This window comes from Protopterus annectens, chromosome 3.part1, assembly GCF_019279795.1.
Source record: "Protopterus annectens isolate FY-2018-M chromosome 3.part1, PAN1.0, whole genome shotgun sequence".
Taxonomy (NCBI): domain Eukaryota; kingdom Metazoa; phylum Chordata; order Ceratodontiformes; family Protopteridae; genus Protopterus; species Protopterus annectens.
The window spans coordinates 1,121,543,109-1,121,615,197 of NC_056732.1; positions in this window are offsets into that span (position 1 = coordinate 1,121,543,109).

A 72,089-nucleotide genomic window follows, 5' to 3' on the forward strand; every position below is an offset into this window, starting at 1 on the left:
GGCAGGTGACAAAATCACCACCTCCAATAATACTACTCCTGGAGGGTACCTGTGTACCAGCTGCCAGGGCAGAGCTACCTGATGTAGATGAGGCAGGTAGGGCTAGGGCAGGGTTGTGGAGGCAGCACTGACAGCATGGGAACCTGAAGTGCTAGGTACCAGTGCTGCAACATGTGGAGGAATGGTGGGCTGATCATCAGTGGTTGGTCTACATCTCTGTGCTGCATGACAGGTTTTGTAAGCAGAAATGTGGAACATTTTTTAGACATATAGAATATTACCCCACCACAAAAAAAAAAAAGAGAGAGAGAGAAGGGGTGGGGGTGATACAATAAAGAGAGAGAATTAGATTCATGGTATGTTACATGACTATATAATTTCAGACAATGAACATTTATTATTGCCCAGTCTATACACCTTTACCACATTCAGGTATGATAGGAAAGTTTTTCTCTGTTGCACCATTAATCAACTGCAATGGTCTGATATCATGAATACCATTATTTATTACAGTATTGCTATATTGCATACAATTACAATAGTTATTAAGATTACATTAAGACCGGATGCATACATACCCTGTGCCTCTCTGAAGTGAATTAACCTCTCTTGGTGCACCACAAGGTTTGCTGCAGTATCTTCAGAACAAAACAAGAACAGACATGAAAGCATGTAAATTAAGTCTTGCTTGGGTACTGTATTGTATATCATTTATTATAGATAGGTCAGTATATTTACACAGCAGTGGGATGCCAGCAGTCTTAAACTCCCCCATCTATCAGCTAAGGAGCGCCTTCTTGCACCATTTCAGGTCACTGTAATGGGGATGGCAATTCTTTCCAGTGTGGGGGATGCCAGTTGCACTGGAGAAAGCCTTAACTACCCTGCTCCAAAATACAGAGTTATACTAAGACCAAGTGTATTCCCCCTGCAGTAGCCTATGGATGTGGCTCTTCACGAGGAGTGCCACAAAAATCCTGGAGTCCACAACATCCCATCTCTGTGATCTAAAGTTATATACATCATCTCTTGCACCAACCATGCCTGCAGAAGTCAAGCAGCAACTCTTAGGATGAATTAGTGCCAAATTCCAATCTCACGTTTAACTGCTAGTGTGCAAACATACACGACCATGCCATGCCAGATGGTTAAATAGGATGACTTGGCATACAACCTTCTAGAATTATACACTATAAAAGGTTGGTTGACCAATGTGGGAATCAAACTTAAGAAATAAGTAATGCATCAATTTAAAGCAGGGTGATTATTTGTCATTGCTACAGGGGAACTTGTTTTCAACCATGTTAATTACAGACACACGACATTCAGTTTAGCTGGGGGTATACTTCAGACAGACCTGTATTTCTGTGACTTTAAGAAGTCGTGTTGAATGCATTCCCATGAAACAGCTGTTATTACTATTTGTAAATGTATGTCAGATTGATAGACTTTCATGAGCTGACTAAGAGAGGCTAGGGTATGATACATACTTAACTACCCATACTCTCCTAAACACAGAGTTGGGCTATATAGACTGTGATGATTTTAACTTTATTCTGCCCATCATCGGTATGGAAGTGCATTTTTAATTCATTATCCTAATTATACTGCTTATTCAATTACACACAAATTCAACTGTGTTTCATAAGTAAACCATTTATGAGCTATGCTAATTAGAAAACTTTAGCTATCAAAGCATTAATGTGGCATTTCTTGCAATAAATGTAATTATGATAGTCATTTGTATGTAGTGTTACTTTCCTAATCTGAAACATTATTAAAACAAGTATTATCTGGATTTAAACCATGGATCACGAGTGATATTTGTAAAGTCAGTGTGTTACAGCTTGTGCTAGAGAGAAAGTAGGTCAAGAGATGGGTTTTCTCCAATAAGTACTGTTCTGAGTACTGACAGCCACCTGCCTCCACAGTAGACAATTGTCAGTAGTAACAGATATAGGGTGATACCTAAGAAAAGGCAGGATTGCAAGGTTTCCTAGCTCTGTGTGTGGTACAACCTGATCATATTCTCAAACAATATGCATTAACTCTGTCAGACACCACACTATCAGCAAATGAACCCTCAAGTCAGTGCAATAACAATGCACACTCATTTGGGGTTCTGATCCCTCTTCGTCACCAAAACAGGACTAGAAAATGTTACCTCTTCATTTGTATAAACATGCCTACAGCAATGTCATACTGGAAAATACTTTACAGTAATAACGGTCCACACCATTATAATGTCAAGTTGACAACACTGCCAGCTATGCCTTCTTTTTCTTTTCTGAACATCTTCCCCCTCCTATCAACTTAACTACAGAAATGCAGTGTCATGGCCCTATATTTGCATCTTTGGCTCAATGTGTAATATAGCTGATCAGCATTTCAGACAGATTTTAAGCAGAGGATGGACAGTGTGCTTTTACTACAAGGATGTCGATGTTGTTAAGATTGTTCTCATAACTCTCAAGGTGTTTACACATTTTTATTATAAGTCTACTCTACATTATATAAACTTCAAAGATAACAGTCACTTCAGTATTGCTTGTTGTAGTAGTCAGAGTAATCAGAAACAGTCACAAGCCATTAGCAGCTAACAATTTCTATTGCTCCTCAATGCAGTGCTAGGGTATGTGCAAGGAATCATGTAGCTACCCACACCATTTTACATGCTTAACACAAAGTGATTCTTTTGTTATTCAGGAATACTAATGATTTCACACCTCATCTGCATCTTCACAGTGCTCAGAGGACTGAATATACACAATAGAAAGGTAACCATGTAGCTATGGAAATCGAAATAGGGGATTATGACTAGTTACAGACAGAGCATCATTACTAGTTACTTGGAGAAGATTCTTGTACAGATCACTGCACTATTTCATAACTTATGTTAGTTCTCTACACACATACTGCTTACATATTCATATCTGGAATATATTTCAATATGCAATAGAAAAAGATTTGGTACTGTATTCAATTTTGAAATTTCACTGCTGATGTACTGCACATATGGCAGTTCTTACTGCACCCCCTCACCCTGGGAGAATGATGATGACTGAGCCATGGCCTTGTCCATTTCTGTCGTAGGGTGGCATATATGTCTGATGCACAGAGTGGATAGGTATGAGACAGAGTAAGCAGATACTTTATCTTTTTACACATTTGTTCCACACTTACCTTGACATTACTGTAGTTAGAAATAATCTGCTTTGGGCTGTCTCTGTCTGATGATATCCATGCACAGACAGTACATGGGTGAGTAATGTCTGTGAACTTTGGATGGCATCACTTTTAATATTTGTATATGCTTAGGTTGTTATGTGTATTCCTTTGCTGATGAGTGTGTGTGCTATCATTTGCATCTTAGTTGCTGGGTGTGTGCACTGACCTTTGAGTCTTAGGTGGTGAGTGTGTGTGCTATTCTTTGTCTCTTATATAGAGCAAAAGCATATTGTGCACACCTATGTCTGCCAGCTACCTTTGCAGCTGGAAGTTCCCCTCAGATTCCTCATCTATATGTGTGGGAGGTGCTGGCCCTGCCTGGGTACCCGATATGTGTGGTCTTGACCCTTTCTGTCCCTTTCGCAGCTGTTTCCTCAATATGATATAACATAGCACAGACTGTGAGAATTTCACACAGATGCCTGGGTCATAGAGCAGGGCACCCCGAGATGTGTCTAAACAGTGAAAACATGACTTCAGCATGCCAAACACACACACTATGATGTTTCCAGTTTGACAGTTGGGATTGTTGTATCCTTCTTCTGATGGGTGTTCCAGTGCATAACCTGCATCACCCAGTAGATGGCCTTGTTGAACATCACCCCTAGCAAACCTTGTGTAAAGCTGTAAGGTGTGCTATATGTGTGAATCGCGATAGCTGCCTGGGTTGCGTGCACAGACATTGAGGATGATCCCTCAGGCATTACAGACAAATTGGCAGCTGACTGAGTGGAAACCCTTATTGTTGAAGTATGTCCTTCCCGTTTGCTAGGTGGGGGTTTTATTTTTGTGTGAGTGCAGTCTGTGGCCCTCTAAGACTTCAGGGAAGTGTGCTACAGCATAGAATTCCTGCATTGTTCTTGCTCTCTCCTCTGCTGTGTGTGGAAAATAGCTGCACTTCGCTTGCATGTTGTAGTACAGCATTTAGATACTGATGAAATATTTTGGAAGTTGCGGCCTGTGACTTCCCTGGTATATCCCCTGGGGTCTCTGGAATGTACCGTCTACTAATATCCTTAATTTTACATGTACCTTAGTTTTGACTGATGTAGGTTCACCTCAATTTCCCCTGTGTTTGAGGTGGGGTTGGCAGAGGTTGCAGATTTCCTGTAGTTTTTCCCTATCAAGCTTGTCTTAATCTACTATTTCAGTAGAATGCAGCCCATGCTACGTTAAAAAGGGTCTGAACACCTTTCTTCCCCTTGGATAAGGTCTGTCTGCAGCGTAAGCAGTATAGATTTGGGCCTTTTGGACATACACATGGAAGAGAGCAGCAGCAGCAGCCCTTAACATTGCCTTTGTTGTAAGTGTGATGGTGGCTGTATTCCTCTAGGTTTTAGTGTTCGTGGTCAAGGGTTACACCATCTCTACCCAGTTACTTTATAGCTTCTAGAATGGCTCGCCATATTGGATTGGTTAATTAGCATGTAATTCAGCTGCTTATGTTTTCATTAATATAGTGTGCTGTTTAATGTTGTTGGGTGGCTCTACATGACATGTAAAGCTGTTTAATAAATAAAAAAACAGCTTGGCTCACACACGATAGCAGTGTGGAAATACTTTTTCATTATTCCAGTCCAAGATTTATAAATATTTTTTCTAATTATTATTACTTTTATAGCTATGAGGTGGCTGAGTAAGAACATTCAATTTGGAGAAATTATGCTTATGGTCTCCATGTGAGAAATTAAGCCATAACTCCCAGCACAGCAAAACACTAATTTATAATAATGCAAAAAGTGGAGAGTCTGAAACTGACAGCAAAACAATGAATTTTTTTTCAGGGATTTCCTTATGCTTCCCCAATGTAGCCCTCCCATACCTTTGCTAACTACATATGGAAAGGATCATCATGGACCTTATAAATAAAGATATTGGGGACCTACAGACACTGGATCCTACCCAGTCCGGCTTTGTTAAGGGCAAATCCTGCCTCAAACCTGGTCAATTTCTTTGAAACAGTCACCAAGGCTATTGACAAGGGGAAGGTGGTCCACACAGCCTTCCTGGACCTCGCAAAAGCCTTTGATACAATACCCCACTCGGGCATTATAGATAAGCTCACCAGCTTAAAAATAAACCCCTATGTCACTAGATGGGATGCAAACTGGCTCAAGGACAGAACCCACATGGTTAGAATAGCTGGAGCCATGTCAGACTCCAAACCAGTTACAAGTGGCATCCCACAAGGCTCAGTCCTGGGACCTCTCTTGTTCGGTATATATTTCTCGGAGGTACAGGTCAACATGGAAGGACTGTGGCTGACCAAGTTCACAGATGACTGCAAACTGGGCACCATAATAGACTCTCCAGCCAACACAAGCATCCTCCAAAAGGGCCTCATAGAAACAGACAACTGGTGCCAGAGCCATGGCCTCAAGCTAAATGCCAAAAAATGTATAGTCATCCCCTTTGGCAAAAACAAAGTGCCCACAAATTACCACATAGGTGGTAATCCATTAAGTACAGAAGAAGTAATTAGGGACCTGGGGACCCAAGTTGATAGCAATCTCTCATTTGACAACCACGTGGCCAAAGTGGTTAGAAAAACATTTTATATAGCCCACCTAATCATGAAGGGATTCACATCTAGATCAGGGGAGGTCATCGTGCCTCTTTACTCATCCCTCATCAGGCCCATAATTGAGTACAATGCCCTTTTTGGGATGTACCTTACCAGACACCTGCAGCAACTGGAAAGACCCCAAAAGTACCTCACCAAGAGGATCAAGGGGCTCAAACAGATGCCGTATGCTGCCCGGTTAAAGAAACTCCAGCTCTACTCAGTGGCATACCGCCTGCTCAGAGGCGATCTGTGCCTGACGTATAAAGCCATGTCCAACCCGGAATTAATGGACATGCTGTACCTCAGAAAATCCAAATCCCATCGAGCTACGCACTCGAGGGACTTGAACCTCAGCACTGAAATAAATAGGACAAGCTGGAGGGACAGATTCATAACCCAGAGGCTCCCTTCACTCTGGAATAAAATACCAGTCCAGGTTAGGCAGAGTCCCTTATTGACTCTCTTCAAGAGGAATCTTGATGAGTGGATGGGAGATCGTAGGTTTACCCCGGGTATCACTTCTGTGTCACTGTTAGAGGCACAGTATACTAACCTCGAAAAAGGGCATAGCAAAATTAATTTAAAATGGGTGGCGAAAGCCATACACACTCTGGGTAGGCTTATAAATGCCCTAGGGCAGATAGCCTAGTATGAACCTATGAACCTATATACTGTAAGTCAGTTAAACCTTAGAATAAGGGGAATACTAGAGAACGTTGTAACCTCAGATTTAGTTGGCCTTCAATCAAATTTAGTAACGCAATGCCATCAATTCAAGCATCACAATGAAGTTCATTATACTTGCCATACAATTCTTGATCTGCCTTTAGAAATTAAAACATGCTATAACTTTAAATTCACCTGAATGCTTCCCTAAAAGTTTAATTCTGACAGATCTCACTATGCTGCTGATACTGAACTAGGAATCTGAATACAACTGATGCTAGATAAATTGCCTCACTATCACTAATATCCCCATGAGATGGTACCTAACACTTAAAATACTGTTTTGAGGGTGTTGGAAAGCAAGTTAGAGAATATGAGTTGTGCCATATTTATTACTTGCAAGGATATCCAATGGTCAGCAATTATTTTGCCCCACAGATTCATAAGCTTATTAGCAATACATCTCTATCAACTAATGCAGGAATTACTCTATTTAATTTTTTACTTCTACCCAAGTATTTTTTATGGACGGAAAGCCACTGGTAGCATAAATAAACTAATCCAGTGCAAATTTTAATCATCTTATTATAAGATATCTAAATCTGCAGTTCAGACTAATATACACAGCCTTACAGACTACATCTTAAATAAAGTTCACTAGATGGGTCAGAAGATTAAATTCAAACTGGAGCACTACATGTTACCTTACAACTCACTACATAAAAAAGCAATCCATTTCTTACCATGCCAACACTCTAGGAAAGAACAGCAAGAAATCTCAGATCCACCAACAAAAACTTCTTGCAATTCCAGAATACTATTACAAAATGGGGGACAAAGATCCAAGTTCACATAGCAAGCCAGTGAATGGCTTTACTCTTGGAGATACAATTACTCAAAAAAAAAAAAAAAAAATCAGAAAACATGTGTAATTTGCCTTAATAAAAGTAGCATGTGTCCTAAATGTGGCATTATCTAATTTCCATAGATTTTTAAACAGTTTTTCATTCACATTGGTTTAATCACATTTTCCTTTAAACTTAATCAGAACTTTCTATTTACTTTCCATCCACTATTTACTTTCCATCCACTATTGCAGTTCCATTCTTTCCAATAATTCAACAACTGCTACATGGCTCTATCTCCTTTTCTCCATACATTCTTACAATTTCCACTCTTTCCAATTATTTAACTACTACCACCCTACTAACCTGTCACCCTGTCCTACTTTCTGACATATCACCTCTTCATCTCCTTTCTATATATCTTCCTAATCACATCTTATATTTCTAAACTCACCATTACTACTATGCTTTTATCCTGTCCCTTAACTACTTACTTTGACCATTCCTACCTAGCAAAAACATGTTTTTCTTGTTCATTTTTCTCATATGCACTTTTGCATTGCCTTAGAAAACAGACTTTCCTCTGTAGGATATATACTGCTGCATTCTGTTTATGCTACATTATTTTCCATGCCAACAGATGTAACACTGAATTGTGCTTACATATTTATTTGACTGTGGTAAAATTATAGTCTTTGTTATTTACTTTAAGTTGCATTTCAGTTCTCTGCTGAAAAAAGCCTTTGCCAAGCAAGGCTAACCAGGTCAGAAAAATGTAAATAAATGTCATTTGTATGGCAGACACAATAAACAAAAAAAAAACGGAAGAAAAAATTCAGAAGCAGCAGGCTGTCTGTCCCAAAGATCTGAAAAGTATTTTGCACCGTTCGTTGTGTACTCTTATTAAAAAATGAGTTGCCAAAATGCATTTTTAATTTGTACTGCAATCAGTATAGATTTAAAACTTGCAAACTAATTCAAGCATACAGATGATTATAAAATCATTACTATGTAAAATAATCAGCTGGTTACAAAGTTTTAAAAAGGCATGATGGAACAGGGGCAGTATACAGCAGTTTGAAAATTAGCACTGGACCACATATCTTTAGAGTACTTATAATCTAGTGGGGCCATAATCATAGGCCTAAAAAACACTTCAGTAGTCTCCAAGGCCAAATTATAGCTGCTACAGTATGCTTCTTTAATTAGTGGAAGGGGATAGTTAAACTATTGTTTAACCATGAGAAGGGATGGTTTGAGGGAATACCAAGAAGCTTTTCATCACAGACATGGCAGTAAATATAAGGAACTGTTTTCCTTATGAGGCTGCGAGTTGAAAAGCAACAAGGTTATTGAAATTTGCAGTTTAATTTTGCACTCTACTAACGTGAAGGCTGTAAATGGCTGCCTTGAAAATCACCCAACTGCAAGAAATTGTTCTCGTTTTGGCTATCCACTCCAGTGCTGCCAAATGTATGTTCTCCTCCAAATGCAACACATTTTTTTTTCTTGCAATAAACTTAACTTTGTAAAATAAAGTGTTAAGATAGTGATGTGCACAAGAACCAGGATGCAATAAAGCTAGGTTCCACTTCCCTCCTCCTTCTAGTGTGTGTGTAACCAAAAATTCTACTTTAGTACAAGTCTATGATACTAAATATACCTTGATCAGTCATGTCTAAGCATTGACTGACAATCTTGATTTTTTTACTTACTTTTTTCTCCATCTTGTTCAGTCCCTTGTAGTGCTACTCGCTTTGCTTGCCATTGCTTTGCTCGGTCTTCATTCTACTCCTCTACCTTACCCCCAATTACCACCCACCCTCACATACTCTAATTTATACTCTAACTAGAGCAATCCCCCTCCACACGTGCACACCTTTTCTAAACCACAAATCATCCATCACCTCCCACTCACTAACCCCTCCTCGTATTGTTCTGAACTATCAATCCAATCTCTACTTTCACTCCATAACACCTCCCTTCTCTTAAATCTACACCACCCCACCTGTTACCACCAGCATCTCTCCAACACCCACTACCTAACCTCTCCTCTTTATGTTCAAAATCTTCTATCTAATCCCACCTTTCACTACCTAGCACCTCCCCTCTCCAAATATAACCTCCTACCTTTGACATTCACTCCACCACCAGCTACCTACCTACATACACTACTCACCCTACTACCTAGCATAAATGAACTCTACATCTCCTTACATCACAGCACCTCAGCTTCCTACTATAACTTGCCTGTTATATTCCATCACTACTTCCCCTACCACCTCTCAACAGCTTACCTATTCTTCGTCCCCTATCTCTCTTCTCTTACCCCCTCCTAACAAACTTGCTCTCTTCTCACAAAATGCTACTCATCTACACCTCCACTGCTCTACTTCTTATACTCTCACACTTGACCTGTTTGCACACAACACTCTCCCAGGAACATCACACCTACCTTAACTGAACCACTATCCAACTCACAAACTCCACACTCCATTGAAATGAACCCCTCTCTATTCATGTACACTAACCATCTCATTGTCAAAGTCAAGCTAGTTCTTCACCCATCTCATCCCCTAAAAAAAAAAAAAAAAAAAAAAAAAGATCCAAATTCCTAATCTCATGCAGTAGTATTCCTGCTCTAACACAAATCTACAAAAGGTTATTTCTATCAGGAGACCTCCACCCAAACCCAAGCCCCCTGTGTGTATTCTCTCGTCACTATCCCTCCATCCCTCAACCCTCCCCAAACTCTTAACAATATTGTCCCTGAACATACGCAGCATCCTCAACAAAGTTATAGAATTCCACTCATGGATTGCCCAACACTCCCCTGACATAGTAACCCTAACCAAAACATGGCTTGAACCCCACATCTCTGACAATGAAGTCATTACCCCCAGATACAACTTCCTCCGCCTCGACAGGAACCACAAAAAAGGTGGTGGAGTAGCTATACTCTATACCAACCAGCTTAACTTTCCCCTGTCAACTTCTCCCTTCTCAACTTTCATATAGCTGATCTCTTAATAACCAACTGCAAAATAAACAGTCATAAAACAGTCACAGTTGCTGTAATCTATATTCCCCCAGGAAATAATATCCCCTTACTAGAACAAATACTTTCCTGGCTAACTCACACCATACCTAAAGAAACTATAATCCTAGGTGATGTCAACATTGACTGGCAAACCCTCAATCCTGACTCACCAAACTCAACCATAAATCTCCATGGCTTCACCTAATGTATTACAACCCCAACCCATGAAAGTAAGTCCATCAACTCTGGCACTATATTAGACTGAATCCTTGTGTCCAATCTTAATCTTTATCATAATCCCAAAACACTAACTGACTCCCTAAGTGACCAGTCTCCCATCTGCATCCAAAGAAACATGCTACCACGTGTAAAACTCACAAATACAAAGACCATAACACTCTAACTTCAACCCAGATATATTCAATAATATTGTCTCACCCTTAAACTGATCTTTCCTGCCCCACCTACCCCTTGATGATGCAGTGCAGAAATTCAACACCATATTCCTTGAAACTCTTAACTCATTAGCTCCCCCTAGAAAAGGTAGAATAAAATCCCATGCTGCACCATGACTAACAAAGTCCACTCACTCTTTCATGCCAGAAAGAGACAGGGCTTGGAAAAAACTGACTAAAATTCAAAACCCAGACTAACCTCCAAAACTAAAAACATCTTCGTAACCTCACTAAAAAGGAGGTAAACACTGACAAGAAAAATGTCTATCAAAAACCGCTGTCTAGCCACTACAAAAATCTCAAAACTATTTTGGAATAGTATGAATAGAATTATACACCCTAGAAGCTCAAATTCCCCTAATCCCTGGCCACACAACTATTCTCTGGAAACCAGGCCCATTCTTAACTCTTAATTCATTGACTCCAACACTAAATTAACTCACAACAGCTACACCACTGACCTCTCCTATCCTCCCCTTCCATCTACTCAAACATCTACCTTCTCACCCAAATCCATCCCAACTTCCTACATAAAATCTCTTCTCAGCAAACTTAAGCCATGCTCTCCCTCAGCAGACAACCTACCTCCCTCACTTCTTAACACTTGCTGCTAACTCATTAGCCTATCCTGTCTCCATCCTAATCAATCAATCTATTCAATAATCTACTGTCCCCTCAATCTGGAAACAATTTTATACTATTCCCATCCACAAGGTAGGGCACTCCACTGACCTCTCAAACTTCCTCGCAATAGCTATTCCATTCCCTTTCTCTAGGTTACTAGAAAAATGTATTCATAAGCAACTAGTGGACTACCTCTGCCCTAACCACAGTACTACCACTGCTCTAACTTCCTTTACCCAAAGTATCACACAATCCCGTAACAAGAGACTCATCTTCTGTCTATTCCTAGACCTCTCCAAAGGCTTTGACACCGTCTCCCACCCTATGCTCCTTACCAGACTGGCATACCTTAATGTCTCTAACTCTACCCTGAAATGATTCGCTAGCTACTTTTCCAGTTCTCTTCCTTCTCCTCCTTTCTCCCTGTCAACACCAGTGGACCACAAGGATCCATCCTTGTACCACTACTATTAAACATTTTCACAAACTGTCTTCATACCTCCTACCCTCACTCTACTCTCATAAATATGCAGATGACTCGGCTATCATCTTTTCCTCTGACAACCTCTTGGACCTCCACTCACTTACCCAAAACTCCTTTCACTCTGTTGAGAATTAGCTAACAGACAATCAATTAATGCTCAACCCTAAAAAAACAAATTTCTCCTATTTCTGCCCAAGTCCCAGTCTCATCACAAAACATCATTTACCATCATTTCACTGAACAACACTGTCATAAATGTCAAAACACACACACAATTTCTAGGCCCAGTCATAGACAACCAACTTAAATTTGATCTGCATGTACTTAACGTATTAAGAAAAACGTTAAAAACTTGGACTGCTTTACAAAAATAAAAACTACCTCACAAATGACTCAAGACTTTCTCTTGCCCATGCCTATCTTCTTCCCACCCTTCACTATACCTCCCCAATCCTGGCCAACATACAATCCACACTTAAAGCCAAACATGAACTAACCTACAATAAATTTGCCAGGTTCAGTGCTAATCAACTCTCACTACTGTCTTTCTCTAATAACACTACACTGGCTAGAACTACCCCATCTACTCTTACTCCCCAACTGTCCCTATATTCACTCCATTCTAAATAAACCCTCCTCCTGCCATGCCATCTCGTCCCTGGTATTCTATTGCACCCCCTCCTGCTCTCTTAAGAGCTTTGATTAGTTTCTCTTAGCAATCCATAAACCAAAAATAGCTATAGGGCAGCACTTTTATATCTACTCAGTTGCTCTAGGCTGGAACAAACTCCCACTGAAGATTAGAAATCTGCCCCACACTCATAGCTTCAAACAAATATTGAAAGAAAACTCATGGATCTGTCCCTGCCAAAAGCCCAACCTTACGCCTTCCATCTACTAACTGCTTCTGCCTACTAACTGCTTCCTGCTCTACTCATCTTAACTTCTGCACTTTATCTCCCATGAATACTGACTCGCACTTCTCTACACCTTCTATCTCCTTCTCGATTCCCCCTGTTACTGCCATTGTCATCTTCCTCACTGCCTACTTTGTACCATCTCCTATTGAACTACATAGATTTAATGTTCTTTGTTATGTAATTAATCAAACTTGAATGGAGTATACTGTGTGTTTACAATCTCCTGTAATTGTTGCCATCTTCTTTTTTTCAACTCTTTTTTGGAACTGTTTTATTAATTCATTATATTTATATCTTCTGTATGAGCCCCCCCGCCCCCCGGGCCTCTGCTGAAAATGGGCTATCGCTCATTCGGACATATCCAGTTAACAAATGTCAAACTAATAAATAAATCAGATGTGTTCAGAGGATATAGGATGTTGGTCTATGAAATGAGATATCAAAATCATAAGGAAGCAAACAGGGTAGATCAAGGTATCACCGTGTTCGGTCACACTCTAAATTTCTGTGTGGCTTTGTAGCAGGTTACACAGCACTAGTAATAAGTGGAAGCCATTGACACTACAGAGAGAAATAGTCTATGCTGCTACTTAAAGCCAAGTTTAATCCGGCTGCAGGGTTCCCTCCAAAAAAAAAAAAAAAAAAAAATGCTGACTATGCAGCTAACATATGACTTTGTTTTCTTCAGCTTCAGTTGCCCATCTGCTTATGTAGCCTAATTATTTAAACCGCTGTCTTGGTTGGACAGCACCATAACAACCCGTATTGGTTGTTTTAGCTGTTAGTTAAGAAAAGCCTGTTCTTAGACTGCTACCTTTTATGATGCACAGTTTGTTACGTCATGTGGGTCATCTGTCCTTACAGCAACATTCCACAAGGTGAAGACAACGTAGTGCAAACAGTTTTATCTGGTAACCACTTTTGAATTCAGTACCTGTTCAATTGGGAGAATGTAGCAGTTTGAGTTATTGCTTAGTGATAATTATCTCGTTAATGAAACTGAATGAATCTTCCACAATAAAATGGAGGTAATAAGGGACACCATTTTAAAGATCCAAGTAGCATCAGGAGAGGTATCGAGGTTGTGCAAAGTGATAAACAATATTGTGCATATAACCAGTACATGTTCTTTGCTATCCATAACCAGTATATTGTAACAGACAGGAGCAGGGAGTTGGCAGTATTGTAGAAAAGTCTTCCTCCCCATGGTCTTCTACAAATACAAATGGTTCTGGATTTATAGGATCATAGGGTATTACTAGGTTATCTACCCACAGTCCATTTCAAGCCTAGCCATTGCATTGCCATAGAAATGTTAGTTAATACCAAAGACTGCATTTTGTAAGGACTGTCCATGTCCAGGAGGGTTGTGGGCACTATTCCTAGTAAGAATTTCTGGTGCCCCATCTGGGTTCCTTTTCAGCAGTGTCATAGAGGTGGTCTGTTTTACATGAATAGGTAGCCTATTCCAAAGATGTGGCAGTCATTAGGAGATAAATCTGTCCCTTCAGCATGTCCTATTTAAGTCACAGGCCATATTTGGGTCCCAGGAATGGGTGTCCCTAGTCCAGGTTGATTTATGGATATACAGCGAGTTCATTAGATTTGGGACTGAGATTACTCTGTAAGCCAGGCACAAGTCTCCCCTAAGAAGTCTATATGATACAGAGTAAAGTGACAGGGACTTTAGTCTGTCTATGTATGGCATGTGCTGGAGTCCCTTGATCTTCTTTGTTAGAAACCTCTGAGGTCTCTCCAATTGCTGCAGGTGCATTGTAAGCTACATGCCAAATGGGACGTTATACTCAATTATAGGCCAGATTAGGGCTGGGTATAGAGGCATTATAAAGTCTTTTGCTTTTGAGGAGATGCCTTTACTAATCAAGTGCGTTACATAGAAAGTCTCCCTTACTACAGTAGACACATGGTAGTCAAAGTTACGGTCGCAGTCAAGTTGTGAACTCAAAGTCCCTTACCACTTAATGGGTACTTAGGGTATTGTTGTTGATTTGATAGTGTGAAGGGAGGTTGTTTGCGCCAAAGAGAATGATGATGCATTTCTTTGGATTCAGTTTGAGACCGTGACTAAGACATCAGCCGTTGGTCTGTATAATACCTTCCTGGAGTGTACTGACATAATTTGTGGATTTAATAATTGTACCCAGTTTGCAGTTGTCTGCAAACTTGGTCAGCCACAACCCCTTAGTTTTGACCTGAACTTCTGAGAGGTATATACCAAACAATAGAGGGCCCAGCACTGACCCCTGTGGCACCCTGCTGGTAACAGGTCTGCTGGGTGATGTGGAGTCAACCACTTTGATAGTATGTGTCCAGTTTCTGAGCCATTTAGCAACCCATCTTACAAGAAAGGGGTTTACATTCAGTTTGCTAAGTTTATCGGTAGTGAGTGATGGTGTTGAAAGCCTTTGCCAAGTCAAGGTATGGTATGGTATGTGCACAAATTTTCCATGAATGGCCTTGGTCACATTTTTGAAAAAATCCACAAGATTTAACAGGCAGGACCTGCCCTTGACAAAGCCAAATTGGGTAGGATCCAGGGTTTGGAATTCACCTATGTCTTTATTTACGAGGACCATAATGATACGTTCCATGGCCTTACAGATGAGACTGGTCAAGCTTATGGGTCTGTAATTCTCCAGGCCTGTTGCTAGACCACCTTTGTATAGGGGAATAACTGTTGCTGTTCTCCATTCTGCATGAAAAAAGACCTTGCCTAAAAAAGGAAGTATGGGGGAGGCAAGAGACTTTGCCAGCAGTTAAAAGCCTAGAGGTGCCAGGTGCAAACCATCTCTGGCAAAGCAGTGAGGTTTGTTGACCATGGCTTCCCAGGCTGACAGGAACTGGATCCCTTTTGAATGACATCAAAAACTAAGCCAATTATTGAAATCTATCCTATTTTGTTTATACAGTGGCATCATTCTAGGTGAGGGTAGTATGCTGCTCAAGGTCAGGGACATACCTGCATGGGACATGTACTCAGAGAACTCAATCATGTCTCTCTTCATATAGTCCAGAGAAGTATGTTTCACGTCGTTCACTTCAACATGAATTATGACAGATTCATAATGGTACTTGTTGCTGCATGCATGATCTGATGAATCCTGGCACCACAAAGACATTCCACAAAGACATTTGACTGTGACTTTCTCCTTGTCTAACTTGAGGAGTGGAACATCCGTGTTTCTCACTATTGAGTCTCCAATGAGTAGAAATTATCTTTAAGTGTTACACCTTGGGGGCTTGGTAGGTAAGACACTGGTGTTGCTATGTGTCATGGGTGCTGTGGGAACTGTGTTAGTAGTAGTAGTCTAGTGTTTTGGAGCTCTCTGGTGTCTAGGAAGGTTTTTTGAGAGAATCTCTATGTATGTTGATTTCTGTGTTGGATGTGTACTATGTGCATGAGTAGTGGTGGGTGGGTTGAGAACCTCTTTCATGTTACTGTTTTGAATGTGAGAGAGCATGGATTCAAGATTCTTGTTGTAGGTACATCTGTCACACTCTGTACTAGACTGAGTTATTAGTAAAGAGTTGTTGGTGTACATGAGGCAATTGCTACACTGCCTCAAGAGATCCAACAAGGTTGGCAGGAGAAATAAGGGCAGGCCAACTATCCATAATGCTAGGTTGAAGACTGTTGTCACTAGGGGGGGACTTTTCAGGATGAATCAATGAGAAGCTCAGTGGATGGATATTTCTGCCTGTGTTTTTTGTTTTGCTGTTGGTAATTTAACAGGTTTCAACTCATTATCAGAATTTCTTTGACTGGGAAAGTACTAAGGACCAAGGCTACCCTAATGTGCTACAGCTGTCACTAAGGAAAAAACTGTTGAATTCATCTGTCCAGCTACAGTGCACAATTGCATGGTAGTGCACGGTGCTGCATGACATGCAGACAAGCAGAAGCATACTTTAAGAAAACTTTAAAAAGGTTAAAAAAACCCAATAAGGATGCTTATTCCAAGCCCTAGACAAACAGCACAATCCTGTCACTAGAGCGCAGAAAGGCCTCTTCCAATCCAAGATGGCCTGAAGAATGTGCTCAGACACTAGATGCAGACCCAGATGCAACAAACCTGTATCTGGACTATGCTACAAGCTACTAGCTACTCTAGTTTCAGTGATAACCATTAGAAAATGTATAACACAGCAGAAAAATAGCAGTGGAGACACAAAAAAACATTTAAAACAGCAGAAAATCATCAATGAGACTCTTGAGAATGTTTTAAACAGTTAACAAATCAATTATTATAACATTGCTTGGTGGGAAAACCAGAACAAGCAGAACAGATTGCTTTGCAACAGTAAAAAGACAAGCAAATACTTAAACAGTGAAAATAGCAAAAACAGCTTAGTAAACATTGAAAACAGAAATAAAATTTGATTCAACAGGCGCAGTAAGGCAGACAATTGCAGTACAACAGTGTAGATTAGTACACATTATATAAATACAGTGTTAAAGTAGGTGACAGGCAATACAAACGTGTAGTAAACAGTATAAATAAGCAAAAAAAAATTAAAAAAAATATGCAACTTATGGTTTTTGGAAGCTCAGAAAAATCTAATCATCTGGCATCTCAGCTCAGAGTTGTGGCTGGTAGCTCACCTCAGTTCAGCTTGGTACAAACAAGCAGAAACATGCTCAAATGCAGAGCTTAAATACCAGAAGCTAAAGACTTAAAAAAAAAACTTTAAAAAGGTTCAAAAGGACAAATGCAGATGATTATTCCAAGCCCTAGACCAACCACCCTTCACCAGATGGGTTCCAATCAATACAATCCTCTTACCAGAGTGTAGAAAGGCCACTTCCAAAACAATATGGCCTACAAAACATGCTCAGAACAAAAAGCAACTACCAAACAGATCCAGATGCAGCAAACCTGTATCTGGACTATACTACAGCTGCTAGCTACTCTAGTTTCGGAGGGAATCACTAGAAAATGTTTAGCACGGCAGAAAAGTACAGTGAAACACTAAAAAAATTTACAACAGCATAAAATCAGCAAGGAGACTCTAGAGAATGTTTAAAACAGCTAACATATCAGTTATCATAACACTGCTTGGCAGGAAAACCAGAACAAGCAGACCAGATTGCTTTGCAACAGTGAAAAACACCAGCAAATACTTAAGAGCTTAGTAAACATTGAAAACAGAAATAAAATTTGATTCAACAGGCACAATAAGGCAGACAATTGCAGTAAAACAGTGTAGATTAGTAAACAAAAGAAAACTCCCAGGTACAACGTCTGGAACCAAGTTTAATGAAGCGCTTTTCGTCCAACCAATTCATTGGACTTCTTCAGATAAGTTATAATACTCCCTCTTCAATACAGTATTAAAGTAGGTGGCAGGCAATAAACAGTGCAGTAAATAGTACAAAATAAGCAAAAAAAAAAAAAAAAAAACAACATGCGACTTGGTTTTTGGAAGCTCAGAAACCTCTAATCATCTGGCCTCTCAGCTAAGAGATGTGGCTGGTAGCTCACCTAAGTTCAGCTTGGTACAAAGAAGCAGAAGTGTGCTCAAATGCAAGGCTTAAATACCAGAAGCTAAAGACTTGGAAAAAAAAAAAACTTTAAAAAGGTTCAAAAGGACAAATGAAGATGGATTATTCCAAGCCCTAGACCAAACACCCCTCACCAGATGGGTTCCAATCAGTACAATCCTTTCACTAGAGTGCAGAAAGGTCCTTTCCACCGCAAGATGAACAGGAAAACATGCTCAGAACAAACAGCCACTACAAACAGACCCCGATGCAGCAAACCTATATCTGCACTATGTTACAGTTACTAGCTACTCTAGTTTCAGTGGAACCTGCCAGAAAATATTTAACACTGCAGAAAAATAGCAGTGAGACACTAAAAAATGTTGAAAACAGCAGATAATCAGCAAGGAGACACTAGAGAATATTTCAGCAGCTAATAAATCAATTATAACACTGCTTGGCAGGAAAAACAGAACAAGCAGAACAGACATTTTTGCCAACAGTGAAAAACACCAGCAAATACTTAAACTGTGAAATAGCAAAAAGAGCTTAGTAAACAGAAAAAACAGCAATAACATTTGATTTAATAAACACAGTAAAGCAGACCAATGCAGTACAACAGTGTAGATTAGTATACATTATATAAATACACTATTAAAGTAGGTGGCAGGCAATAGAAAATTGCAGTAAGTAGTATAAATAAGCAAAAAAATAGGCAGCCTATGTTTTTTGGAAGCTCAGAAGCATCTAGTCATCTCGTATCTCAGCTCAGAGTTGTGGCTGGTAGCCCACCTCAGTTCAGCTTGCTACAAACAAGCCTCAGCTGAATGAACATGGGAAAAAGATGTAAGAGATTATTACTACCTAGTAAGCTAGCTGATGACTAAAAAGGAATGATTAGCACCAGAAGAAATGAACACTGCCCTGCAGTTCTCAGCTTGCATAATATATCATGTCTACTCTGTACTCTATACTATAAACTGTAGTATGATCACTGCAGGCATCTGTTAATGCTGTTGTCCTGTATATAATGTCTAATGCACAGAACATCTGGTAAACATCTCCTTATGGTACCAAGGGGACACTAAGAAACTGAAAACTCAGTCTTCTATGTCACACGACAAATGTTATAGAGGCCACTCTGTCAGCATCAGGCAAATGACTAGTTATTAAAAAAAATCATATAGCACATGTGTAACCTTTGAATATGTACATGTTGCATCAGTCAGCTGATGGCGTGCCTTTTACCTAGTATTCCTGTACATTTTTCTCCTGCTGATTAATTTAAAACATATTAGATCATAGGAAGTTACTAGGCTAACAGTCCTAGGGCCCTTACAAGCCTAGCCAAGTTAACTCCATGTTCCTAAGGGTGTTTGGTTCAAGCAGACACTAAAATAAACACCTATTGCCTCTGTCCAGGAGGGATAGAGAATCTAAACACAAAAAACAAACTAGAAAAAGAACTGAGACAAATTAACACGCCCTCACTGCACCACTTCTATTAAATCAATCCAAATGGTATCGATATCCACCTTCAATGGGCCAAGCAAAACATCATCATCATTCTCTGATCATCTCTTTCCATTTCTTCCTATCCTCTGCATCTTGCTCTGTCACACCAACCGCCTGCATGTCCTCTCTCACCACGTCCATAAACCTTATCTTAGGCCTTCCTCTATTCCTCTTACCTGGCAGCTCCATCCTTAGCATCTTTTTCCCAATATATCCTCAGCACATGTCCAAACCAACTCTTGCTTTGTCTCCAAACTGTCCAACATGAGCTGACCCTCTAATATACCGATTCCTAATCCTATCCATCCTAGTCACACCGATTGCAAATCTTAACATCTTTAACTCTGCCACATCCAGCTCTGACTCCTGCCTTTTTGTCAATGCCACTGTCTCCAACCCATATAACATAGCTGGTCTCACTACACTCTTGTAGACCTTCCCTTTCACTCTTACGGATACCCGTCTGTCACAAATCACAAATCACGCCAAGCAAAACATAAAAGTTTTAAAAAGTAAAGCCTTCAGTTTTAATTTCCGCTTTTCGTCCTACTTCTAGCTGGACTTCTTCAGACAAACAACAAGAATCAACAAATTTCCACTTTTTAAAATAAAATCACATTTCAATTACAGTTGAAATCACATTTCAATTAAAATGCTTAGTTCCCTGTAACGGGATTTAAAAAGGCCAACCCCCCAAAAATAAAAGACCCAGCACATTTTGTACTTTCAATAGTATTTGACTTTGTAAACAAGTAAAACATGAATGTAAGAAATGAAAAATAGTAAAAACAAAAAGCAAAAGAAATAAATATCCCCTTCTATATTGACAAGTTACCAGCAGTACTGTTCAAACATACAAAAAGTGTAAAAACAACACACAGTACCTGACTGTGTGCTTGTTTACCTCCTTTTTTCACTTATTCCTGACATGTTGACTAAACTTACTTCTTCACCTAAAATGGCTCTGCAGCAATCCTTACTTATAAAGTTACCCTAAGCAACTTCTCCTATTTGTATGAATACTGAAAAACATCACTCATACAGCTGCTTTATATACCAATACATAAAAGTTCCGTGACTCATGTCTGCATTTGAATCTGTATCTTTATATTTCCAGAACTCACCTTATGTTGCTACATATTAATGTGACCCAAAGTTGTTCAAGGTATTTCACCTCACTCTTGTTGCCACATTAAAGACACCAGTGTGGTGGAGATGAATCACTAAACATCCAATAAAGCTCCACTGTTACTCCATGCTTTAAACAATTTCCAAAGTTGTCTGCTAGTTCATCTTATTCAAGTCTCCATAGCTCTTTGCTTGTGTAGCTACCCTAAAACACCACATAGTGGTGTTTGTTGGTATATACCTACACAAGCTGCAATGGTTTAACATGTTATATCACACAAAACTAAACTTCCAAAGGGAAATTTTATGAGTGAAAGGGGGGGGATGGAAGCCATGCCCAACCATATGCAAAATTACCTGGTCTATGAGGCCATGTTGTTGTATATATATATGAATGAGTGGACATTTTTCCAAAAATAATAATAAAAATATATATAATATTATAAATAAAAAGTAAAGGAACACAGTAATTTACCTCGTGAGGCTTTTGAGCTTCAGTATACAAGAAATAGAATAAATTTCATTCAAGCCCGGATGACAACAGGCTCTAGTTTGGAGTTGCCATAACAACTCCCTTTTCTCCAACAATAAAGAAGTTGGACCACCCCTCAAGTCACAAATTTGATCGTCTATGGCTTTAAATTTAAAGGAATACTGTGGGAAACTTTCCACATGTCTGGCCAATGCGTTTTCCTTTTTTAACGTTCTAATACTGTATAAGCATTCATAGATTCTCTCCCTCAGTTTCCTGTCCGTTTTGCCTATGTAAAAGGCAGGACAGGTATTACACTGAGCGAGATAGACCACTCCTTTGAATTACAGTTGAACTTCTTGTTGATTTTATAACTGACATCTCTAATTGTAAAATTTTGGCCAGCATCTACCTGTGGACAATATGAACACATGTTGCATTTCCATATTCCATTTCTGCTCGTTAAATTTAAAGGTTTCCAGCTTTTTTGTAGTATACTTTTTAAACTGGCACCTCTTCTAAAGGTGACCCTGGGCACATCTCTCCATATAGAGGACAGGCTATAGTCAGATTTTACTAGTTCCCAATTTTTATAAATAATAGACCTAATTCCATATCCATCCATACTAAAAGTAGTTATAAAATTTGATGAATATCCCTCTCCACGTTAGTGCTAGGTTGAACCTCAGTAGAATAATTGTAGAGGCTATCTGCTCCTACTGAGTCTCCCAAAATAGGTTGGTAAACCCCTCTTATTCTCTTTTCTTTCACTTTACTTATAAGGTCTAATACTAAGATGGATGGATAACCTCTCTTAACAAACATATCTTCCAACCTACTACACTCCATGTTGAAGTCCACGTCAGTGGACCAGTTGACCCTTAACCACTGATCGTTTCTGGAAGAGTGGATGGTTGCTAGTATAGTGAAGTAAGGCATTGGAGTAGGTCTCTTTTCTATAGATCTTTGCAATATAACATTTGTTTATATGGTCTTTACTAAGGTCTACATCTAGGTATGCTATTCTTGCTTTTTCAAACACATGTGTAAATTTTAAGAAATTAGTAGTGTTATTCAAATAAGTTACTAACTTGGATGCCTCCTGTTCTTCACCATCCACTAACATAAATATGTCATCCAAGAAGCGTGTGTAAAAGGATATTTTCCCTTGGATGTCAGGTTTCCTTAAAATATACTCCCTCTCCCAATATGCCATCACTAAGTTAGCAACACTGGCTCCACAGGGGGACCCCATCGCCACCCCTGTTTTCTGTATATACAACTTGTTGTTCAGTGTCAGATAGTTGTTAGTTAACACTATGTCCAAAAGTTCACATAGTAAAGTGATTTGGGGGGGGGGCCTCAATTCACCCAACAGTAACCTAATCCATTCTATTCCTTCATCCTGTGGAATGGAAGTATATAAATCCTTGACATTGATTGTAAAGAAATTAAGGTAATTTCTAAAGCCTATTTTTTGCATGTTTGCTAGAAATGACCAAGAATCCTTGCAAATTTGGGTCTGCTGTTGTACATATTTTTTAAGGTAAAAATCTATAAATTTCGCTAGGGGGTATGTTATACTATTCCTAGCATCTACCAATGGTCTCATGGGGGGGGGGTCTTCAATGGATTTATGTATCTTAGGTATCCCAAATAATATTGGGAGTCTAGGTGAAAGCATATTAAAAAAATTATATGTATTCAAGTTTATTCTGGCTTCAATAAACAGTTCTTCAAGGTGGGAACGGATTCTACTATATGCTATATTTAACTGATTTCTTGATACTTCTTCATAAGTTACGGACATGACTATTTTTTCCATTCTTTCCATATAGTCATCAATGTCCATGATGACTAATCCACCTCCCTTGTCTGGTTGCATAACTCTAACATGTGCCTCCCTGACAAGGAGTAGGGCCTGTTTTTCTTCACTAGTGATATTATATATATTATTCCTAGTTTGTCTTTGTGACAGAAGTTGAAACAAATCTAGCTCACAAACACATTCGAACAAACCCAAAGTATGGTGCATTGGTGGACAATATGTACTGGAAACATGAAATGGATCATTTGTTGAATTATTTGAGCCAAAAATATAACCAAGATTAAGTTTTCTAGTAAACAACTTCAGGTCCAGAATTGTTTCAGAAAAAGACGCCCTTCTCGATGGTACAAACGTTTGTCCTTTTGCTAATAAGTCTGCCAACAAGGTGTCAATAATTAATGAAGAAAAATTAAAAATTTTAAAGTCACCTTTAGAATTATAAATGAGTGTCACCACTTCAGGTCTGTACTCTGTTGTTTCATCTACTGGTACATCTGCACAGGTGTCTTGTATGAGACATGTGGTAGACCTTGCCTCAGGTTGTATCCTGAGGCTTGTTTCCAAAATTTCGGTTAAATTTTGCTCTATTCTACCGTGATTGGTGGTCATTTTCACTGCTTCTGTTAGATGGTTGATTGTTGTTACCTCCCTCAGAATTTTCATTACGTTGGCTTTCCTGATGGCTGCCATGAGCTCCGTTGTTATAATATGTTTGGATGCCTGGCTGGTAATCTCTTCTATTAACTGGTTCCTTCCGTTGGTCTAATATTCCAGTTTGGGAGACAGGAGGTTTAGGATATGCTATTCCTGTTCGGTACGCCTCCCTGTCTCTATTTAGCTTCTTCACTTTAGTGCTCTTCATTTTAACCAAGTATGAATTAATGCTAGAAAAGCATCTATCATATTCATATTTATACCGGTTAACGTCCAAGTCACCTTTTATTTTTTCATCCAACACAGTAATTTCTTTTATTAGGATATCGGCTGCCAATTGGTAGTGTTTAATCATAATATCCAATAGTTCCAGTCCATGTTTGTTAAACAAACTAAGAAGGTCTTTGTGGAACAAAGAATTCTCAATAAGACCAGTGGGGTATTGCCACGATCTGAGGCCCTTCGGCACAATTCCTTCGTTGACACACTCTTTGAAGTATGTTATTTTTAATTGCAATTTTTTATATTTCATAAGCTTCAAGTCAAAATTCTTTAAACAATCTACCAAACTTGATGGCCCCTCCTCTATTGTGGCATTAGTTGTTACTGAGGATGGACCACTCTCTTCTTGTAAGTTTGGTACTACATCGAGCCAATTTTTCAGTTCAGGCCACGAAGGTCCTGAAGAGCCTTCAATATTGGTTAGTGGACTTGGACGTTCATCCTGGACCACTGAATTTATAGAATTCAGTCCCGTCGGTGTTGGGTGTATACTCACTTCCAATAATGTGTCTGATGAATTACTCAAGTTGTTCCTTGGGGTAAGCTCATTGTTGGGTGGTTGGACTAATGTTTCCCCAGTTAAACGGTCCATCCTGACTGTCAATGCTTCTATTTGTTTCAATAAATGCCCGACCAGCGTTGTTAACATTCCTTGTCCTTCCTCCTCAGGTGAGGACGGCAGTGCAACAGTGTCAGGGCTGTGTTCCATGTCCCAATACCAAAACAAACTGATAAAGAATCCAAACACAAAAAACAAACAAGCTACAGGGAACTAAGCATTTTAATTGAAATGTGATTTCAACTGTAATTGAAATGTGATTTTATTTTAAAAAGTGGAAATTTGTTGATTCTTGTTGTTTGCCTGAAGAAGTCCTGCTAGGAGCAGGGCAAAAAGCGGAAATTAAAACTGAAGGCTTTACTTTTTAAAACTTTTATGTTTTGTTTGGTCCATTGAAGGTGGATATCGATACCATTTGGATTGCTTTAATAGAAGTGGTGCAGTGAGGGCATGTTCATTTGTCTCAGTTCTTTTTCTGTCCAAGAGGGACACAGGTGGAACCCCCATAGTGAATTTTTGGTTACCCATCCAATTGTCTAAAGTACGCTTAAAAAGGGCCAATGAGGAGCTTTGTTTAACATGAATAGGAAGCTTGTTCCAAAGGTGGGGCAACCTCTGTGAAACAAATCTGCCTGTCCAGCGAGTTCTGATGATGTCACATACCAGGTTAAAGTCCTTTGAGCGAGTAACCCATATGCCATTTGATTTGCGAATGTGCAATATTTCCATTAAATTTGGGTCAGAGATCGCTCTATATGCAAGGCAGAGGTCACCTCTGAGCAGTCTGTATGACACAGAGTAATGTGATGGCGATTTCAGTTTCTCCGCATAAGACAGATCTTGAAGACCCTGAATTTTCTTTGTAAGGAATCTTTGTGTTCTCTCCAGTTGCTGCAGGTGTTTGGAAAGGAAAATACCAATGGGAGTGTTGCCCTCTATTATTGGCCTGATGAGAGAAGAGTACAGGGGGGTTATAACCCTTTTTTTCTGGAGGCAATGCCCTTACTTATGATATGAGCAATATCATATGCATCCTGCATATAGTCTTCCTAACAGAGTTTTGTTTTTAATCATATGGAAGTCTCTATACATCATGTCTTTTGTGTATCACCTCAGAATTACCACATACATACTCACAATGCCTTCTCTCTGATACTCTCAACATTAACTTATAACATGTTCTGAAATCTGTGGTAGATTTTTTAAGAGGTGTCAATATAATAAGATCCCTGCTAACACTTTTCAAGTCTTTCATTATGAAGCTGAGAATAAACAAGACAAGGAACAATAACAATAAATAAATGAATAAAACAGTCAGCAGAGTTAAAGATTCAGATTTTCAATGTGAGGAAATATATTCAGTTCAGAGAAGAAAAGATATTAAATATTTTGGATATATAATGGATACAAAGACAAATGTTAAGACTGTGAAGCTAAATAAAATGGATATGGTAAGCAGAAATGCACAGTAAACCATCAGGGATGCAAAATTAATAACTAGGATTGATATACTCAAAATCAAAGAAACAAAACTTGCCATGCACAACCATAGGAATCTGAGGCTAGAAGGTCTGGTCACAGCTTTTGACAGACAAAAAAAAAATCAATCCTGAGGGTTCAATAAAATCTGTGTAGGCTTCGAATGAATGCTACAAGGAGTTTAGGTGTTGGAATGGTGAGCAGCAGTGCTAATTAGATATTCATGCCATGCACCACATCTAAACGTAAACAAGTGAGGTTGTGTGGATAGCAACAGTGTTGCCAGCCAGGAAACTGTGTAAAGCAACACGAATAGCAGCAGACATGTAGACCTGTTTACCTGTGGGCAAATTAGGTCTGCAGGATTGTGCAGAATGCCACAGTGATTACCAGGGTTAATAATATAGTAATATATATGGTCCAAACACATTACAGGACAGAGTGTGCAGTGCAGAGTATTGTGGAATCCCATTTCAGGCATTCTGAAGAAAAGTTATGTAAATGGTCTGTAACAGTACATGGACTGCCATTTAAAATAAACAGTCAGGGGAAGTGTGTGTATTGCATAGGGGCAGACACATGAATTGTAGGAATGAACATAAGGAAAGAAGACAGGTGAAACATCTTAATGTATAGCAGATGAGAGCATGTAAATGAAGACAGTTGTAGCAGGAACACTAAACACATTTCAACATGATACAATATGGACTGCACAGAGAAAATGTATATTATGTGACTGTCACACAAGGTGCAATAATAATGGAGAAGAGACTTTATGAAATAAGCATCATGACATGAACAAGGAGAGGAAATCTATAAGGGTCATTATATACAATAGGAGTTAGCTACATATTGTGAAACTGTGAAAAATGAGTTGTCTAAATATGACTATAATGTCAGCCTAGGTCTCTACCATGTGGAACGCATAGTTACAGGCTTATGGAGAACAATAAACAGAAGCATATGAAATCACGGGCAATATTAGGTTAATACCACCAGTAATGCCATGTCTATGATATAACATGTGATTGTGAGTGATCACAGATAGTTATGCATGAACACACTTGTACAACTATTATGAGATGTCAGCAATCTTATGAGGGTAATCAAGCCCACCATCCTGACACTGTAACATCTGCTGGAATTATTAGTAGGGACACTGCTTTACCTGTATGTAACATTATGACCAAGTCAAGCTAGTTGACAGGTGTGCATGGCATATATATGACACAGTCTAAACTGTCATGAATGTCTAACAGCTATGCATGTACTGTATGTATCACAGGAACAGGTATCAGACATGCATCTGGTATAAAACCTTGATGGGGGTTCCACACCATCAGACAGTAATGTTTATCCAAAAAAAGAATACCTAGATATGACCAATAAGATGTGTGGGAACTCACTGTGGCAAATGTGTTACACATGAGTTATGCATTTCTGGAAGATGTGTAGGTAAGTACATGACAAAGGGTAATTTATACTCAGTTATTGGTGTGAAGAAGGCTGTGAACTATAGAAGTATTATGGCCTTTGATGTGGATGTCTTGTACATATTCCCGAGTTATGTTACATACAAAGGAGTAGTCACCACTGTGAGCATATGCTGGTGGACATTCCACATACTATCTACCTCAGTACACAGGTCACATACCACTCAGTATGCTCATAGAGGTGTGATGTCTACATTATCTTTGTGTTGTGCATTTATTTTCATAACGTAACAAATCCCCCTCGTGTTTTTTGTTTCATCTCATTTGTCTTCATGGCTGTGTCAGCAATCTTTGGTTGGTACTGCTACTGTCTGTATTATACTAACATCACAGCACAAGTTTGACATGGAGAGTGTTGGACAACACTTTATAAGTAATGAAACCATCAGTATCTAGTGAGGAGAAGATGGTAATAGCAGTGTCCAACATGCTGGTGTAAAATTCTCTAATGTCAAGCATGTGCACAAACACACAGAGACAAGTAGACTGTAGTGCAAACAGAACCTCTACCTATACACAGACTAGAGAACTCAGTACTGTATGCAAGCACCATGGCACATGACTGACTTTTACAAGGCTGCAGGACAATTTATAGTTGATGACATCAGCATTAGATGTTTGAGAGAAGATGTTGGGAGGTCTGCAGGAAATGAATGTGTAGGCATGTCCAACTGTCAAAATACTGGTACTCTATGGGATTGTAGTGGTAATGATAGGAGGTACAATTATGGTCTTCTGACTAGACAGACATGCATAAACCAGCTGATTGCAGTGAGATTAGAACCCCTGCCTAAGTACATAGACTAGAGAACTCTGTACTTTCCACAAGCACCACAGCAGAAGTCTGGCTTTAACAAGGCTTCAGGACAATTTATAGGTGATGACATCAGCAATGGATGTTTGAGAGAAGATGTTGAGTGGCCTGTCTGAAATCGATAACTAGCCATGAACAACTGCCAAGATATTAAAGTTCTGCATATTAACAGACTGATGAGTGTGCAATGTGTAGTATTTGCTGTTGTGTTTTCAATGCTCAGGTGTACTTTACGAGACAGCTTTGCAAACTATATATAAAGAGCTGTCCACATTACTAGAATTATTGGAGAATCTGAAGGTGTATTGTCATTATAAAGATGTTGATGTCATATAAGAAAGCATTTGTTATTTATTTCGTAGTGTAATTGATATATTTGTGAACAAGTACTGAAAGACCAAGTTTGTGATGCATGGGGGAGGTAACATCTGGCTGCAGTGTAAATGTGTTCTTTTTTTCCCTTTGGGGTTTTACATGTACTTTCATGGGATGAAGCTTAAATGGACAGCAAACAAAAGTAATACATGTTATTGTGCACTTTCTACAGTGCACCACCGAGCAGTATGTTTGTGCAGCTGATGGCAAAGTGTTTGTACATGTGAGATATACATTTCTACTGCTTCCCCTGTTTATCCATAGTTAAGGGGCAAGCAAATGTGAGCCTCATTACTAAAATTATGAGAGTTCTCATTACTGAGTGTATTTAACACACCTGCTGCTTAGCTGAGTCTGTGACAGCAGATGTAAATCTATTGAAACATTTCTTTTGGAGATCAGATGATATAGGTTTGAATTCAGGTGTATGTAATAGTTTTAAATAAATATTTATAAGGCAATGCATAATTCTTTACTATACTTTCAGTGTGTGTTACCTTAGTGCAGCCTGTTTAACCAGCATTATGTGAAGGTAACCACACCATTGGAGTGACATTCACTGTCACTTGGCATTGGTGAGCAATAACAAACTCTGCACAAATGCCAAGGCCAAAATGTGAAGGGGTCAATTTTTTTAATTATGTGTGTTGTGTGTGATTCTATTTTAATCAGATTAAAGGTGTTAAAATAGGATAGACAGGAAAGTGGTAAAATGGGGGTAAGCTGGAGGAAGAACAAAGGGAAAGCAATATAGGAATGTGCAGGAGAGAGGTAGGAAAGAACCATAGCTATCCACTTCTTCAACAGTGTAAAAGGAAAGTATGTACAGAATATTAGCTGAATTTAAACTGTCACCTCAACAAAGAGGGGTGACACGAATGCAAGCATGTTGTATAGCCAATTGGTTTAAATCAAGTGCATCAAGAAGATGTGTGTGAAATGGAGAGCTATGTATGGGACAATAATTTATTTTGTGGGACAGGTGCACTTTTTTTACTTCAGTAAAAGAGGAACGTTGGGTAAGGGGCATTGGTATTTCTGAGTCAGGTAAGTTGGCTAGTTGAGGAAGCATATGCAAACAGGTCACACAAGACAAGACACAGGATGGTGATGAATACAAATGTTTGGGGGGCACCATGATTGGGGTGAGCAAGGGGACAAGAGATGCCTGTGCCTGTCAAACATGGGGACTGTGAGAATCTAATCATCACCCACAGGACTGTCATCACCGTCCCCTTACTCTGCTGGCTGTTGCAGTGCTTGATGTTCCATGGTCCATAAGAGAGAGCAGCTTCTCCATCCAGTGTAGACATGCACAAATGGTTTTGTGAACAACCCTATGTACCAGCCCTGACAACTTCTGGCAGGCATACCTCTCAACTGTTCAGAGTTTTGCAGAATGTCTAGAGTTTTGGCTCATATTTTTGATCTCTTCCCAATAAAATTTGTGGTTTTCTGACAAATCACTGGGAGGATATGAGGATTGCAGTCACTAAATAATGATATACATTTGCGTTTCAGACTTTAAATCCTTCAGAAAGTGTATGTTAAAACAAACCCTTCTACTCTAGCAACTGTCTAAGTCTAAGAGCAATATTTAAAATATATCCCAATTGTGGAGCCTTTGTCCCCACATTTTGTAGGGCTTTGTCCATATTTCTTGCAATAAGAGGTTGAGAGGTATGCTGGCAGGTAATAAAATCCCCACCTCTGCCAGTACTCCTGGTGGATACCACAGCACCAACTGCCAGACTACTGCTATCTGCAAGGTAGTGAAGGGGCAACAGAGACACTACTGCCAGTTTGGGTCCTAGATGTGCTGGACAGTGGTGCCAGAGTTGGTGAAGCAGGGCAAGCTGAGTCAAGAGGGTTGGCCTACCTCCCTGTAATGTAAAGAATTTTGTGATTTGTCCGAGATGGATGACATGGAAATTTTTGACAAGACATAGAAAAAAAAAGACATATGGGTTGGGGTGAGAGAACTAAAAGAGATAAGATGAGTACCATCATTTGTGACATACAATACATTATCACAATAATAAAAGTATTTTAGCTGAACTTTTACATTTAAGTATACTTCTTAACAGCTACAAACTATAATTAAGGATTGCTCAAAGTAATCCTTGCAATGTGCAGATATTGCACATATACTTGGTCCAATTATACAGATTAAGTTAACAGCAAGCTTTTTATGCCACTTCTGTAGAAATTAATTTATATAAGAATTTTAAAGAATTATACTATTTTATACTTGTTACTTATGGTATATGAAGCCACAACATCTGACTGCAGCCTTAAACTTGACTCCTGTCACTAGTTTGTGCTACAAACTGAAACACGCATGCTTACTTCTACAGTTAGGATATGCATGCTTACTTTGCTACAACTATATGGAAAATGATTTGTTTAATTTAAAAACTACAATAATACTTTTCTTGTGCTACATACATACCCCTTGCTTCCTTCAGTCTCTCAAGACACTCAGCATGAGCTTCTCTATAGCAGTAATCTCTGCATTATTTGTGGAATGAAGAGAAGATAATAAAACAGAAGAGCATTATGCATGCCATTCTACTATTTATTCTGTTTATTAATAAACTTACACTTAGGATGTTACTAGTTCTGAACTCATCCAGCCACTGGTCAAGTGTATTCCTCTTGCACATTTTTAGGTCATTAAAGTGATGCTTGTACTGTTCTCCAGTGCGTGGAATGCCAGTTGCACTGGAAACAGCCTTGACCAGACTATTCCAAGCCTCAGACTTGTACTGGGAGCCAGTATAGCCCCCCCTGCAAAATCATTCAGCTGTAGCACTTTGCAAGGAGTCCAATAAAGAATATGGACTCCTCAGCATCCTACCTCTGTACCTAAACATGTCTAACCAGAGAGAACAGCAGTAGATAATAATAGTTTCCCCTTCAATGCATGTTATCGCATTTACTGGTAGTGCACATACCTGAATAATGATGCCAACTGGGTTGTGCAATGTTAAGTGGAGTTCAATAGTACCAAACAGACAGGAAAGCAGTTTTTTAAATGTGTAGGTTAATATGACAGTTGGCACTAGTTTGAGGGTTGTTTGCTGCTGGAACTGTTAGGTGATATCAATTTGCAGATGTGTACTGGAGGCATACATTTCATGACCTGACACATTTTTGGTTTGGTTTTATACAGTGATAAAACTGATTTTTACAATGTGGGATGCAAACCTATGCATAAGAGATGAAACATTTTCTTCCACAGAGGTGATTTCCATCTTTACCACAGAAGAAAAGCTTCTCAGATATAGTCATGAATTATACATAAATACACATGGCAGATTGAGGGGTTAACCATGTATGTGTGTGACCAGACAGGGTCTTGGTATACATGCATGTGTGTATGGGTCTTACTGAAGTCTAAAGGCCATCCATGCGCAGATAGCACAATATAATCACAGAAACATAGTAATCTGTATACCCTCACTCATACATAAATTTTATATGAGCTCCACTGCTATAGATACTTATTGCTATTATTTATAATTATGTTTAACTTTTTTGTGTGGCATTCAATATAAACTGAAATGGAACAACAGTAAAAATGTTTTGAATTCCTTGTATTAGCACCCAGGACCATCAGCTCTACGCTTACACCTGCTGCCATAGGAGTAGGTAAATAACATTTGGATATTTCCCTATTCATTATTAACTTCACTGTGTTAACAGGTGCACAAATCTGCTTACCATGTTTATGCAGTGCCCAAAATAATTGATAGAATGTATCTGTTTTGAAATTCTTTACTGTCTGCTTCCTCCATGCAGGTGTTCTGGACCTGCATTTGTTGGGTAAGGTTGCTAACCACCGCACAACATCGCTTAGCAGTGGTTGCATGACGGAAAGCAAAAAAATGCAAGAATGTATCCTTTTTGAAATCAAGAATGTCTGCAGGTGTTCTGTCTGCTTTGTGTGTGGGTCATTATTCCAAATTTGCACCTCGCAAGCAAGACAAGCAAACCCAAACTTGTTTAGCCTTATGAGTAGTATTTATTCAGTTTCATCCTTACAAGACCAAGGTGGGACTTGAACCCTGATCTACAGATAGTATAAGCTGTGTGGAACAATGTGTTTAGCAGATGTGCTACACACACAAGTGATTTACAGATATAGCTGATGTATTGATTATCAAAGAAGTACTTTACATGACATTTATTGTGTTTATCAGTTTTCCCTCTTTGCACTAAGCCGTGCACTGCACAAATACTGGCATAAAAAAAAAAAAAAAGAATAGAAATCTTTAAAATAAACAACATTACAAAATACATGTTAGTACACATGAAAGATGTGAACACTCTTAACAATTAACCTTCAAAATAAGGCTGTCTTATCCTTCTTTGCTGCAGAAACTGCTTTGCAGAAGAGAATGAAAATCACTGTGCATACAGGCAAGTCCAAAATCATCCACAGTACCAATAAGACATATGTTACTTGTACATGTCAGAGTTATTTGTACATGTATTAATTTCAGATGTAATGCTGATTTGTCTAAATATGGGCTAAATTCTTGGCTAGGCTTATAAAGGCCTCAGGGCAAATAGCCTAGTAACCGCCTATGATCCTATGATCCTATAAGTGATCACACAACCATTTATGACTATTATTTTCAGAAATGCAGCTCTGTCTTATCTCTGTATGGTGTTCATTTTTCTCTTATCTGAGCAGTAATCTGAGACATGAAGTCTGTAAGGCATTTTATATCATTGTCCTTAAAATGTATGAGAATATTAAATGGCAATAATATACAGTTTTCAACAAATGCAGGGGTGATTGGATGCTGTTATACAGAAACAGAGAAATGTGTGCTGCTTACTTACATTTAAAACCTTGATCCAATTACTTCTATACTTTGTAAGTGTAACCTGGCTGACACATACACTGGAGGTGAGGAAGTCTGAACTACTTTTGTGTTTTCCTTTTCCTTGCCAGTAATCATTTGCAATTGCAATCCATTAGCAACACACACTGAGGGAATGCCTGTATTATGTTTACATTTGCAACATGGAGCCAAGAATTTGGGATTCAGTAATTCTAATGAGTTCACATTTCATTTGCATCTTCAACATGCTCACAGGCTTGAATCTACACTATAAAAAGGGAACTATTATTCTAGAGAACCTGATGGTGAGGAGATTTATTTATGTGGATAACAGAGAAGAAGATTGCTAATAATTTGGATTTATCTGCGCAAAAGACTACTGATCTAGATATGGTATGATTGCATTTTTCAGTTATGTACCGGATATGGTCAGATGTCACTTAGAAAAATATTTTTATATATGCATTAACAAATGCTACTGTTATCTATATGGACTTCTTAGAAGTTTACCAATGGCATAGGCATTTTTATCAGGGCATTTTAGTTTCTCACATGCTAAGCCATATTAACTTTCATCACAGGTGTTAATGTTAACAACTGTTTTTCTTTACACTTTTATATTATTTCAGTGAAGTGTAAATGCCCTATATTGTCAATTACACAAGGGTGATAGCCTTCTAGGATGGACCATAGACACATCTAAGGGAGTGTTGACCACATGTAGAGGTGACTGGCAAATGCATAAAAATGAATGTCCTGTGGTAAATTTGTACACATGTTTTTGGGATAGTTTTTTGATAGCATTTATAACAATTCACTAATGTTTTATTCCTTTGTTTGGTAGCAAAATGTAATTTGCATGTTGTTTTGGGGGTGGGGAGCCAAGTTTCATGTCTGTGTTGGCACAAACCAAAGTACTTGTACAGAGGTTGCTTTGCTATTGTTACTCCCATTGTTTTGGATCCAACTTTGCTTTTTATATGACTGTGATATGTTACAACCACATAAATCATATTATCTTGTATTTTTTTGTTTCTCCAGTGGGCAATATTGAAAAACTACCTATGTATTTTATCTAAGCAGGCTAATTTTTATTTATGTGATATTTATATGTAGTATCCTTCTCTTGTGTTTTATGTCACCTAGGACTAAGGCACCCAAGTGCCCAAATCCCTAAAAAAACCCATTCAGTGACCCTGAGAATGATGTAATTGTCCAAGCACTTAGGCAACATGGTGCCTTTCTGTTTTAGAGAGGACATGGGGATACATCTGGAAGAATGCAAATTTGGCAGCAGCTAGTGGATGATGTAAACACTGTTGGGGGATCCAGGACATATGATCAGGTGCATCATAAGGCTACTGACATGATTTCATCAGCCTGGAGGAGGGCAACTGCAGTGGCCCATGGACAAATGGCTATGGGGGTGCTGTTGCAGAGCCATCACTGACACCTATGTGATTGATGTTAGTGATGCTGTTTTAGGGAGTACAAGTATGTCCCAGGAGGAGCTTACAGGTAGGCTTACCTATCTCAGTTGTTAAATATTTCTTGTATAATAAAATATTGGCATCAATACTTACATTTGTTTAACATTTCTTGGGAGGAGGAAACAAGTTATAGTTTGATAAAGTTAAAAACACATTTTGGTTCATTACACATGGGCTTGGGGTGGATGTGCCATCCAGGTTTCTGTGAAATGTATTGTTAATGGAAATATAAAGGTCCAGAATGTTTCCTCCTGTGTTACTGTTATTGTGATGATGGTGTCCTTATATTTTTCATAAGTTCTTCCAGGACCATCCTCTCCAGCAATTGTGGAATAATCTAAACATTGTAAGCCAAACATTTTTATTTCAGTACTGATGAGCAGTTCACAGAAATATTTATTTTATCCATATGTGTGATGTTGTTGTCAGGACAGTGTGTGTATTGATGTGCCATCTGTAATAGTGGCACCACTGTTAGTTTGTTAGCATATACTGAGCTGTAATAGTGTAGCTGTTAATTTATTTCCTGTGTTTGTTGTTTATTATCACAGGTGATCAAGACAGTGGGAGTGTAGGACTCTTACCACCAGATTTCAGAGTATCAGCAGACTCTGATGATGATGATGGTGGGTAAACAGAAGCACAGTCAGGGGTGCTGATTTTGAATCTGACACTGAGGTTGACATTCAGTCATCCCCTGTAATTCCATCAGACACAGTCAACCCATTCCAGTGAGTCCTCAGATATTGGAAAGGTGGTGGATGAGACACTCGATCAGGGTAGTGTGGTTACTGCGGCTTCAGTGCCTGTTGACTCTGGCTGTAGCCAAAGTGTGGGCAAGGTGCCGCACAGGTGGGTTGTTAGGGGTGCTCAGAGGAGACCTGCTATCCATCCTCCACCTAATCCAGGTGTATCTTTTGGTGCCACTTGATGTATGTTTAGGGCCATCATGGAGGTGCAGGCACATTCCAATAGAGCCTCCAAGGAAATGGTTAGGGTTGTAGATGTGGCTCAGGCTGATATGCAGGACTGCCTCCACCATGTTGCTGATTCAATGAAGTGAATGAATAACACATTGAAATGGGTGGTATATGTGAAAGAAAGTCTGCTGGGAGGGGGATGGCATCCACATAGGCATAAGTCAACGACATCATCTAATTTTAGCCTACGTGGCCATGCATCATCATACTCCTGTTGTGGCATGACTTCCACTGCTCCATCACTGGTTGAGGTGTCCACACCCAGACATGGCAGGCCATGGGGTTGTGATCCTGGTCATACTCGTAAGGAGAGCTCATCCAGCATACATCAGTCATGTTCAGGTAGCAGCAGTGCACATGAGTGTGGGCAGGGACATGCTAGTGCAACTTCTGGCAGAATCAGTTCTCATGGCCAGGTACAACAACAATGAACTGACATCTCTTCCATGCATGGCTCACACCTGTCTAACATACCATGAAGCAGAGCTAGCACAGAGTTTGGCTGTGTTCTTGCAGACACTCACACATCACTTTCACCTGGAGTGTCATACACACACACACACACACACACACACACACACACACACACACACACACACACACACACACACACACACACACAAACACACACACAATAGTTACATTGTTCAATTATGAGGCTTAAAGCTCATTCTGTCTCAATAGCCATTTGACACTTTATCCAAATGTCTGCCTGTTTATTTTTCTTATTGACACACACTCACTTACCTTTTATGTCAGCCTAGCCCCCCCCCCCACACACACACAGTACCCTGTGAAAATGATGATAACTGTGTCATATCCTTGTTTTCTATCTTTTAGATTCAGGATACATAAGTTTTGTGTCTGATGCTCAGGGTGCATAGCTGACTTAGTGCTTAGTATATCTGTGTTTGTGATGATATTTTGCTAATTATACTGCTTTCTTACAGTTTTTTGTAATGTGTACGTGCCTCCCACACTCTTACAGCAGCAAAGCTGAACCAAGCCACAAATAAAAGTGAGACAAAGACTGAACAATAGGGAACCTTTTTAAATATTTTGGTCTTACAAAGTTAGACATTTGATAGAATCAAACAGTATTTGCATCACTTTTTTAAGATTTTTCTGAGGGATAATAAGTCTTAAACTGAAATTTGTGTCATTAATATTAATTCCTGATTAATGGTTTGCCAGTACAAAAGTATGAGGCCAAATTGAGGACATTCAGTGACCATCAGTACTTTTGAGAGGTATGAATGTGTAAATCATTTATGCTTGAGGCCTGCTACTTGATAGAGGAAACGTATTCACAGAAGTCACTGCTGTCACATGTTGAAGGCAGTACTGTAAAAATCAACTACCTTTTACTAACTTGAATTACCAAGTAACAGTACAATACGATATGCCATTAATTTCTATTATATATTTTTTAATGTTACAGGTTCAACACGTACCTTGCAAATCTGGCAATTGCTGCAGTTTTAGTTCAGGGCTGACTTTGTCTGATGCTAGTAGTGCACAGCCATTACATGGGTAGGTAAAGGTTGCAAGCATTGCCTGGAATCAATGTTACTGTATGTATGTGCGTAGGATAACAATTTTATTTAGGCAGTGAGTGAATGCACTATGCATTGCCTCTTAGCCATATTGAGCATGCCTATCTCTATCTACACCCACAGCAGCTACTGGTTACTCTCTGACTCCTCACGTGCATGTGGCTGTGGTGACCTTGGCAGTAGTGGTGAGATGTGTGCTCCTTCCCCTTTTTGATCCTGGTGAAGCTGTTTTCTCAGGATGATGTTGTGAAGCATGGCACAGACGGTGAAGATTTCAGTACATGTATGTGGATTGTATTGCAGACCTCTCTCAGATGTATTTAGGCATTGGAACTGCAACTTCAGCAGCCCAAACACATGCTCAATGATATTTCTTGTTTGAGCATGTGCCTCATTATAGAGTTCTTCAGTTGGTGTTTGTGTATTTCTGATAGGCCTCATGAGCCATAGTTCCAGTACATAACCTGAAAACCCCAGTAAATGACCCCATGGGATATCACCCCTAGTAAACATCTAATACAGTTGGGAGTTGTGCCGGATATGTTCTCTGTCTATCTGATGAATCTGGGCATCTTGGGGCAATGTAGAAATTGTCTCATGTACACAGACAACCCTCTCCTCCTACCACCCAACACTACAACTTGTGAGAGATGCACTTATCTAGCCAAACTGGAGGTAAAGCTCTCTTCAACCAAGACTGAACTTGACATTCAAGAGGAGAAGGTAAACACTTGCACCACACCACACGTATCACATAGCCTCACTAAATCTACACCACCCAAATCCACAGATAGAAACACAAAAACATTTACAGAGGCTCTCAATAATAATCTGCCCAAGCAACAGTGACCTCCAAAGCAGAAACGCAAGCAACTTCCACCGCCCAAAACAACCCAAATGACACATAGCCCACAGACTCAGTGTGCCACTCAACCGCAGCCAATAAGGCAAAACAAGGTATCCAACACACTAGTCATAGGTGAATCTATAATCAGGCACAATGATGTCCCACTCACCAGGCTAAACAAGGAGAAGGTTACTGTCAGCTGTCAGGATCCACCACATAACCCACGCATTCAGGTCACTCCACAACAAGTACAAATATGACTCTGTCATTGTCTATGTTGGTGTGAAAGACCTGAGATGTACCTCCCTGGACTACATGAAAAGAGACATGGAAGAGCTGTCCGATCTTGTAGCCCAGGCAGGTATGACCCTAGCCCTGAGTAGCATTCTACCATTGCCCAGAATGATACGGCAGTACAAGAACAAAATGATTGACTTCAACAATTGGCTAAGCCCCTGGTGTCATTCTAAGGGGTTCTAGTATCTGTCTGCTTGGGATGACATGGTCGATAGACCACGATGCTTTGCCAGAGATGGCCTGCACCTGTCGACCCTGGGATTCCGGATACTGGCTAAGGCTCTTGCCGCCCCTATAGTGCCTTTTTGAGGCAAGGTTCAAATGACAAATTCACCATCGTAACAGGAACAGGCAAGCAAAAACTGAGGGTAATGCTACTCAATGCTAGAAGTCTAAATCTCAAAATGTACTCACTCGAGGTACTCCTTAAAATGGAGAACATCAATATCTGTGCAGTGACTTAGACCTGGTTCAAGACTCCAGAGAGCACCCCTGCACTACTAGGCTATAACTCATACCACACTTTTCGGCCATGTAACCTGGACCGGAACACCAAAGGCGGAGGTGTGTCCGTATTCATTAAGGATATCCACACCTCCAGGATACTTGCTCAGCATAATGCATCCGAGGTTATCCAAGTGCAACTAACTATGAGCAAAACTGCAATCCAAATTGTAGCTTGTACAGATCCCCCACCATGCCCCAGGATTCCCACTCCTCTTTTCTTGATGTACTAGAAAATATTATGGTTCAACCAAACACCCTAATAATGGGCGATTTCAACTACCCCACCATTAACTGGGAAAACTACTCGTTTACCAACTCCTTCACACAACGCTTTCTGGAATTCATAAACTTCAATGCCCTGGATCAACTTATCCACACCCCCACCAGGGGCAACAATATCCTAGACCTAGTCATTACCAGCATGAGTGACCGGTGTTCCACACCTGAAGTCACCTCCTCATTGGTCCAGTCCAACCATAAGTTAATCAACCTTGATAGCCACATCCCGCCCCCACCCCCCATTAAGGAAACCATGGTAAAACATTTCTCCAAAGCCAACTTCATGCTTCTTAAGACAGATGTGGTGAATTTCATGACACCCATGCAGTTGGACAATACAGTTATGACTGCTGAATCCTACACAAATGCACTCTATAAGATCTCACACGATTGCATGGATCATGCTATCCAAAACAGAACCAAGATGCTATCCTCCAGAAAAAAGAAGCTAGTCTGGTGGTCCCCTGCCATAAACTGTACAACAGAAGAAAGAAATTGTTGCAAAAGAGAGTAAAATCCCATGAGTGGGGCCCTGGTCAGCCTCAGTAAGAAGCTGAGATCCCTTTTAAGATCCTCCAAAGCTAGCTATGAAAACAAAATTGCCACTGATTCTAAGGACAACCACAAAGCATTCTATAGCTATGTCAAGAATCTCAATGGCAACACCCAGATCTGCTCTGAGTTACAGCACAACAGCATGAAAATTACAGAACCAACTGATATTGCCAACATCCTGGCAGATAGGTTCAGTGCTAACTTTACTCCCCCCTCACCCCCTAAAGGGCTCATATCTATATAGGAAGAATGCAGAGTCCCTGTAATCACAACTATGCAGGTAAAAGCTGCACTCTCTAAAGCCAAAAACACAGCATCCATGGGACCGGACAACATCCCAGGCTGCATTTTACACAAACTTCAGAACGAACTGTCTCTCCAACTAAGCACCATGTTTAATCATAGCCTCACACCAGGCTTTGTGCCCACTGAATGGCATACAGCAACAGTTATCCCACTCCACAAAGGGGGAGCCACCACTGATCCCGGGAACTATCGCCCTATTAGCCTGACGAGCCTGGTCTGCAAGGCCATGGAACATATCATCATGGAACTCATAAACAAAGACATTGGTAACCTCCAAACTCTGGATCCCACCCAGTTCGGGTCTGTGAAATGCAGATCATGCCTCCTGAACCTGATCGACTTCTTTGAGGCAGTCACCAAAGCCGTAGATGAGGGTAAGGTGGTTCACACAGCCTATCTTGACCTCGCCAAGTCTTTCGACACCATCCCCCATTCTGGAATTATAGCTAAACTCACTAAACTAGGTATAAATCCCTACATCACAAGATGGGCTGCTAACTGGCTCACTGACAGAACCCACACTTTAAATGTTGCACATTCCAAATCTTGCCTCAAACCACTGACACGTGGAGTACCACAGGTTTCAGTCCTGGGACCTCTCCTGTTTGGTATCTAATTCTCTGAAGTACAGGCTAACACAGAAGGCCTCTGGCTAACGAAATTTGCAGATGGCTGCAAACTAGGAGCCATAGTCGAGTCCCCAAATGATGCAAAAATCCTACAGTATGGCCTCGCTGAGACAGATGTCTGGTGTCAGAGCCATGACCTCAAGCTCAATGCCAAAAAGTGCATTTTCATCCCCTTAAAAACTCTGTACCCATGACCTACTACATAGACAGCAGTCTACTTAACACCAAATGTGTGATAAGAGACCTTGGGACCCAGGTGGACAGTCGTCTGTCCTTTGATAGTCACATCGCACAGTAGTCAGGAAGTCCTTCTACGTGGCACACCTCATCCTAAAAGGGTTCTCATCCAGGAAAAAAGAGGTCATTGTTCCCCTCTACTCGACACTCATTAGACCCATTATAGAGTACAACGCACCTTTTGGAATGTACCTCACAAGACATCTGCAGCAGCTGGAAAGGCCACAGAAGCACCTCACTATGAGGATTACTGGCCTCAAACAGATGCCCTACACTGGCCATCTCAAAAAACTCCAGCTTTACTCCATAGCATATCACCTACTCCGAGGTGATCTCTGCCTAACATATAAACCTATGTCAAACCCAGAGCTGTTGGACATGCTACACCTAAAGAAATCCCAATCTCTTTGAGCTACATGCTCTAGGGACCTAAACCTTGTCATCACAATAAACAGGACATGCTGGAGGGATAGATTCCTGTCCCAGAGACTTCCCATACTCTGGAACAGGCTACCCATCTCTGTTCAACAGTGGCACAGGAAAATAACTTTCTTGGGTGGTGTAAGCCAGGAAACCTTGTTGGCTAGGCTTACATAGGCCCTTGGGCTGATAGCCTAGTACCTACCTATGAACCTATGAACCTATGTGAGTTTTGGTAACTTCTTTGGTTGCCAGTGCACACATTCAAGATTCTTCCCTTTCTGTTGCACACAACTTGACAAGTAATGGAGTGGAGGTCCTTTCTATTTATGTACAACCTTCCTGTTCCCTTAATGGTGCTTTGATTTCTATATGTGTACAGTCTATGGCACCCAGTACTTCAAGGTAGTGTGCTACAGCACAGAACTCCTCCATATTTGTGGCCCTGTCCTCAGGGTGTACAGGGAAAATATATCTAGTCACTGGCATGTTGGAAAATAGCATTCAGGAAATTATGGAGGATCCTGGATGCTGATGCCTATGACATCCCTAACATGTCCCCTGTTGGTCTCTGAAAGGTTTCTGTAGCTAAGATTCTAAGTGCTATATGTACCTTTGTATCTACCGGTATTGGTTCCATTTGGTTTGCCCTTGGTCTGAGTTGAGGATGGCAGAGGATGGCAGAGGTTGCAGAGTTCCTGTAGTCTGTCTGTCTCTATCCACCCTGTAGTGCTCTACAATTTCTACCTCATGCAGAATGTGATAAATAAAACAGGGTCTAAAACCTCTTCTCCTTCTTGGCCATTGTCTATTAGCAGCAGCAGCACAGACTTCAGCCTGTTGCAAATACACATAAATTAAAGCAACATCAGTCCCTAACATTCTTTCTTTGTAGACTCCTGTCCATGGCTGTATTCTAATTTGTTTTGGAATTTGCAGGGAAATACAGCACTGAGTCTACACAGTTGCTTTATAGCTTGTTGAATAATTGAATAGTTCCTCCATATTGGATTGGTTGATTAATATGCAGTTCAGGTGCTTATCCTGTAATTAGCCTACCATGGTGTTCACAGTGTTTGCGCAGCTCTACATGCCATGTAGAGCCACTTACTGAATCCAAACTGTGAGATATCATGTCACAACATGCACATGGTCTTAGCAGACTGTGTAGGCTTTATTGAATTTGTCCCCATATTAATTATAACATTTATTTTTGAATTCTGTGATAGAAGGGGGGAAAACTGGTGATATTATGATCCTTTTTAGTAAACCTTGGAAATATAAGATATCTGAGGGCTGGACAAAATTAGACATGTTTTCTCTTCATATGAATATGTGAGAGAGAGAGAAGCTAAATAGTATCTCTGCCAATTTCCCATTGGTTAGGTGCAAATTCATAAAATCACCAATGAATTATTTAAGAATATTTGAAAATGAGTCGGTTGTAAGCAAAATCATGAAATCATAACTAAATGTTTTAGAAGTATCTGGAAGTCAGTGCACTCTTTTTGTTTAGGGAAAAATGAGGGTGTGCTCCAGTTATAGAAAGACCACACTTCTTTGCTAAACTGGAAAATGGTGGTAGAAAAGGACACTTCATTCAAAATATGGGCATTTGATGTAGGAGGAACAATGTAAATTCCATCATGGTTTCCAACCCTTTGTGACTGAAATGATAATAGAAAAGTCACTGGAGTTTGCCAAACTGTTTACTTGTATTTTGTGGATTTGATAAAGGCATATAACTTCATCCCCAAAATGCCTTGAGGGATAAACTATAGCAGGACTTGTTCCCAAGCCCAATGACTGCATGCTATTTAGTCCCTTTATTTGAAGAGCGAGAACTGTATACACATTCTGAACATTAAGTCCAGCATATTAAAAATGAGCATAGAACTCCACAAAAGATATGACCTGTTTCCGCTCTTTATGATTTTCATAAATGAGATATCAAATCATGGCCATTGTCTTAAAAGTGTTCAATCTGGGGATGTGATGGCTGCATCATTATTATCTGTAGATGATGTTCTTTTAGCTTCAAACAATTGTGATCTCCATGCACTGGACACAAGTTCTCTGCTTAGTGGGATGCAGATGGGATAAAAATCAAAACCACCATATCACAGATCATGGTTTTGTACAAGAAAAGAGTAATTTGCCATATGTGAATGAGGGAGGAGTGCCCACTTCAGCTACTGGGGGTTAAATATTTTAGGGTTTTATTCATAAGTTGTGGTATATTGCATAGAAAGACTGAAAAGTGAATAGGTGCAGTGGTGGTGCTATGGAAAATACTGGACCAGAGAGCAATGGTAAACCAAGAAAAAGACATAGAATGATGAAATCAACATCCCAGTCAGTCTGTGTCCCCATAACCTATGGTCATAACCTTCAGTCAATTCCTGAAATGATGAGATCATTGCTGTAAGTGGCAGAACTGAGGTTCCTTCATAGGATAACTGGACTCAGTTTCTTAGCAAAGTAAAAATATCTTGGCACTCTGACAGTATCTAAAAATATAACCAGTGGTCTTCTAGATTGAGAGGAGTCAACTGAGGTGCTTTAGTCACCTTGTGAGGATGTCCTTCTGGAATGTCCCACCAGAAGTGCATCAGCCATAGCCCATTGGGAGGAAGCCCCAGGTTGTTGTAGGGATTATATCTCTCAGCTTTCCTGCAAATGTTTTCCGCAGGATGAGTGGGAATCACTGGGGAGTAAGGAAGTCTGAACCACACTGTTCAGCTTGTAAGCACTGTGACCCACACCAGGACAATTGATTTAGAAAACAGAATAATGAAAATCAGCAGGGTACAGTAACCAGCACAGCTTAAACTCATAAAATGGCAATCATGTTAGCCAAATGCAATACCTCTCAACTGCACAGATTTTTGCAAATTGTCCACGTTTGCCTCATATTTTGGTCCATTTTGTCATAAAATTGTGGTTTTCTAGCAAATCATTTGTAAATCATAGAAGATTTAAATCAGAAGATAATGACAGATGTTTAAGTTTCAGATTTATATCCTTCAGAAAATTCATGCTAATGCAAAACCTGTTATTCTATCTTCTTTCTAAGTTTGTAAGAGCAATATTTAAAAATTGTCTCTATTTTTGGTCCTTTCTCCCCCCCCCCCCGTTATTTATGGCTTTGTCCAGATTTCTTGCTCTAAGAGGTTAACATATATGAATAGAACTGTTTAGCTAGACAACCAAGGCATTTCATCAGGAACTGGATGTGAGCTATTCAAACTTTAGGGAAGCATTTAAAGTGATACCACCCTAGATATTAGTGAGCAAACTGTAGACTTAAAGTTTTCCTTGTGGGAGCTGAATACATAAGACATTAGTTAGACAACAGGATGCAACATGTGGCAAGAAATGGTGTTCATTTGCATTGTTAAATGGTGAGCAGTGCAAGCCAGCCCTTTGCAGTGTATCTAGATGTTGTATTCTAAACATTTTGGAAGTATAGTGTTAACTTTTTTTGGTGACACAAAATTATGACTCAGAACTAATACATAAGAAAGAACAGAATGAATGGAAAGTGGTTTGATGAGATAAATATATACACAGTAATATAAAAAATAAATAAATACAAACTAATGAATATGGGAAGCAAAAGCTGAAGATAGAGGCAAACTGAGGGGAAGTAGATTCAATAATACCTGATGACATAAGGGCAGGAATAGAATAAGAACAAGTAGTCAGGGAGTTTGGAGGAATATTCATTGTTCATGTAGATCTCTGCTAGAAAGCAACAAATCATTATTTCACTAAATAGACAGTAAGATGTCAACTACACTGTTTTGTACAGTCTGACATATCTAATTGTTTTAAGTAAATAAACAAGGTACAGGCAATTCAGACCATGGTAAATGATGGTGGGTGCAATGCACGCTCTCTACCAGGGACCATATAAAGAAATACAGACTATAGTACTGAGAAAAGAAGATGGGGGGGGGGGGACTCAAGATAAACTTATGTATGTTTAGTGAGTCAAGTGAATCTAGCTTGTCAATATCTTTCAAACAAAATTATGTTTCACTTTCCTTAATTATGTCATGCCATTATTGCATTGCGTGTCTTAGATGTGTAAGAATAACCAGAAAATAAACACAGTCATACCTCTCAACTGTCAAGAATTTTACAGAAAGTCCAGACATTTGCCTCATATATTTGCTCTGTTCCTCATAAAATGTGTGGCTTTCTGGCAGATCGGTGAGGATTGAAGTCACTAAATAATGACATACATTTGAGTTTCAGACTTCACATTCTTCAGAAAATACATGCAAACACAAATCTTCTTATTCTATAAACTTTTTTTAAGTTTATAAGAGCAATATTTAAAATCTGTTCCTATTTTTGCCCCCTTCCCTTTTAAGGCTTTGTCCAGATTTTTTGTGCTAAGAGGTTCAGAGGTGTGAACACAGTGCATGCTTATTCTGCACAGTATTTCCCATGCGTACTTCACCACAAGGGAATATAGTTAGTTATACTGTTCCTTGTACCTCTAGACCAGGTATAGACAACATTTTACTCAATGGACTACATACCAGATTTGGCAAGATATAAGACCAGATATAAAAATATCTGTATAAAAAGAACTGTCAACTGCCAAAATGTGAACTTTGAATATTACTTACTAGTTTAGATTTTGGTCAATATTAAGTGATTTAGGTTCATAGGTTCATAGTTTCATACTAGGCTATCTGCCCTAGGGCACTTATAAGCCTAGCCAGAGCGTGTTTGGCTTTCGCCACCCATTTTAAATTAATTTTGCTATGCCCTTTTTTGAGGTTAGTATACTGTGCCTCTGTCTTACAGTGACACAGAAGTGATACCCGGGGTACACCTACGATCTCCCATCCACTCATCAAGATTCCTCTTGAAGAGAGTCAATGAGGGACTCTGCCTAACCTGGACTGGGATTTTATTCCAGAGTGAAGGGAGCCTCTGGGTTATGAATCTGTCCCTCCAGCATGTCCTATTTATTTCAGTGCTGAGGTTCAAGTCTCTCGAGCGCGCAGCTCGATGGGATTTGGATTTTCTGAGGTGCAGCATGTCCATTAATTCCGGGTTGGACATGGCTTTATACGTCAGGCACAGATCGCCTCTGAGCAGGCGGTATACCACTGAGTAGAGCTGGAGTTTCTTTAACCGGGCAGCATATGGCATCTGTTTGAGCCCTATGATCCTCTTGGTGAGGTACTTTTGGGGTCTTTCCAGTTGCTGCAGATGTCTGGTAAGGTACATCCCAAAAGGGGCATTGTACTCAATTATGGGCCTGATGAGGGATAAGTAAAGAGGCACAATGACCTCCCTTGATCTAGATGTGAATCCCTTCATGATTAGGTGGGCTATATAAAATGTTTTTCTAACCACTTTGGCCACGTGGTTGTCAAATGAGAGATTGCTATCAACTTGGGTCCCCAGGACCCTAATTACTTCTTCTGTACTTAATGGATTACCACCTATGTGGTAATTTGTGGGCACTTTGTTTTTGCCAAACGGGATGACTATACACTTTTTGGCATTTAGCTTGAGGCAATGGCTCTGGCACCAGTTGTCTGTTTCTATGAGGCCCTTTTGGAGGATGCTTGTGTCGGCTGGAGAGTCGATTATGGCACCCAGTTTGCAGTCATCTGCGAACTTAGTCAGCCACAGTCCTTCCGTGTTGGCCTGTACCTCTGAGAAATATATACCAAACAAGAGAGGTCCCAGAACTGAGCCTTGTGGGACGCCACTTGTAACTGGTTTGGAGTCTGACATGGCACCAGCTATTCTAACCATGTGGGTTCTGTCCTTGAGCCAGTTTGCAACCCATCTAGTGACACAGGGGTTTATATTTAAGCTGGTGAGCTTATCTATAATGCCCAAGTGGGGTATTGTATCGAAGGCTTTTGCGAGGTCCAGGTAGGCTGTGTGGACCACCTTCCCCTCGTCAATGGCCTTGGTGACTGTTTCAAAGAAATCAACCAGGTTTAAGAGGCAGGATCTGCCCTTAACAAAGCCTAACTGGGTAGGATCCAGTGTCTGTAGGTCCTCAATATCTTTATTTATGAGGTCCATGATGATCCTTTCCATAGCTTTGCAGACCAAGCTAGTCAGGCTTATGGGGCGATAGTTTCCAGGATCCGTTGTGGCACCACCTTTGTGGAGAGGGACCACTGTTGCTGTACGCCACTCTTTGGGTACATATCCTGTAGTAAGGCTGAGACTGAGCAGTAGTTTTATGTTTGGGTTTAGCTCTTCTTGAAGTTCATGTAGGAAGCAGCCCAGGACACCGTCTGGTCCCATTGATGCTGTGTTTTTTGCTTTGGAGAGGGCAGCTCTTACCTGAGCATCTGAGATGTCAGGGGGGCAGCACTCTGCTGGGATAAATATTTGCCGTTTTGGTGGGGAGGGGGGAGAAGTTTGCGCTGAACCTGTCAGGTAGGATGTTGGCAATGTCTGTGGGTTCGGTGTATTTTTTGTCATTTTGGACTAATTCTGAGCATATCTGGGAATTCCCACCCATAACTAAAGAAAGCCTTATGATTATCCTTAGTGTCCTGTGCAATTTTTCTCTCGAAGCTGGCCTTAGACGATTTTATGAGTGCCCGTAGTTTTTTGCTAATACTGATCAGAGATGCCTTCCCTTTTTGGGATTTTGCTCTATCATGTAGTAGCTTCCTCCTTCTATTGTATAGTTTGTTTATGGCTGGGGTCCACCAGACAGGACGTCTGCCTTTGGAGGATTGGGTCTTGGTTTTATTTGGGATTGCATGATCCATGCATTCCTGAAGGTGTTCATAGAATGCGTTTACTTGATAAATTTTAATGATTTAGTTTTCTGTTTTGTTTTTCTTGTGGACATCTGTAAACAGTTACATTTTGTTCTATTTATGTTTAAATAACTTTCTACAGTGTTTGTTTTAAAATAAAAAAGTTGTTTTAATAAAAGAAAATGTGAAAATATTTCTACATGGTAATTAATTCTAGCATGAAAGTCCAATGCACCAGTGACTATACTGGAAATGTTGCAGCATGAAAATAAACCGGGAAACCAACTGTAAAGTTCAGAACTTACAGCTGATCTCACATTAGTTAGACTATACAATTAAGTTATAATCTCACAGATTTATTACCAGAGGCTACAGTTCAAAATTAAGTTATCAAAAATGCAGACAGAATGATGCTAACTTATGAAAACATTTAAGTGTCGTTTGTTAATATGTTGATTAAATATTAACAAGTGATCAATTGTGATTTCTAATAGAGACATATTTCCTGTGGAAGTGGGTTAAGAACATACAAATACTGTTCGGTGGCAATGCTGCATTCCCACATATATTATAGCAATTTAAGATGCATTTCATGCAGATTCTCCCAAGTCAAAAATATTTTATTAACTTGACCTCCAGCCTGCTTTCATTTCTGTATGTAGCTAACAACTTATTAGTTTTGTCGCTTGTAAAACCTTCCTACATCTGCTAAAACGTGATACAGTCTGTAAATGTAATTGAACTGTGCTGCACTTTATAACTCATTGAACAAAATGCAAGGTACCCAGTTTGAAAAAGAGGTATGCGTATTGCTACAAAATGCTCATATGTTCATATAAGGAAATAAAACCTCTCTCCAGTAAGGAAGGCAGAGATTCCACCTTTTTGAATGATGACTTGATAGTTAAGTAACCTAGTATTAATTCATAGTCTCAGCAGGCTTCATTCTGTATTGGAATGAATAACCACCACTCCGGAACTGTTAAGATAAAAAAAAAAAAAAATCAAACTCTTTAATATAATACAATGCATATAATATACCTTGACAAAAGGTGCAAACAGTCACTTGGAACCCCTGAATGATATAATGTCCCGAGGAAACATGAAGCAGCACTAAAGACTTTTACAATGGGACCTTTTTGTCATAAAATTCAAGATTACTCTCATAGGCAGATCCCCTCTTTACTAATATCTTTGTTTGGTAAACATTTTTTATACACAGTCTAATAGTCTGATTAATGTCAAAATTCAAACTTCATTATTTTTAGTTTCCTACAAGATTAGCTGACCTTAAAGATCCTTTTTTAATATCTGAAGAAAACTATTTCTCACTAGAGATTCAATTACACACTATCATCAAGGGTAAAGACCATCCTGACAAATACAGCTGTAACTTTCATGTATGTGTCACATTCATAAATTTATAGCATATTTCTACTTTATCCTGTATATTTGTAAATGTAACACATTCTCAGATGATCCACTTTATGTATCATAACACATGTTTATCAGATATAAGGAGTGCCTGTTATAAAAATTATAGGAAGAGGCTCTTAATATGAAACTGCATTTACTTCAGCAACACTTACTGCAGGCTGGCTTAATGTTATATTCACATTGGCCTCTGTCATGAGGAGTTACCTTTTAGTACATGCAGGTACAGATAAATTATTTTTAATTTCATAATCAGGTACTAAGTTAACATAGTTGAAACACAATTGTTTCTTTTTAGGTGAAAACATAAGACCATACACGTGAAACTAACTTGTACTTGTAAATGTATATATATTAAAGTTTAGTCTCACTAGTAGATACATATTTTCTACCTATTTATAAGGAGACATTTTGATGCATGCTATAATAAAATGCATACACTAGATATTACACAGAATGACTGCATAATAAATATTTTTCATAAACTGGATTTTTACTGAAAGTCTAGACTTTTGCCTCATATGTTTGTTCTGTTTGTCATAAAATGTGTGGTTTTCTGGCAGATCAGTGAGGACTGAAGTCACTGATTAATGACATACATTTGAGTTTCAGACTTCACATTCTTCAGAAAATGCATAACACAAATCCTGTTATTCTATCAACTATCTAAGTTTATAAGAGCAATATTTTAAATCTGTCTCTCTTTTTCCTGCCCCCCCCCCTTTTAAGGCTTTGTCTAGAATGTTTGTGCTAAGAGGTTCAGAGGTGTGAACATGACACATGCTTATTCTGCACAGTATTTCCCATGTGTACTTCTCCACAAGGGAATATAGTTAATTATACTGTTCCTTGTACCTCTTGACCAGATGTAGACAACTTTTTACTCAATGGATTACATACCAGATTTGTCAAGGTTTAGAGGAGACAATACCAGCATCGTGCTGCCTCTGAGTCACAGTATTGTACTGTGTTGCAGTCAAGAGCAAGAGAGAAAACATGTTTTGAGTCAGTTCTGTAAGTCATTAGGTCAGAAGTGATGATAATTAACATATAAATAATACTGGAGGTCTCAGACTGATTTAAGTCTGAAATATTTTTATACAGCATTTGTGCCATAATTGTGCAACTGCAGATAAAGTACTTTGCAGCTGCCATAAAAGGTCTGCATCACTCCTAACTGAAATTCCTTCCAACAAAACTAAATTAGGTTCAAAACAATGCCAGAGTGCCAGTAATAAGTATGGTATACACTAGAAACACCCAATATGTGGCAGACAGTGGTAATTGTACCTGGTGTTACTTTTACAGCTCACTTTCTGCATACTGTAGTGAATAAATTAAAAGTATTTCGGAATAAAAATGTAATGTCAGGAAAAAATAGCATGAGAAGAATGTAGCTGTAGCTGTAAAACAGTCTTTCTGTTTTATCAATGCATGTTATCAGATGGATAAATAATCTCCGTAAGATAGGTCAATTTGACCCAATTTTCAAAGAAGGAAATATAAGCTGCAAGGTCTTAGTATGCTCACTTGAAAATATAACTAGTATCCAATTTATGAAAAAGTCTGAAACTCAAATGTATGTTATTAATCAATGACTTCAGTCCTCACTGATCTGCCAGAAAACCACACATTTTATGACAAACAGAACAAACATATGAGGCAAAAGTCTAGACTTTCTGTAAAATTCCAATTTATGAAAAATATTTATTATGCAGTCATTCTGTGTAATATCTAGTGTATGCATTTTATTATAGCATGCATCAAAATGTCTCCTTATAAATAGGTAGAAAATATGTATCTACTAGTGAGATGAAAGGTAATATATACATTTACCAGTAAAAGTTAGTTTCACATGTATGGTCTTATGTTTTCAACTAAAAAGAAACAATTGTGTTTCCATTATGTAAACTTATAGTACCTGATTATGAAATTAAAAATAATTTATCTGTACCTGCATGTACTAAAAGGTAACCCCTCATGACAGAGGCCAATGTGAATATAACATTAAGCCAGACTGCAGTAAGTGTTGCTGAAGTAAATGCAGTTTCATATTAAGAGCCTCTTCCTATAATTTTTATAACTTGCACTCCTTATATCTGATAAACATGCGTTATGATACATAAAGTGGATCATCTGAGAATGTGGTACATTCACAAATATACAGCATAAAGTAGAAATATGCTGTATATTTATGAATGTGACACATACATGAAAGTTACAACTGTATTTGTCAGGATGGTCTTTACCCTTGATGATAGTGTGTAATTGAATCTCTAGTGAGAAATAGTTTTCTTCAAATATTAAAGGAACATCTTTAAGGTTAGCTAATCTTGTAGGAAACTAAAAATAACGAAGTTTGAATTTTGACATTAATCAGGCTATCAGACTGTGCATAAAAAAATGTTTACCAGAGATATTAGTAAAGAGGGGATCTGCTTATAAGAGCAATCTTGACTTTTATGACAAAAAGGTCCCATTGTAAATGTCTTTAGTGCTGCTTCATGTTTCCTCGGGACATTATATCATTCAGGGGTTCCAAGTGACTGTGTGCACCTTTTGCCAAGGTATATTATATGCATTGTATTATATTAAAGAGTTTGGTTTTTTTTTTATCTTAACAGTTCCGGAGTGGTGGTTATTCATTCCAATATACAATGAAGCCTGCTGTCAGCTTGGTGAGACTATGAATTAATATTAAGTTATAAAGCTACCAAGTCATCATTCAAGAAGGTGGAATCTATGCCTTCCTTACTGAAGAGAGGTTTTATTTCCTTATATGAACATATGAGCATTTTGTAGCAATACGCATACTTCTTTTTCAAACTGGGTACCTTGCATTTTGTTCAATGAGTTATAAAGTGCAGCACAGTTCAATTATATTTAAAAACTGTATCACATTTTATCAGATGTAAGAAGGTTTTACAAGTGACAAAACTAATAAGTTGTTAGCTACATACATAAATGAAAGCAGGCTGGAGGTCAAGTTAAAGAATTTTTTTGAGGAGGGAGAATCTGCATGAAATGCATCTTAGAATGATTTAATATATGTGGGTATGCAGCATTGCCACCAAACAGTATTTGCATGTTCTTAACCCACTTCCACAGGAAATATGTCTCTATTAGAAATCACAATTGATCTCTTGTTAATATTTAATCAACATATTAACAAACGACACAAATGTTTTCATATGTTAGCATCATTCTACCTGCATTTTTTATAACTTAACTTTCAAATGTAGCCTTTGCTAATAAATCTGTCAGATTATAAGTTAATTGTATAGTCTAACTAGTGTGAGATCAGCTGTAAGTTCTGAACTTTACTGTTGGTTTCCCAGTTTATTTCCATGCCAGTATATTTCCATTGTAGTCACTGGTGCACAGAACTTTCATGCTAGAATTAATTACCATGTAGAACTATTTTCACATTTTCTTTTATTAAAACAACTTTTTTATTTTAAAACAAAGACTGCAGAAACTTATTTAAACATAAATAGAACAAAATGTAACTGTTTATAGATGTCCACAAGAAAATCAAAACAGAAAATGAAATCATTAAAATTTATCAAGTAAATCACTTAATACTGACCAAAATCGAAATTGGTAAGTAATATCCAAAGTTCACATTTTGGCAGTTGACAGTTCTTTTTTTACAGACATTTTTTGCTAAATTAATGATTTCAGTGAAAGGAAAAGTAGTTTTTTCATTTGGAATTCTTTGCAATTTTTGTCTTGCTTTAGCTAAAATGGACCAAAGGAAAGGCACCTGCACCCTAGGAATGGAATCCGGAACTGGAGCATTAAATAAAATAAAGGAGTTAGAAATGACACCATTTTCTGTCCTCAAAGCATGGGAAATATTTTTAAATTCAACCCAAAAAGGAGTTATTATTTTACAGTCCAGTATCATATGAAACCAGTCTGCATTAGAGACTTCATTACACCTCCAACAATTAATTTCCCCATAGTTATATATTAAACCTGTTTTATGTGGAGTTAAAAAAAGCTCTGTGAAGAAATATCCATGTATATATTTTTACAATAAGGAGAAGAAGTGGATGTTTCCACAAATTTAAGAATTAAGCATTTATCTTAATCAGAAATGGCCTTCTCATTAATCTTTGTTGCATAATCTGTGGAAGAAAACACTGCTTTTGTTATTTATAAGTTATTGATATATATGATTTATTCTTATTTGAGATACTATTGATTCTGAGAAAGAAAACTCAAGTATCTTTGCTATATGTTTTGTTTGAAAATCCATGGAGATTTTGATTTTATCACCAACATATTTTTTGCAAGATTGTATAGTCAACCAATTATTATTTTCTAAACAGTGTCTTGCTAGAGGATAATCTGTATTATGTGATTTGTTTCCGATTAAGAATTGATGCCAAAAGATTATGTTTGTGTCTCTAAGGTCTAGCATTTTGTTTATATAGTAAAAGTTCCCAAACAACCCACAGTATTTGATATAGGAAACAATAAAACAATACATATTTAAATATATAATTAGAATTCATGAATCTTTTAAAATTTATAAGGATGTAATCAGTTAATGGAGAGGAAGAGTATTTTTTTCTTTTCATTTAAACATAAGTCTTTCAAGATACAGTGAAATTTATTAATTCCAAATTTAGAGAAAGATTCTAAAATATAGCTTTTATTATTTATTAATCTTTCATAAATGGATTTCCAAGTGGATTGGTAAGAGACATTTAATCATAGAGATATTATATTGAGAATTATGGATTTGGCATTTAACTCAACATCAACATTCAGGAAAATGAATCTACCTTTTTGCCAACATTGAACATGCCACATGGAAAATTTATAGCATTAGAGAATTGTATGGAACATGGGGAAAGATACTTGCTCAGGAACTGCTGTGCTATATAGTAAAATGGTTAAGATTTTAGATTATACCTTAGTTTAGTTGTGTAGAATAACAGTGATACATATAAGATGTAAAACAGATGTGTATAGAATCATTGCAATATATTCACATGTCATGAAAAAAGGAAGAGAATACATGTTTAAAAAATGTTAAGTTATGTAGGAGTGAATATGTACATAATACTAGTAGAAGATTTAAATTATGATTTTAAGGAAAGGGAAAAAAGAAGGGGATGAGGTAAAGACAGTATGTGAAATAATGAAAAGCAGAAAACTGGGTATATTGGATAATGTACATTGACTTAGAAATGAAATAAAAACAGAGACTGATTATGTTATAATATGTGATACTTTAAAAATTGCAGACGAAGGAACAAAGGAAACAAGTTTCTCAGATCATGTGGCTATATGCATAGAAGTAAAAGAAAAAGAAGAATTTATATGGACAAGTAAAGTTATTAAAAGATTAAATGAAAAAGATTTAGATGAAGAGGAAATAAATTAAATGGCTAAATTATGGGAAGATCATGTAGATATGAGAATATTTTATTAAAACTGGACTGATTGATACAGTTTTAAAGGAAAATACAAAAGTCCTCTTTAGAGTGTCAGATGATAAAAAGGAAGAAAGAAAAGAAGAAATATAGGCTGTTAAGTCAGACAATACTTAGAGACATTCAAAAATAAAGTGAATCGTTGTGTGCGAAGTGGGTATAAAGCCGTAGCCAAAAGTTAGTTCAGATAAAATCCAATCTCCCAGGATAAACTGTAGAATTCCAAAGGATGAACGATGGACTTCCAAAGGATAAAATTCAAACAAGTAGATATTTATTGAACTTCAAACAAACAAAGTAAAAAACAGATGAGCGCTTTCACTAGAGACTAGCTTCTTCAGATCGTTATACAAAGTAGTAAAATTTCATCCCTTATATAGGGTAATCGCAACTGACGTGCATAATTAGATAATTAACAGAAAATTAGTAGTAAAAGCAAAATTCCTAAGAGAGTCAAAGCTTATGCAAGTGCATCTTTCTGGGTCATTTGTTTATATTTCTTAATACTAAAAGACCTTCTATGTAATTCATTTTTTAATACACAATATGTAGAGAAATCTATAATATTTAAAAATTTTCATTAAAACATATTTCTTTAAAACAAAATGGATCTAATACATCTGCAGAATGTTTCATAAGCCAATTCAGACAGGATGTGGTATTCTAAGGTATGTCTCAAAACGCTAACAGCCTTAGATACAACATTGTCACATTCATAATATCATATTCCTACCTATATAATATTCATAAATATGTAATATATACTATAATTCGAATAAAATGCATATGCATCATGTATGTATTTGTTAATAAGATAAAAATGTCATGTTAAAATGTCATAAATAGTATTTAAAAATATATAAAAAAATATATATATATACATGTATATCATATTCAAAATGTATATATGTACATATAAAATATATGAAGGTAAAAATAAAATAAGTATATTGATATTAATGTAAAGGTATGTTTTACACTTATGTATCTGAATAAATCATATGGATGTCTTATGTAATTGATATATATGTATCTCAATTATATATTAATGTATAAATCAATAAGTATGTGTGAGGTATAAATTAATGAGGAAGTATGTGTCATGATAAATATGAATAAATTAATGTAGCTGTAAATATAAATATAAATAAGATAAAAGTAAGCAATGAATATGATTATAATTATAAGTGTATATGTTATGATGAATATGTACATATGAACAGATACACGTATATAAATATATATAATGTATATGATGTTTAAAATCAGCATCAATATGTCTAATACATTTAAAACCATGTTATAGTAAGCTAGAAAATATATATGTGTAATATGATATGTGTAAATCTACTTATTAAACTGGGTAAGAATATAAATATCAATCTAATATAAATATAAATATGAATATAAATATATATATATATATATATATATATATATATATATGTATATAAATATAAATGTAAATATATTATAAGTGTATATGGTGAAGAAAAAGTAAATATATATGTGTATGTAAATGTGAATATAAATGTAGAAAATATGTATATAAAAATGTATATAAAAATTTAAATGTTCAAATGTAGAAAATATATGTGTATGTATTAAGCAAATGTGTAAGTTAAGTCTTTATCAGGAGCTATTATATGTTATTCTGAATAGTGTATATGTTCGTATATATATGTGTATGTCTGTGTTAAAAAAGTTGGATATTTGTGTCACAATAACATTCGGATATATGTATGTATGTATTTATGGGGTCAGGTGATGAAACATATTGCCTTAATCAAACTATTTAATATGTCTTCGTTGTCGCAAGTGTGGTTTTATTGAGGCTCTTTCGTTTAACCCATGCCCTTTATCCGCTCTTAGTGAAATTATCCAATTACTTTCTCTATCCTCAGTGTGACATTTTATATTTCCTCCTCTCGGGTTTGGGGTAATAACCTCAAGGACCCTAAATGTAAATGTGTGTTCAGATCCCTTTTCTAAAACATGCTTAGCTAAAGCATTGTTAACATTTCCTTTTCTAATGCTATAGCAATGTTCCCTGATCCTATCGCGTAGGCATCTATTAGTTTTGCCTACATAAAATGATGTACACACTGAGCAGACCGCTAAATAGACAACATGGCATGTCATGCAATTGGCATTGGCTTTAATAACAAACTCTTGTTTAGAGTCTGGATGTATAAAAATACATTCAGTACTTATTAATGTGCAGAAATTACAATGACCGCATGGTTTGGTGGAACCAAACCTATTAACATCCTCATTATGTCATTTGTAACATAAGATTCTCTTTAAATTCTTTTTATTTCTATATAAAAACATAGGTTTCTCACCAACTAGTCCTTTTATATCACTGTCTATTGTTAAAATGTCCCAATATTTGCCAATAATAGTTTTAATGTCATTATTGTCTCTTGTGAAATAAGTTGAAAACTTAACATTAATGGGGTTGGTATTAATTCTTATAATCTCTTTATTTGTTGGTCCAAAATATGGTGCACCTCTTGAACTCCTTACTTCAGGTGTAATGGCCAAATATTTCTCAATTTCATCTATCTTATACCCCCTAGCTAACAACTGGTTCCTCAGTTCATGTATATCGTTTGTAAGGCCAGCCTCACTAGAATTCATTCGTGACATCCTTAATGCTTGCCCTTTCATGATGTTCCTGAAAACATGTGTTGGATGCATGCTATTCCTGAATAATAACATATTTCGGTGACATTTCTTCCTATAAATCCCTGTGTTCATCAAACCACACGGTAACTTCTCAATGAATAAATCTAGGAAGTCAATTCTTTTCATATCATATTGCATTGTAAATTTAAGACATTCAGTTAGACCATTTATGGCCAGTGCAAATTCACATAAAACATTCATATTTCCATTCCATAACATAAATAAATCATCAACAAAACATCTATAAAACACTACATTAGATTTAAAAAGATGATTTTGAAACAGTATTAATTCTTCCCAGTTGGCCAAGAACATATTGGCATAGCTATTGGCACAAGGTGTGCCCATAGCTACGCCTTCACATTGTCTGTACACATTGTCACCGAACATAAAAACATTGTTTTCAAGGATTAACTCTAGGAAGTGTGTGATCAAATCTATAAAAACATTACAGTAATCACTGTGCTTCTTCAGGTAGCATGTGATATAATTTAGACCCAATTCATTCGGAATTATTGTAAATAAAGATTGTACATCCAATGTAACCAGTATTAAATTCTCAATGTCTGTGCAATCTTTCATTTTGTCATATAGGTCTGCTAAAAATTGTTTTGAATCACGTAATACGTATTGATTCTCATTCAAAATACATCTTAAGTGTTTTTCAATAAAAACAGAAACATGCTCCGTCACCCATCCCTTTCCTGAGACTATTGGCCTCATTGGTGGGTCATTATAACTTTTATTAATCTTGGGGAGACCCTGTATGATAGGGATGGTTGGTGTATGTATGTATAAATATTCATATAAGTCTTTATCAATGAGGCCACTTTTAAAAATATCTGTTAACACATCATGAACATAAATACACATATTATCAATCGATATCAAATTCTCCTTAACATAAAATCTATCCTGTAACATTAAATTCATTTTATCTGTATAATGTTTTGTATCTAAGACCACAATGCCTGATCCTTTATCCGCAGGTCTAATGGTAATATTGTGTTCATTTTTTAGTTTATCTAAGCTGACCCTCTCACTGTGGGTTAGATTATAAAATCTTCCCTTGCTTCTAGAGCTACTCCTTTCATTAGTATAATATTTATGTAATTCCTCTTCTGTTAATTTGAAATAGGTTTCAACTAAGGGATGATTATTCGGTATGAAGTCACTCAAATTTTTAAAATTGAATTTCTTTTTGTCATTTAAAAATAAATCAGAAGCATCTGTCTCATTAGTGGATCGATATAAATATTTCAGCATTAAGTTACGACAGAATATCTTCAAATCCTTCACAGTCTCTGTTAAATTACTTTTAGTATGAGGTATAAAATTCAGTCCCTTATTTAGGAGGCAAATATCATCATTAGTTAATTCAATGCTAGATAAGTTGAAAATCAAACCTTGTTGTTGTGGTTCCACATCTTCTTTATAGTGGTATTGTATAGGGGCACCCCTGACATCTTTCTTTTTTGCCTCCCCCTGCTCATTGATCTGGATCTCCTCTGACTCTTCTCCTGACGTATGGCTAAAGGGAATGTCAAATCAATATTTGGTCCTATGGTATTGGTATTCTCCTTTGTTTTAGATTTCACGATGGGTGTTACTATTGTTTTATCTATTGTGTTCGTCCTATTGATGTTTACATTAGGGTAAAGATTGTGGTTCTTAGTGGAACCATCATGTGTTAGGTGTATAACATCAGCAGAGTCATTACAAATGGGTTCAATATCTTGTTCAGTTATTATATTAGTGTCAGATATCACTGATAAATGGCTATTTACAGTGCGAGGGTTCAATATATCCCTTTCTTGTGTCACTGTGTCTTTGATGACTGATGCTGAAGGCTCGTTTGATGTTAATTCATCCGAATTCAAAACTATTCCCTGAGTAGTTTTTTCACTATGTGAATGATTCCTAATCATAGGTGCCTCATTAGTGTCCCTGAAATAATATTCTCTAGAGCTGTTAACATTATTCCCATTAACAGCTCCCCTTTCATTCATATGACTGGTTAATGTAGCATTCCTAGTATTACTAGTTTCAAAAGTGGAACTCCTGGGCCAAGTGAATACATTCCCTGATCTAAAGTCCCTAAAGTCTCTAGAGACTTTAGTCTTTTTCTGTTGGAATAATTTATGTTCAAACGCTGATACACAGTCTAAAACATTGTCAAACAAGGGACTAACAACCCTTTCTGGAAACTCATTAAAAAGTTCATGTTGCTTCTCATTTATACTGTTTATCAATGCTTTTTCTATAGGCATGAAAAAGTCAATCAAAAGTCTCAAATACTTACAGCTAGTTTCTATATTGATTCGTTGCCACATTGCTAGTAATTCAGGGTAGTCCTTTCCCTGACTAGGCATAGAGAAGACCCTAAGTCCCCTTGGTATAATGTTGTGCTCAAGGCAAAATTCAAAATGTATTCTCTGGGTCTGTAAGCGTTTAAGTTTATAAAAGTCCTTCTCAATGTCCCCAAGAAGTTTGTGTAAATTATCCATGTCAACGTACGCATTCTCGCCATTAATATTTGTATCATTTTCTTCCAAGAACCAAGCCGGTATGGATGTTCCATTCAAATATTTCGTAAATCGTGAAGTGATTTCATCCCTGCCCCGATATTCACCTCTGGGCCTCTGCAAATTCATCATTGTCTCTTTACCGTGGTGTTCACCTCCCGGTCTGTATGGTAACTCAACTTCCGTCATGTCGTTTTGGTATCTCGTATGGTGCTACGTATATGGCGCACAGTTGACGTATACAAACAGTCTAGCTTACAGTGATTAATCTGCCGTGGTTTCCACTTATATATTGGTCCAAAATTATCTGGTATTAAGCAGTCACGTATTCAGAATGCTTTTAGCTGCAAGCGTATGCTAAAAGTATGCAAACTGTACCTGTTTGCGTTAAATTGTCAGCCGTTAAGCAGAACAGTATCGTATGCTGAATCCAGGCGCTTCTCAGCAATCAGTTTTTTATTTACGTATTTTTTAAATACGTGTTTTTTAAAATGTCCAGCTCTCAACAGTCTTGTATCGTAAACAAATATTTCTAATGGCTGTAGCCCCACTTTCCGAAACGGTTAGTTAAAAAATATAAATGTAGCTTACGTAAGGAATAACTGTCCGTCGGATTGCACACTGGTTCACAAAAAAGTAAGTAATTCAAAAATAAAGTGAATCGTTGTGTGCGAAGTGGGTATAAAGCCGTAGCTAAAAGTTAGTTCAGATAAAATCCAATCTCCCAGGATAAACTGTAGAATTCCAAAGGATGAACGATGGACTTCCAAAGGATAAAATTCAAACAAGTAGATATTTATTGAACTTCAAACAAACAAAGTAAAAAACAGATGAGCGCTTTCACTAGAGACTAGCTTCTTCAGATCGTTATACAAAGTAGTAAAATTTCATCCCTTATATAGGGTAATCGCAACTGACGTGCATAATTAGATAATCAACAGAAATTAGTAGTAAAAGCAAAATTCCTAAGAGAGTCAAAGCTTATGCAAGTGCATCTTTCTGGGTCATTTGTTTATATTTCTTAGTACTAAAAGACCTTCTATGTAATTCATTTTTTAATACACAATATGTAGAGAAATCTATAATATTTAAAGAATTTTCATTAAAACATATTTCTTTAGAACAAAATGAATCTAATACATCTGCAGGATGTTTCAGAAACCAATTCAGACAGAATGTGGTATTCTAAGGTATGTCTCAAAACGCTATCAACCTTAGATACAACATTATCACATTCATAATATCATATTCATACATATATAATATTCATAAATATGTAATATATACTATAATACATACTTAGAGACATATTAGGAAATAATAAGAAATTTTTATGGAAAGAAAAAGGAAACAGATGAATCAAGAAAGGATAAAGAAAATTTTATATAGACAAAGATACTTCTTACAATGAAAAAAGGAAGAAGTGGCTCCATATTTGAATAAAATAGTTAGAGAAAATGAGATATTAGTAAGACAGCTGGAAAATGTATTTATTTAACATTTGTTTACTGGTAAAGTCTGCTTGAAACTAGCCAATTTTCAGAGCATACCCAGGGAGAAACACTCCAGATTGATGTCTTTGTAATGTGGGAGGAAACCAGAGCATTGGGAGAAAACCCACATGAATGCTGGGAGGACATGTAGACTCCACACAGGAGACACCTCAGCTGAGAATCAAACCTAAGAACCTCTTGCTGCGCGGTGGCAACATTAACTGCTGTACCACTGCACCCTGGTGAGGGAATAATGAAGGAGCAAAAGTAAATACACAAGAAAAATCTTTGTAGTAATAGAACAATAGGTAAGAATCTCATTCAAGAAGAAAGAGTCTAAAGAGAGGCAAATATGGGAGGTAAGAAAATTAAGCAAAGAAGAAAATGAGATTATGGAAAAAATCTAAGTATATGAGAATTTGATGAAATATTAAAATATATAGATATGGAGAAAGCTGCAGGAATTGATGGAATTGAATATCATATGTATTATAATATGAAAGAATGGCAGAAGGTATATTTTGCCAAAGTATTGAATGAACGGTTAGAAAATGGGATAAATAACAAGGAAATATGTATGGGAGTCATACAATTCATATGGTAGAAAGTGAAAAAGGAAGCTATTAGGAACTGGAGACCAATAGTATTAAATTATACAGATTATAAATTTTTATGAGAATAATAGGGATAAGATTAGGGAAGGGTTTAGATCGATGGAGCCTATGATTTTTGGAAAAAAAGGGAAAGGAAGTCAGGATTTACTGTGAATGTTAAGAAGATTAACAGACATTATAGATGATATTATGAATAAAAAGTGGAAACCAAAACATTAGTTGGAGCCCTGAAGAAATCATTTTATAAAATACAATATGAGGACTTGTGGAATATATTAAAAGATTATAATATAAGAGATAACATAATACAAGTTATAAGATCAGTATATGGGAATAATATTATAAAGATAATTTTAAATGGATGGTTAAGTAAAGAAATAAAAATAGAATATGGAATATGACAATGTTGCCCTGCAAGTAGTATTTTATTTGCATTAGTTATAAATGTGATTATAATAGCAATAAATAAAGAGTTGGAAGTGGCAAGGTACAGAATAACAGAGGAAATCTATGTTCCAGTTATTCTTACTTATGCAGATGATTTAGTGTTTATCACTAAGAATAAGAGATGCATGGAACAAGGAAATAAGAAATTAAATAAGTATTTGAGTATGATTTGTCTAAGTATTAATAAAGATAAAAGTAAAGGAATGTGTTTTTAGGTGAATTAGATGGTATTCATTTTAATAGTGAAGAAGTAGATATTTTAGGAATAACATTTGGGATTAATATAAAGAAGTAAATACACTGGGAAAGACTGAAGCAAAAACTGAAAGAAGTATGTATGTTTTGGAGATCATATAGATTATCATATAAAAATGGTATATTTAATAAACTCTATTTTAATAGGTAAGATTGCCTATTTAGCAAGTGTATACATGATTCCACTTAAGTATGAAAAACAATTGCTATTGATTATATTTTCATTTATATGGAGGTCAAGATTAAATACTGTCAGGAGAGGAGTTCTGTATGTGAAGCATGAAGAAGCAGGATTAGGATTAATAAATCTGATAGTTCATGAAGCTTCCTTGAATCTGTATAAAGTGTTATGGAGAATAAAAGGAGAAAATAAAAGTATAATAAGTTATATATTGAAAAATAAATATAAATATGTATGGAAAACTCTAAGATGTGGAAAAAGATAGCAGAACAATGTTAATAATGAGATTAAAGAATATCAAAACAAGATATTATGAAATATCTACAAAAGAATAGAAACGATTAGTATGAAAATGTAATGAGAGAAGGGTGCTATATTTATCCCTGGAAAAACTTGGATAATGAGAAAAGAAAAGTAATGCAAATAAAGCTTAAGTGGATCCAAAAAAAAAAAAAATATATATATATATATATATATATATATATATATTTATATATATATATATATTTATATATATATATATATATATATATATATTTATATATATATATATATATATATATATATATATATATATATATATATATATATATATATATATATATATATATACACACACACACACACACACACACACACACACACACACACACACACACACACACACACACACATATATATATATATATATATATCATCATCATCATCATCTTCTTTCGGCTGTTCCCATTAGGGATCACCACAGCAGATCACCTGTTTCCATTTCTTCCTGTCCTCTGCATCTTGCTCTGTCACACCAACCACCTGCATGTCCTCTCTCACCACATCCATAAACCTTATCTTAGGCCTTCCTCTTTTCCTGTTACCTGGTAGCTTCATCCTTAGCATCTTTTTCCCAATATACTCAACATCCCTCCTCAGCACATGTCCAAACCAACGTAATCGTGCCTCTCTGGCTTTGTCTCCAAACCATCCAACCTGGGCTGACCCTCTAATATACTTATTCCTAATCCTGTCCACCCTCATCACACCCAGTGCAAATCTTAACATCTTTATTTCTGCCACATCCAGCTCAAACTCCTGCCCTTTTGTCAATGCCACTGTCTCCAACCCATATAACATAGCTGGTCTCACTACCCTCTTGTAGACCTTCCCTTTCACTCTTACAGGTACTCGTCTGTCACAAATCACTCCTGACACACTTCTCCACCCACTCCATCCTGCCTGTACTCTCTTCTTCACCTCTCTTCCACACTCACCGTTACTCTGAACTATTGACCCCAAGTATTTAAACTCATCCACCTTCGCCACCTCTACTCCTTGCATCCTCACCATTCCTCTATCCTCCCTCTCATTCACACACATATATTCTGTCTTAGTCCTGCTGACCTTCATTCCTCTTCTCTCTAGAGCATATCTCCATCTCTCCAGGGTCTCCTAAACCTGTTCCCTACTCTCACTACAGACCATAATGTCATCTGCAAACATCACAGTCCACGTGGACTCCTGTCTGATCTCGTCTGTCAACCTGTCCATCACCATTGCAAATAAAAAAGGGCTCAGAGCTGATCCTTGATGTAACCCCACCTCCACCTTAAACGCATCCGTCACTCCCACCGCAGACCTCACTGCTGTCACACTACCGTTGTACATATCCTGTACCACTCTTACATACTTTTCTGACACTCCTGACTTCCTCATACAATACCACAACTCCTCTCTAGGCACCCTGTCATATGCTTTCTCTAAGTCTACAAAACACAATGCAACTCCTTCCGACATTCTCTGTACTTCTCCATCAACACTCTCAGAGCAAAGATCACATCTGTAGTGCTCTTTCCTGGCATGAAACCATACTGCTGTTCACTCATCATCACATCCCTTCTTAACCTTGCTTCCACTACTCTTTCCTATAACTTCATGCTCTGATCAGCTTAATCCCTCTGTAGTTACTACAGCTCTGCACATCACCCTTATTCTTAAAAATCTATATATCTGTATATATATATATATATATATATATATATATATATATATATATATATATATATATAAATGTAAAGACAATGTGGAGGTTAAGTAAATTGCCTGTTCAAGCAAACATGCCATATAAAATGATTCAAGAGAGAATATGTAATTATTGTGGAGAAATTGAGATGACAGAACATGTTTTTCTGAATTGTATAAGAGAAAAGAATTGTGGTAAAATTATATGAAACTGATGTATTAAAAGATTCTAAAATTGTGAAAGATTTAAACATGAATATGATAGAGCATGGATATTATTGTAATGAGAAACCAAAGGAAGTGAAAAAAATTGATAAAAAGTTATTTTATGTTTTGTGGGTCATGTGGAATGAAAGATTAAATGAGATAAAGTAAAATGGAAAATGGGTATTGGCTGACGTTTTGAAACATATATGTTTTTGTTTGTGGAAAAAAGAGTGGGGGAGAGTAACTGAAATATATGATGTTATATGATGATGAAATATCAGATGTAAGCAATTGTAAATAATATATATAAAATCTATATATTGTATATAATACAGTGTGTATAATTTATTATAAATAATAAAGAACCCCTACTCTTTTTGATAGGTGCCATGGAATCTTTTTACAGCAGAGCTACCACCAACTGAAGTAGATGGAATCTCAGTTTAATGTCTTATTCGAAGGACTGGACACTAGGAGTGCAGCACCACCACCATTATACTGCACTGCAGAGGCAGCAATCAATCTACCTGATGTGGAATTAGAACCCACAGAGATCTACACCAAAAACAAGTGTGGTACCTGTTGCACCACTGACACAAAGGGTCCAAAATTAGGACATATTTAAAATATTACTAGTATAAAGTTAGAAAAGTAGAATAACATGTTTTGCTTTAGTATGCATTTTCTAAGGATATCAAGTCTGAAACTCAAATTTCTGTCATTAAGTGACTTAAATCCTCAACTATTTATCAAAGAAGCAAACAAGAAAACACCATAGATTTTATGAGGAAAAGACCAGATCTATGAGACAAATGTCTTGTCTGCGCATTCTGTTAAAATCTGGATAGTTAAGAGGTATGGCTCGTATTCCAGTTGGACTTGAATCTTTCCAAGCAATATACGCCTTTTCTCCAACTCTTTCAGGTAGGATGAACTTTAACTTTGTTAAGCAATGGTGGTTATAAACAGCAGGCCAGATTCATTAATACCTGCACTAACTGTACACCATTCTGGGTAAATAGGCAACACAAGCATAACTCCCACCTTCTTCCTCCCAATTTTAGTTTTCCTACTGATTTTCTTGCAAACTTAAAAATCAAGGTGGGGTTCATAAAGGTTACCACAATGTGTAGACTATTTCTATACTTAGTCTACTTTTTCTTTGTTAATACACAGCAGAAAAAAATGTGGTAGGGATATTCTAGAATACAGATAATGTACAATTAGTGTACATTTAGTGTAGGCGTTCATGAACCAGCCCAGTATGTGTATATAATACCCGTTGATAAGTGATAAGAAGGAGATAGGAGCAGACATACTTAGGATGAGCATGTTACCTGTTGAGAGGAGACCAAGTGGGTTGCAGACTCTCTCTTAGTCAAAGGCATACTATGTGCCATAAAGGGATTTTGGAGACAGCCTACATATATGACCATCCTGAGCCCTGGTGTTACTGGAAAATAATAAATTAAGGCAACAGGCAGGCAATTTAGAACATTGACAAGCTTTAATTGGTTAAAGGGTTTATTAATTGTCTTTCTTCAATGGGAAAGACTGTAGAGACAGAGCCCATTTTCACTGAAGGCTTTGGGAGAAAAGCTTCATAACTGGTCAAAGATCCAGTGAGAATAACAGCATAATAATGTATACATATCATGCTTGCAAGAGCAAACATATATTATGACTGTATATGCAAAAACAAAAGATGAAGCATTCAGGCCATATGAATAGAAACAGGCTACAAACAAATACAACCTAAGGGTCATGCTGCTCAACACTAGAAGTCTAAATCTCAAAATGCACTCACTCAAAGCACTCCTTAAAATGGAGAACATTGACATTTGTGCTGTAACAGAGACCTGGCTCAAGGCAGCAGAAAGCAACCTTGCACTACCAGGCTATACCTCATTCCACACCTTTCAGCCCCAGAACTTGGACCGAAGCTCCAAAGGAATATGGTATTTCCATATTCATAAAAGATGCGCCCACCTCCAGACTGGTAGCCCAACATAATCCATCAGAGATACTACAGGTGCAGCTAACATTGGGTAAGACAGTGATTCAGGTCATACCCTGCTATAGGTCCCCGACCCATGTCCCAAAGACAGTGATTCAGGTTGTACCCTGCTATAGGTCCCCAACCCATGTCCCAAAACTCACACTCCATGTGCCTAAGCAGCCTGGAAAATATTAGGGTCCAACCTAACACTCTCATACTGGGTGACTTCAACTACCCCTCCATTAACTGGAAAAACTACTCATGTACCAATACACTTGCCCAACATTTTCTGGAATTCATTATTTCCAATGGCCTGGACCAGTTGGTTCTTACCCCCACTAGAGGTACCAACATCCTTGACCTGGTCATTACTAACATGGCCGACCATTGCTCTACCCCAATAGTCAACTCCTCCTTGGTTAGATCTGACCACAAACTAATCAAATTGGAAATCCCCATCCCTCCCACCCCCCACAAAGTTAACCACCATAAAAAACTTCTCCAAAGCTAACTTTGGGCTCCTAAAAACAGAGGTGGCTAACTTCACGGCACCCATGCAAATAGAGAATAGTTGCATGACTGCCAAATCATACACCAATGCACTGTACGAACATGTACACAAATGCATGGATCTCGCCATACCCAATAGAACCAAGACATTCTCTTCCAAGAAAAGGAAGCCAATCTGGTGGTCCCCTGCCATAAACAAATTCTACAACAGAAGGACGAAACTGATGCAGAATAAGGTGAAGTCCCAAGACTGGAAAAACTACCTTAACAGCCTCAACAAAAAGCTGAGATCCCTCATCAAATCCTCTAAATCTAGATATGAAAACAGAATTGCAGCAGATAATAAAGACAACCACAAGGCCTTCTATAGTTAGGTAAAAAATCTCCACGGCAATACCCAGATTTGCTCTGAGCTACTGCACAATGGTACCTCCTATACTAAGCCAACAAATATTGCCAATATACTGGCCGACAGATTCAGTGCCAACCTTACCCCTCTCTCCCCCATCAAAGAACCAATCACAATGCCAGTAGATTGTCAGGCACCCAGTATTACTGCTGCACAGGTTAAAACAGCACTGTCCAAGACCAAGAATACAGTTTCTATGGGACCTGACAATTTCCATGGCTGAGCTACAGAGTGAACTGGCACCTCAACTGTGTGCCCTGTTCAATCACAGCCTCACCTCAGGCTTTGTCCCTACCAAATGGCGCACTGCTACAATCATCCCTCTCCACAATGGTGGAGTAACTACAGACCTTGGGAACTATTGCCCCATTATCCTGCCGAGTCTGATATGCAAAGCTATGGAATGCATCATCATGGATCTAATAAACAAGGATATAGGGAATCTCCAAACTCTGGATCCCACAGAGTTTGGTTTTGAGAAGGGTAGATCAAGCCTGCTCAACCTGGTCAACTTTTTTGAGTCAGTCACCAGAGCTGTGGTTCATACAGCCTACCTTGATCTGGCCAAGGCCTTTGATACCATTCCCCACTCAGGAATCATAGAAAAACTCACTAAGCTAGGCATCAACCCCTATATCACTAGGTGGGTTTCAAATTGGCTCACAGATAGAACCCACAGTCTGAAAGTAGCTGACTCCAGGTGAGACTGCCAACCATTCACGAGTGGAGTCCCACAGGGTTTGGCCCTGGGTCCTCTGCTGTTTGGTATCTACTTCTCTGAAGTCCAGGCCAACACAAAGGGACTCTGACTGACAAAGTTTGCAGATGTTTGCAAATTGGGAGCTATTATTAACTCCCCAAGTGATGTTGACATCCTACAGAAGGGCCTCACTGAGACCAATTACTGGTGTCAGTACCATGGCCTTAAGCTCCATGCCAAAAAATGTGTCATCATCCCCTTTGGGAAAAACCTGGTTCCCATGAATTACCACATCAATAGTAGTCCACTGAACACAGAAGGTGTTATAAGAGATCTGGGAACACAGGTTGACAGCAACCTCTCTTTTGACCACCACATTACCACTGTTGTCAGAAAGGCCTTCGATGTGGCACATCTCATTACTAAAGGTTTTGCATCCAGGAAGAATGAGGTTATTGTTTCCCTCTGCTCTTCCCTCATTAGGCCAATCATCGAGTACAATGCCCCATTTGGCATGCACCTCACTAGACACCTGCAATAACTGGAGAGGCCGCAAAAGTACCTCACAAAGAGGATCCCAGGCCTTAAACACTTGTCCTATATGGACAGACTCAAAACATTTCAACTATTCTGTCTCATATCGCCTACTTAAAGGCAATCACTGCTTGACTTACAAAGCCATGTTTGACCCAGCTCTTTTAGAAATGCTACGTCTAAAGAAATCCCAATCCCTCTATACCACATGTCCTGTGACCTCAACCTCATTATCACAATCAACAGAATAAGCTGGAGGGACAGGTTCATAACCCAGAGACTGCCATGCTATTGAATAGACTTCTCATACATGTCAAACAGAGCACCACACTGGTCCTCTTCAAGCAAAATCTTGATAATTGGATGAGAAATAGAAAGTTCACCCTGGGGATCACTCCAGTGGCTCTACTTGACAGAAGTACTGGGAACTAAGGTCGGCTGGCATGATGCCAGGGTAATCCTATGGGCTAGGCCTGTAAAGGCTTCAAGGCCATTAGCCTAGTACACACCTATGAACTTATGAATATCACAAAAATGATATATGCATTCAGAGTTCATTAACACATATCAGATAAATCTGTAATTATTTTCATAGCTAACATAACTTCTAGTTATTTGTACAATGAATAAGCAGAAAACATTTACTATCTGCTAACATATTTTATACTTCCATAACAAAATACTTTTGATTAAAGTAAAGAAACATATACTTGTGATCATTTTATTTTATTTTTATTTTATTTTACATTTGTTGACCGGGCTAGTCCAGCTGGATATATGTCCATTTTCAGTGGAGGCCTGGGGAGAAAAGCTCCACAAATTACAACAACATAAAAGGTCAAGACAAAGACAATAACAGTATAATTTGGTACATAAGTTTTAACAATTATAGTACAAGCCTAAGATTATATATTTTATATTTCAGTAGGAAAAAGGAAAAATTTATCTAAGAATAGATGAATAAGACTAATACATTTGTATTAGAAATGGTGTAGTACAAATCTTTATAACATATTACAAAATTAGATACACCTAGTAATTTATGATAAGAGATACTGAGGTCTCACAAAAACCTAAGAAAGAAAAACACTAGAGATCAATAGAGTATAGAAGAACAGCAAACAAGGATGGATTTCTAGTGTTATTTAACACATAGGTTGTGATACTATATGAAGGTGTTTGATCATTCCACTGTATATACTTATTTACATGAGAAAAAATCCTAAGGAAGGTTAAGCTCACTAAAAATTAGTGAGACAACACACGATCATGATAGACTAGGAATTGTGGTTGTCTAGTTAATAGTTAGGTACTTAGAGAAGTTCCATGGCTGCACAATAGTCATAAAAGGGAAAATCCTCACTAGCAATGCACAGCAGTCTTGTACAAATAGTGTAACTGACAACTATTAATATTCGAGCAAAGGCAATGAAAAAAAACAGAATGCAGAAAATCCACTCATTAAAAGTATAGCACAGATGTCCCTTGGAAGGAAGGGTTTAGTATAATGGTTAAAGTGTTTATCTCAAACATATATATATATATATATATATATATATATATATATATATATATGTATATGTATGTATGTACATATATGTATATATATTTCTATATTGTATTTTTATACTACATACTATATATATTATTAATATTCCCTCCATTAATGTTTTAAGAGGTGATGAATTATAAGCACTGGACATGCTTAACGACCCAAATTTATACCCTGGGTGTAGATGTACGTTAGTACACGCATTTTAGTAAATAGTGTTTTGATATATTTTATATATTTTTACATTGGATAGTGTGATATGATGTTGCAAATTATGTTTTGTTTAAATTATTAATTTTTAGTTAGTCAATTATTATTACTTTATACTACTTATCACATTGTATATTTTGTATTCAGGATACACATACACACATTTCATTATATATGATTCACTTTATATTTAGCTTTCAACCAGGAGCTGGTTGCCT